Source organism: Pelophylax lessonae (assembly GCF_965119305.1).
Source record: "Pelophylax lessonae genome assembly, chromosome: 2".
Lineage (NCBI taxonomy): Eukaryota > Metazoa > Chordata > Amphibia > Anura > Ranidae > Pelophylax > Pelophylax lessonae.
In genome coordinates, this window is record NC_138769.1 from 500,677,475 (window position 1) to 500,749,563 (window position 72,089).

Sequence of the window (72,089 nt, forward strand, 5' to 3'; positions counted from 1 at the left end):
CTATACAATTATTATAAAACATAAATGACAAAAAGAAACTGATTCAAAAAGAACAGAAAGGATACAGGATCATCTAAAAGAGGCAAGAGTACCCAAGGTATCAGAGGGACAATTGTTAGCCCCTAGAGAGACCTACAGTGGATATAAAAAGTCTTCACACCCCTGTTACAATGTCAGGTTTGTGATGTAAAAAAAATGAGACAAATATAAATAGTTTCAAAACTTTTTCCACCTTTAATGTGACCTATAAACTCAGTTGAACAACAAACTGAAATGTTTTAGGTAGAGGAAAGTAAAAATAGAAAACTAAAATAATATGGTTGCAAAGATGTGCACAGCCTTAACCACTTTACCACTAGAGGATTTTGCTGTCTTACGTCTGAGCCACTTTTTGCGATTCGGCACTGTGCGACTTTAACTGACAATTGCGCTGTCGTGCGACGCCATACCCAAACGAAATTTACGTCCTTTTTTTCCCACAAACAGAGCTTTCTTTTGGTGGTGTTTGATCACCTGTGCGATTTTTACTTTTTGCGCTATAAACAAAAAAAGAGCGTAAATTTTGAAAAAATAATATTTTTCACATTTTTTTATATGAAATTCCCCCCCAAAAAAATGTAAAAATTTAAATTTTTTTAAATTTTTGGCCAATTTGTTTTCTGCTACCTATGTTTGGTAAAAAAAAATCACAATAAGTGTATTTTGATTGGTTTGCTCAAAAGTTTTTGCGTTTACAAACTAAGGGAAAGATTTCTGTCATTTTTGGTGGTTTTTTTTTTTAACGAGTAATGGTGGCGATCTGCGATTTTTTTTGCGGGACTGTGACATTGCGGCGGACAGATCGGACCCCTGACTGACATTTTTGACACTTTTGGGGGTACCAGTGACATTACTACAGTAATCAGTGCTATATATATGCACTGTTACTGTAAAAATGACACTGGCAGGGAAGGGGTTAATTTTATTGGAGAGGGAGGGGTTAATGTATGCCTGGTGCTTACTAACGTGTGTGGGGGGAGGTGACTGTGTGACACAAGGACAGATCCAGGGTTCAGCTATGGTGAACCCTGCAATCTGACCCTGCCTGTCACTTAGGAGATCCGCCCGCCTGTGTTTACACAAGCAGGCGGATCTCCACACTCGATTCCCCGACGATCGGGGAAGAGCAGCGGCGATCGCCGCTGCTCCTCCCCTGGCCCGACTCCCGCTGTAACTGAATACAGTAGTAGTGCTCGAATGAGCAGACGGCAAGTGGTTAAACTAATACTTTGCTGAGGCACCTTTTGATTTTATTACAGCCCTCAGTCTTTTTGGGTATGAGTCTATCAGCATGGATGGCACATCTTGACTTGGCAATATTTGCCCACTCTTCTTTGAAAAAACCCTTCAAATATGTCAGATTGTGAGGGCATCTCCTGTGCACAGCCCTCTTCAGATCACCCCATAGATTTTCAATCAGATTAAGGTCTGAGCTCTGGCTGGCCCATTCCAAAACTTTAATCTTCTTCTGGTAAAGCCATTCCTTTGTTAATTTGGATGTTACATGCTTTTGGGAGACTTCAGATCTGTTTTTGCAAAATCTAGCCGGGCTAGTTATTTTTCTTCGTAAGAAAAGGCTTCTGTCTTGCCACTCTAGACCATAACCCAGACATATGAAGAATACAGGAGATTGTTGTCACATGTACCACACAGCCAGTACTTGCCAGATATTCCTGCAGCTCCTTTAACCATTTACCAACTGCCTACCGCACTTTTACTGTGGCAGAAACACCGATCTCTGCCTTCATCCAGTCAGAGCAACTCCCACACAGTTAGCAAGCACCAGCTAGGCACACAGTTAACCCTTTGATCGCCCCTGATGTTAACCCCTTCCCTGCCAGTGTCATTAGTACAGTAACAGTACATATTTTTTGCCCTCATGACTGTATTAGTGTCACTGGTTCCCAAAAAAGTGTAAAAAGTGTCAGTTAGGTATCTAATTTGTCCATCGCAATGTCGCAGTCCCACTAAAAATCGCTGATCCCCACCATTACAAGTAAAAAAAAAATTAAGAAAATAATAAAAAAGTATTAAAAAAATGTAAATATCTAATATTTTGTAAACGTGATAACTTTTGCGCAAACCAATCGAAATATGCTTATTGGGATTTTTTTTTTTAACAAAAAAAATGTAGCAGAATACATATTGGCCTAAATTGATGAAGAAATTCAATTTTTTACATTGATATATTGCATGTGTTTTAAAGCAGAAAGTAAAAGATATTGTTTTTTTTTTTTTTTCTAAATTGACGTGCTTTTTTTGTTTATAGCACAAAAAATAAAAACCGCAGAGGTGATGAAATACCACCAAAGGAAAGCTTTATTTGTGGGTAAAAAAGGACATCAATTTTATTTGTGTACAGTGTTGCACAAATGCACAATTCTCAGTTAAAATGATTGCAGTGCGGTATCACAAAAAATGGCCTGGTCATTAACCACTTAAGCCCCGGAAGATTTTACCCCCTTCCTGACCAGGGCCTATTTTGCGATTCGGCACTGCGTGATTTTAATGGACAATTGCACGGTCGTGCGACGCTGTACCCAAACTAATTTGACGTCCTTTTTTTCCCACAAACAGAGCTTTCTTTTGGTGGTATTTGATTACCTGTGCAATTTTTTGATCATGCGCTATAAACAAAAAAAGAGCGACAATTTTACAAAAAAAAACAATATTTTTCACATTTTTTTATATGAAATTCCCCAAAAAACATTTAAAAATCTATTTTTTTTAACATTTTAGGCCAATTTGTTTTCTGCTACATATGTTTGGTAAAAAAAAAATCATAAAAAGCGTATTTTGATTGGTTTGTGCAAAAGTTATTGCATTTACTAACTAAGGGAAAGATTTTTGTCATTTTTATTGTTTTTTTTTTAAAGAGTAATGGCGGCGATCTGCGGTTTTTGTGCGGGACTGCGACATTGCGGCGGACAGATCGGACCATTGACTGACATTTTTGACACTTTTGGGGGTACCAGTGACATTACTACAGTAATCAGTGCTATAGATATGCACTGTTACTGTAAAAATGACACTGGGAGGGAAGGGGTTAACTTTATTGGAGAGGGAGGGGTTAAGTGTGTCCCTAGGGGCGTGCTTCTAACTGTGATTGGGTGTGGCTGTGTGTGTAACAGCAGAGATCAACGATCCTACATAGCAGGACCGTATGGTCTGTGCTTTTACACAGGGGAGAATGACAGGTGGCTGTGTTGACATTAGCCACCCGCCTTTCTCCCTCTCCACCCGACGATCGCGAGTGACTGGCAGACATCGGGTCCGCCGGTCACACGTGCGGGCTGCTATTGGCTCCCAGGCTAGTGATGTACCGGTACGTCACTTTGCCGGGGAGGGGCTGACTGCCGCTGTATATAGTCGGGCGGTGGTGGGCAAGTGGTTAAGGAGGTAAAACCTTTCAGGGCTGAAGTGGTTAATGTTGCTATAGGCCTCTTGGCAGCCTCCCTGACCAGTTTTCTTCTCATCTTTTCATCAATTTTGGAGGGATGTCCAGTTCTTGGTAATGTCACGGTTGTGCCATATTTTCTCCACTTGATGATGACGGTCTTCACTGTGGTCCATGCTATATCTAATGCCTTGTAAATTTTATTGTACCCTTCTCCTGACTGATGCCTTTTAACAATAAGATCCCTCTGATGCTTTGGAAGCTCTCTGCGGACCATGGCTTTTGCTGTATGATGTGATTAAGAAAATATCAGGAAAGACCTACTAGAATAGCTGAATTTTATTTTGGGTTAATCAGAGGCACTTTAAATAATGGCAAGTGTGTACTGACTCCAATTTAACATGTGTTTGAATGTGATTGCCTAATTTTAAACACAGCTGCATCTCCAGTTATAGGAGGTTGTGCACACTTATGCAATTTTTTTATTTTCATTTTTTCCCCCCCGAAAAGTTTTTATTTTTGTTTTTTTAATTGAGTTGTACAGTCTAAAGGTCACATTAAAGGTGGAAAAAGTTCTGAAATGCTTTATCTTTGTCTCATTTTTTTGTTTCATTTTTTTTTCACAGAAACCTGACATTTTAACAGTGGTGTGTAGACTTTTATATTCACTATATAATGTAAGAGGAAATTATTTTAGCATTAAAGGACTCGGCAACAGGGAAGAGCCCAGAAACAGACATGTTTACGGTCTGGAATTAAAGGAAGTTTAAAGAACAACTTACATCAAAACTACAGTATGTTTATATATGAATGGGTTAGGAGAAGGCTATGAGATGTGGAGGAAATATTGCAGGCCTTTATTACAGTTATACCTAAAAAGGGAAAAGATGCAACCCAGTGCTACAGCTTTAGACCAATATCACTGTTAAATGTAGATACAAAGTTACATGCTAAGGTTCTTGCCACCAGATTGAAAGATCTGATGCCAAAATGGATACATGAAGACCAGGTTGGGTTCATCGCAGAGAGGGAGGGAAGGGATAATGGGATAAGAACACTAATTCTATTGCATAAACTTAGAGGAGAAAGGTCCCCAGTTCTATTCCGGTTAATAAATTGTGAAAAGGCATTTGACAGGGTAGACTGGGGATTTATGATGGCTACATTAGAGACAATGGGAATTGGCCCAAAGATGGCTCCATGGAATAAAACATTATATGATCACCCTACAGCGACAGTAAAGATTAACTGAAGCCTGTCCCCACTTTTTAAAATGTTTATTGGAACGAGGCGGGGGTGTCCCCTCTCACCCCTCCTAATCGTACTGTCACTGGAAACCTTACTGGATACCATCCAAAACAGGGTAGACATAGGAGGAGTAATGATTGTAGATGAGGAACATAAGGGTCACCATACGAGGGTGATATTTTGTTCTATATCTCAAATCCTAGAGTAACATTACCAAACTTAATCAAAATGCTATGGAGAAAAATAAAAAATCAACCCCTCAAAGTCAGAGATCTTGAATATAAATGTGGGTAAAAAAGAAGAGCAAGCCTTACAAAGGGAAAATAGAACTAAAATATTTAGGAATAAAACTAACACCATCTTTAAAAAATATTTACCAAGCAAATTATATTTTGCTATTAAATTAGATTAAAATGGAAATTAAAAAGATAACATCAAAACTACTTTCCTGGGTAGGACAGATAAATATAGTGAAGATGGCGGTGCTACCGAAAATCCTGTACAAATTTCAAATGTTACTGAATTTTGTGGCCTAGACATATTTTAGAACTCTGAAGGCAATGACCCTTGAGATAAAGAAAAAAGGAGGCCAATGCGCTACCAATGGGGTATACGATAGGAGTGTGGATGAATCTGTATATTTTAACCAAAATTCCTGGTTGCAATGTAATACACGTTCAAATAGGTAATTGTGATGAAACAAAATAATGGAGTGGATACAAATTGAAATATTTGACTTCAGTGAAAAGTTTCTGTGACTTTGGTGAAAAAATTCATAGGTGCATATACAATAAAAGGTAAATAAATGCAATATAATGATGACAAAATATAACAATAAAAATGATAATCAATAAATATATAGTTGAAAAAATATTGAACTAAAATTGTGAGGTGATAAATATAAATAGCAGTCCATGTGCAATAAAAGTGCAAATGAAAAGAAGGGTGAATTTCGTGACTCTTCACAGCAATTAAGTGACTTTCATGGAACTCCTGAAATACGTGTCACTAGAAGTAAGCTGTATCCTTTAATAAATTGAGTGAATAAAGCAATGCGCTTCCAAAGTAAACAAACAATAAGGTGTATAAACCATACAAGTGGTGTAGGTGCAAATTATCAGTGCACAAATAGAAAACTAATAAGGACTTCAAATTTGAATAAAAATAAATTAACTATTGATGATCAAAGTCCATAAGGATATGGGTACAAATTAATAATCTGGTCGGGGATAAAATCCACAATTGAAATAGTGACTGAGTTCAAGGTGAGTTGACACAACGTAGTGAGTGGCTTCTTACCATGTAGCCAACAAAAGAGAGCCTCCAATAAACAATTGATGATAAAATGACACCCAGTGATAAAAAGTGGACTCTTACCGAACATAAGGGAGATGAAGGCTTCAAGCTAATTTGGTAGGTGATCCCGTGTCAGCAGAACTGGAAAGGTAGAGTACTCTCCTTGAGGATCCTCCTGATCACATCCACCCACAGCATCCGGATAAAATACACTTGGTGCAGCTCAAGATGAAATGGCTCAAAGGTGCATTCACATGAGAAAGAAAAGGGGCTAATAGTGCATTATCCTTTTATAATCAAATTTTAATAAAGGCAAGTGCACTTACAGCAATCCAAGTATAACAGATGTGACATAAGCTGAAGAACGTCACGACCGCCTGCAGCACGGTTACGTGACCAAGCGACAGTGCGACCAGCTCCTTCCGACGCATTTCCACACAGGGGTCGTCTACTGGGACTGGAGCATAGGGGCGTGCTGTCAACCTCCATATTTAAATAGTGCAATTCCGGTCCAGCTGCAGCGGCGTTCCGGAAGTGTGATGATGTCACACTTCCGGTTTCATGGACCGGATGTAATGCTTCATCTTCCGGTTTGGTGATCTGGATGTCAACAATAAGAGTGACCCAGGAAGAAAAATAAAGGTGAGGTGCTGGAAAAACACCAAGTCTTCCACAGGATGTATGTATATAAACCTCTAGGGCTAAAATTAAACCGCCATACCTGCCGCATCAAGGCGACCTTCTATTAAAGAAGCAAAAAGGTACATATATTAACATGTATCACCGCAAGTCTAAAAATATAAAAAATTGCCAGACCGGAAGTGGACATGCTACGATCATGCATAAATAAATATAGATCGATAAAAACAATATTATTTTGCATGTAAATGAATTACACATATAACAAGTATATGATAATAACAATAAAATTAAAAATGTATAAAATTACATATAAAAATATAAAAATTTGGAAAGAGGAAGAAAATAGTGAAGGAATGAGAGGAAAGTGATCTATTAAAACTCTCAACAGAAATACCGCTCTAAAAGTCACTGATTATTTATGTGGGCATTCATTTCCCATTCCACATTCATGCCATAAGGCTGGTAGCATTTCAATTCGTGTATCCAAAAGGTCTCTCTCCTCGAAATTCTATATTTCATATTACTACCTCTCCAATGGGGGGAGTAGCTCTCAATGGCAATAACTTCCAATTGGGAATGGTTTCTTTTATGACATCTATCATGATGCAATGACACGCTATGTTTGGGGAAGCCTTTTACGATGTTATTCAGGTGTTCCCCAATCCTGATGCTAGGTGTCTCTATCGTTCTGCCCACATATTGTAAGCCACACCTACAGGTTAGGCGGTAAATCACCCCCTTGGTGTGACATGTAACGCAGCTCTTAATATTGTACTTCCGTTTCATGACCTGAAGGTTTTAGTCCAAATGTTTTTTGTCTCTCGGCACACCCGACATCTTTTACAAGGGAAAAAGCCCTAGATGACGTGTTGATGGTGTGGAAGGGGGATGTGGACTCTTTGCAACGGTTTATGGAAAGGCTGAATTGCAACGATTGGGGGATACGCCTCACATATGAATTCAGCAAAGAGTCCATTAATTTCCTCGATGTGACTATCTCCAGAAGAGGATCTAGTTTCTGTACAGCCACCTATTTCAAACCGACAGACAAAAACGGTTTTATCTCGACAGATAGTTGTCATCATCCTAAGTGGATCTCCTCCGTCCCTAAGAGCCAATTTAGACATATCAGGCGCAACTGCACTGATATCGAGGTTTTTCAAAAACAGAGTGAGGTTCTGAAGGAGAAATTTCTTGAAAAAGGTTTTGATAAGAAATCCTTGGAGAAAGAGATCCAAATACCAAGTTTATTACAACAAAAAGATTTGATTGTTCCCAAACCAAAACAAGATAAAAGTATCCTATCCAAGTTTGAATACGCCTTTGTCACGTCTTTTTCTAACGGATACAGGTGGGTCAATCGAACCTTCCATAAATATTGGGATGTATTGAAAGGAGATAAAATGTTGGGCCCCACTCTTCCGGATAAGCCCCAAATTATTTACAAAAGAACTAGGAACCTTAAGGATTTGATAGCCCCAAATCCTATAGACAAACCTGTAGTCCAAAAATGTTTGGCAACATCAAGGGCTTTTTCCCTTGTAAAAGATTTCGGGTGTGCCGAGAAACAAAAACCATTAGGACTAAAACCTTCAGTTCAACGGTCACGAAACGGAAGTACAATATTAAGAGCTGCATTACATGTCACACCAAGGGGTTGATTTAACTCCTAACCTGTAGGTGTGGCTTACAATATGTGGGCAGAACGATACGGACACCTAGCATCAGGATTGGGGAACACCTGAATAACATTGTAAAAAGGCTTCCCCAAACATAGCGTTTCATTGCATCATGATAGATGTCATAAAAGAAACCATTCCTAATTGGAAGTTATTGCTATTGAGAGCTACTCCCCCCATTGGAGAAGTAGAATATGAAACGTAGCATTTCGAGGAGAGAGACCTTTTGGATCCACAAATTGAAATGCTACCAGCCTTATGGCATGAATGTGGAATGGGACATTAATGCCCACACAAATAATCAGTGACTTTTAGAGCAGTATTTCTGTTGAGAGTTTTAATAGATCACTTTCCTCTCATTCCTTCACTATTTTCTTCCTCTTTCCAAATTTTAATATTTTTATATGTATTTTTATATGTAATTTTATATATTTTTAATTTTTATTGTTATTATCATATACTTGTTATATGTGTAATTCATTTATATGCAAAATAATATTGTTTTTATTGATCTATATTTATTTATGCATGATCGTGGCATGTCCACTTCCGGTCCAGCAATTTTTATATTTTTAGACTTGCGGTGATACATGTTAATATATGTACCTTTTTGCTTCTTTAATAGAAGGTCGCCTTGATGCGGCAGGTATGGCGGTTTAATTTTAGCCCTAGAGGTTTATATACATACATCCTGTGGAAGACTTGGTGTTTTTCCAGCACCTCACCTTTGTTTTTCTTCCTGAGTCACTCTTATTGTTGACATCCGGATCGCCAAACCGGAAGGAGAAGCATTACATCCGGTTCATGAAACCGGAAGTGAGACGTCATCACACTTCCGAAACGCCGCCACAGCTGGCCTGGAATTGCACTATTTAAATATGGAGGTTGACAGCGCGCCCCTATGCTCCAGTCCCAGTAGACGACCCCTGTGTGGAAACCTGTCAGAAGAAGCTGGTCGCGCTGTCACTTGGTCACGTAACCGTGCTGCAGGCGGTCGTGGCGTTCTTCAGCTTATGTCACATCTGTTATACTTGGATTGCTGTAAGTGCACTTGCCTTTATTAAAATTTGATTATAAAAGGATAATGCACTATTAGCCCCTTTTCTTTCTCATGTGAATGCACCTTTGAGCCATTACATCTTGAGCTGCACCAAGTGTATTTTATCCGGATGCTGTGGGTGGATGTGATCAGGAGGATCCTCAAGGAGAGTACTCTACCTTTCCAGTTCTGCTGACACGGGATCACCTACCAAATTAGCTTGAAGCCTTCACCTCCCTTATGTTCAGTAAGAGTCCACTTTTTATCACTGGGTGTCATTTTATCATCAATTGTTTACTGGAGGCTCTCTTTTGTTGGCTACATGGTAAGAGGCCACTCACTACGTTAAGTCTACTCACCTTGAACTCAGTCACTATTTCAATTGTGGATTTTATCACCGACCAGATTATTCATTTGTACCCATATCACTATGGACTTTGATCATCTATAGTTAATTTATTTTTATTCAAATTTGAAGTCCTTATTAGTTTTCTATTTGTGCACTGATAATTTGCACCTACACCACTTGTATGGTTTATACACCTAATTGTTGGTTTACTTTGGAAGCGCATTACTTTATTCACTCAATTCATTTATACTATATTTCTAGTGCTGCTTCTTTTCATTGATTTGCGCACCCTTCTTTTCTTACTACAATATCCTTTAATAGGTGTAATGGCATTTTAGTGATAATAATCACTGGACCAAGATGTCTAATCCTCCTTCACTGGTGGGGACTTCTATTGGTATCTCTGGGATGTATGTTGTCCGCCTTGTTTAATAGTGGATATTAATCCTCCTTTAGTACTCCTCCAGTACACTCAGAAAAATGAATGGGTACTCATAGTGAAGTATGTCAAGTTGTTTATTAAAAGCAAACAAAATAACTTACAGTTGAGTTAAAACAAGTTCAGCAGCCGCCGATACAGTATAGTTCCGATACTTCCGGTCTTGGCCGTAGACTGGAAGTGACATCACCTGGCTTCTCCCGACGCATTGTGTCACAAAAACACGTAACTGATCTTGAGATATATATGGCAGAATAGGAATACAGTTCTCGGTACTGAGTAAAGATAAAATGCAAGGGGGTTTAGCTGTACCAGATTTGAAAAGTTATTATAATGCTGTTTTGCTAACATGAATGGTAGAGTGGACACAAAAGACAAGTGAAAAAAGATGGGTAAAAATTGAAAACATATTAAGAAAAACACCCTTGGGAAAAATTATATGGATTCCACAACAGTATGAAATGTTAGAAAAGAATACACATGTTTTCACAGCAAAATGGGAATATATTTCACCGTAATTTCATTTACGGAGACAAATTATTTTTTACCTGGAAAAGGGGCACTGTTTGGGGAATGTATAAAGGAAAAGAATGTTCAGTTAAAAGATATAATGAAAAAAAGGAAAGATATGCACATGAAAGAATTGAGGCACAAGAGGGATTTCATGATGATAGATGAATGGCGATATTTTCAGTTAAGACATTTTGTGGCAACACTGCCACAGTCAATAAGAGGAATTTTTTTTTCCATTTTAACGTCTGTGTAGCTCACAGACGAAAAAAAACACCCCTATATTTCTATGATCTACAGTGCCTTGCGAAAGTATTCGGCCCCCTTGAACTTTGCGACCTTTTGCCACATTTCAGGCTTCAAACATAAAGATATAAAACTGTAATTTTTTTGTGAACAATCAACAACAAGTGGGACACAATCATGAAGTGGAACAAAATTTATTGGATATTTCAAACTTTGTTAACAAATAAAAAACTGAAAAATTGGGCGTGCAAAATTATTCAGCCCCTTTACTTTCAGTGCAGAAAACACTCTCCAGAAGCTCAGTGAGGATATCTGAATGATCCAATGTTGACCTAAATGACTAATGATGATAAATAGAATCCACCTGTGTGTAATCAAGTCTCCGTATAAATACATCTGCACTGTGATAGTCTCAGAGGTCCATTTAAAGCGCAGAGAGCATCATGAAGAACAAGGAACACACCAGGCAGGTCCGAGATACTGTTGTGGAGAAGTTTAAAGCTGGATTTGGATACAAAAAGATTTCCCAAGCTTTAAACATCCCAAGGAGCACTGTGCAAGCGATAATATTGAAATGGAAGGAGTATCAGACCACTGCAAATCTACGAAGACCTGGCCGTCCCTCTAAACTTTCAGCTCATACAAGGAGAAGACTGATCAGAGATGCAGCCAAGAAGCCCATGATCACTCTGGATGAACTGCAGAGATCTACGGCTGAGGTGGGAGACTGTCCATAGGACAACTATCAGTTGTATACTGCACAAATCTGGCCTTTATGGAAGCGTGTCAAGAAGAAAGCCATTTCTTAAAGATATCCTTAAAAAGTGTTGTTTAAAGTTTGCCACAAGCCACCTGGGAGACACACCAAACATGTGGAAGAAGGTGCTCTGGTCAGATGAAACCAAAATTGAACTTTTTGGCAACAATGCAAAATGTTATGTTTGGCGTAAAAGCAACACAGCTCATCACCCTGAACACACCATCCTCACAGGCAAACATGGTGGTGGCAGCATCATGGTTTGGGCCTGCTTTTCTTCAGCAGGGACAGGGAAGATGGTTAAAATTGATGGGAAGATGGATTGAGCCAAATACAGGACCATTCTGGAAGAAAACCTGATGGAGTCTGCAAATGACCTGAGACCGGGACGGAGATTAGTCTTCCAACAAGACAATGATCCAAAACATAAAGTAAAATCTACAATGGAATGGTTCACAAATAAACATATCCAGGTGTTAGAATGGCCAAGTCAAAGTCCAGACCTGAATCCAATCAAGAATCTGTGGAAAGAACTGAAAACTGCTGTTTACATACGCTCTTCATCCAACCTCACTGAGCTCGAGCTGTTTTGCAAGCTTAGTCTCTCAATGTGCAAAACTGATAGAGACATACCCCAAGCGGCTTACAGCTGTAATCGCAGCAAAAGGTCGTGCTACAAAGTATTAATTTAAGGGGGCTGAATAATTTTGTGCGCACAATTTTTCAGTTTTTTATTTGTTAAATCCAATAAATTTTGTTCCACTTCATGATTGTGTCCCACTTGTTGTTCATTCTTCACAAAAATTACAGTTTTATATCTTTATGTTTGAAGCCTGAAATGTGGCAAAAGGTCGAAAAGTTCAAGAGGGGCAGATACTTTTGCAAGGCACTGTATAGGTTACTTACAATGATGACTAGACCCAAAATACTGCCATAAATAGAAAGATGGGGAAATAAATTAGGAGCATGTGTGAATGAGCAGCAGCTAGAAAAAAATTTGGAAATGGTACATGGCCCTGCAGCATATATACAACCCCTGGAAAAAAAGTATGAAATCACCACTTTTAGAAAATGTTCCTTAAATAGTTTAATTGTGTGAAAAAAAAAAAATGAATCACAGACATGCCTCAAAACTATTGTCATTAAACATTCCAACCTTCTGGTCTTAGGAAATGCTTAAAAAATAAAAAAGAAAGAAAAATGTAGTCAATTGTTTTTGCAGATCAAGCAGAAGAAAAAAATATGTAATTCATTCTGAGGAAACTATTATGGAATCACCATGTGCTTTGCAGTTCTAAAACAGACATCAGCATTAAATGACATCTACTAATTAGTCTGCAGCTAAAAAAGAATGCTTGCACACCTTGGGGAGCTGTTGCACCAACCTGATTTATATGAATCATGGCTTTAACATGAGAGATGTCAGTTAAAAACAAAGGAGAGGATTATAAAACTTTTTCAAGCGGGTAAATCATTACGGAATGTTGAAAAAGATGTTGGTTGTTCCCAGTCAGCTGTGCCTGGGAACTGTCTGAAGAAAATATGCAAATTTACACAATCATTGATAATATGGGGTTGCATGTCAGGTAAAGGTACGGGGGAGATGACAGTCATTAAATCTTCAATAAATGCACAAATTAATATTGAGAATTTGGACACTTTTCTTATTTATCAATTAAAATATGTTTGCTGATGATGACATTATTTTTCAGGATGATAATGCATCTTGCCATAGTACAATAGCTGTGAAAACTTTCCTTCAATAAAGACATATAATGTCAAAGGCACGGCCTGCAAACAGTCCGGACCTCAATCCAATTGAAAATCTATGGTGGAAATGAAAGAAAATGATCCGTGACAAGGCTCCAACCTGCAAAGCATCCATGTCTCCATGCTTTATTTTGCTGAGAAATTATTTTTAAAAACACTCCCTAGCATTTTTGGTCATGGCCATCTTGAATAGGAGCAGATGATTCATGTATCATTTACTTCCTTTAAACCATCTGCTCCTAGCTCAGGCATAGGCTGAGCTGAGATCTTTCCCTCCTCTCCTGAAGACTCCTGGGATGTATGACATCATTTGCCTGGGCATGGAAACCAGGAAATGAGATGTAAGAAAAAAGTTTAAAACAAGTAAATATGATATACTTTCCTATCCATTTACTAATGCGAGCAGCATAAGGATTAAAAATAGTCAATGTTGATTGAGAGAGTAAAGTTCCACTTTAAATCCATGCCTCAGAATTCAAGCTGTTAAAAAAAAACATAGGTGGTACAACAAAGTACTAGTGGTGAACTGTAGTGTTTTTTTTTTTTCATGATTCCATAATATTTTCCTCAGAGTTTAGTGATTCTGGATTTTTTTACTCAGCTTGACCTGCAAAAACAGTTTCAATTGACTATGGTTTTCTTTCTTTTTTATTTTTTTTTAGTTTTTCTTCAAGCCAGAAGGTTGGAATGTTAAATGCAAATAGTTTTGATGCATGTCTATGATAAGTTTTGTTTCTGCACAATTAAATAATTGAATGAACATTTCCTAAAGTGGTGATTCCATACTTTTTGCCAGGGGTTGTAAATACAATAGAAATTAACTATAAATGTCTGGCAAGATGGTATATAAAACAGGCTAAAGCACACAAATACCAACCAGAAAAATCACCACTTTGTTGGAAAGAATGTAAAGTGAAGGGAACCGTGGCTCATTTTTGGTGGGAATGTCCAAAAATACAGGAATATTGGCAGAGGGTGTTGCAACAGATACGGGAGCATATGGGAATAGGCATTCCTGATGACCCATGGTTTTGCTTTTTTCATAGCATGATATAAACAATAAAACAATATAAGAGCTCTGCTGTACCACATCTGAAGAGTCCAACAATTAGAGATTGGGTTAAAAAAGTGGAATATATATATATATATATATATATATATATATATATATATATATATATATATATATATATTGCAATATCTGCTTTGCAGCTGAGAGGATAAAGTAGAAAAATTCTGGAAAAACTTGGTATAATTTTAGAAGACAAGGAAATGGAGAGGAAGGAGAGAGATCAGTAAAATTGGGTGAGGGACAGGGGAGAGAATAGTGGGTTGAGCATTGTAAAAATGTTTGTAATACTTGTTCTTTTTTCTGTTAATTTGATTGGTATATTGGAAAATTAATTAAAAAAATAATGAAAAAAGGCACCGAATTTAAATAATTTTCATTTGTTACATATAAATGTGAAAATGACAGCTTTTTCAGTGCGTTGCTTATTGTTTTATTCAGGTCCTGAACTCCATGAACAGAATACAGAAATGTGTAAAATGCTTGATGATTACAAATACAAATGACACATCAGAATAACATTTATTTTTTTAAATGGGACAATGCTTGGGAACGGTCTTCCCCGATTTTTAGAAACCTTGCTACAAGGTAAAACATATGTTTGTATTAATGTTAAGAATTAGTTTGCAGTGTTACAATATTAGGAACACTATAGTCCTGATCATAACACATGAACATTTTAACCAGGCCATTTTTTGCTTTACAGTGCTGTGTTACTTTGACAATTACAAGGGCATGCAATGCTGTACCCAAGTAAAGTTGATGTCATTTTTTCCCCCCAACAAATAGAGCTTTTTTGGTGGTATTTGATCACCACTGCATTTTTTTTTTTGCACTATAAACAAAAAAATATCAACAATTTTGAAAAAATATATATATTTTTTACTTTCCTGATGTTTTTTTTTTTTTTTTTTTTAATATGGCAAACATGGTCATGCTGGTAAAAAAGGGGCAGCAGAGCAAACCAGAGCAGGCAAACTCGCTGGTTGAAAGAAAGGAAAGAAAGAAAGGACTAATTCATGGGCTGCTTTACTTTGTCCCAAGTCAGTGACTCAAAACATCACCATTGTATTAAAACAAAAAGAATACTTGCACGTCTTAATGTCAGATATTATTTTTTTTGGCAAACATGATCACACTGGGAAAAAAGGGGCAGCAGAGCAAACCAGAGCAGGCAAACTTATATTTTTTACTTTCTGCTATAAAACACATCCAACAAAAAATAGATAAAATAAATAAAATGTATTCTCAAACTTAGGCCAATGCGTACTCTGTTACATATTTTTGGGTTAAAAAAATCCCAGTAAGAGTATATAGATTGGTTTGTGCAAAAGTCATAAATTTTTTATTATTTATTTTTTTATACTAGTAATGACAGCAATCAGGGGCTCTTAGCAGGACTGCAATATTAGGGTGGACAATTGGACATTAACTAACACTTTTGACACTTTATCTGAACCAGTGAAACTAATGCAGTGATCAATGCTAAAAATATGCACTGTAGACATTCAGCACAGTAGAATCCTCTGGCTCAAAGCAGGATTTCCCTCCTCTGTGTGCAGTCATATTGGAACAGAAGGGAGCCATCCCCAAACTGTTCTCACAATGTTGGGAGCAAAAAAGTGTCCAAAATGTCTTGGTATGCTGACACCTTAAGAGTTCTCCTCACAAGCCCAACCCCTGAAAAACAACCCCACACCATAATCCCCCCTCCACCAAATGATTTTGACCAGTGCACAAAGCATAAAGTCCATAAAGACACGGATGAGTGAGTTTGGGGCAGAGAAACTTGACTGGCCAGCACAGAGCCCTAAACTCAACCCTAAAGAACACCTTTGGAATGAATTAGAGCGGAGACTGCGAACCAGGCATTCTCGTCCAACATCAGTGCCTGACCTCACAAATGTGCATCTGGAAGAATGGTCAAACATTCCCATGGACACACTCCTAAATCTTGTGGACAGCCTTCCCAGAAGAGCTCAAGTTGTTATAGCTGCAAAATGGTGGGCCAACTCAATATTAAACACTATGGACTAAGACTGGGAGGCCAATAAAGTTCATGTGTGTGTAAAGGCAGGTGTTCTAATACTTTTTATAATATACATCTACATATGCCTATTTTTGCAGGATTTTTCCCTTTATTTGCACTTATTAATCCTGCACATAACACAGTCCCTGTCCTTGTGTAGCTACACTCACACCTCCACTGTATCTGGGAAGGCACTTCCTACTCTGGACTGACCTATGCACATCTCCATTACATGGGAGCTTAGTAGTTTACATTTTTTCTGTCAGTTTAGCTCATTTTTGCTATCTGTTCAGCTAACAGGAAGTGACAATGACATTTTGTTTTAGTCAGGATCAACATATGTTTTCCCTTACTTGTTTAAAATATTTCTACACTAACAATGAAGTCCAATGCAGTCACCACATCTAAGGACTGTCTGAACTAAGTTGCAATATAATACATTTTTGTTTTTGTTTAGTGATCCTATTTTTTATATGATTTGTCTACCTACAATTTTAGGAATAACACTTGTCATGCTGAAATCACAAGTTCACTGTTGCTCTACCTCTTCACTGTTGCTCTACCTTTAGCTACCTATAATTTCCCTCTTTTCCTGCAAAGAGCAAATGTTTTCCTCTTTTATCGACAACTGTTGCTGACACTCTTTTTTGCTCTCTGCTCTTTTCTTACCAGCGGTATATAGCTGTCTTGTGACTTCTATGAGTGTCTGGCTAAAGCTTGTAGGAGGAGTTTTCATTTTGCTCTGACTGTCCTATGAGGCTGCAAGACTCCTGACCCTCTGTCTGGGTAGTGCTCATTGGCCCTGTGCCGACCACATGCACCTTCCCAAGAAAAAAATAAAAAAAACTCTCTAGCTATACACACCAAAATGAGCATGTGCAGAGTTCCTCCAAGGCTCTGTTCTATCAGCAGATGGATTGGGGACAGTGAAAGAAGAAGAGGATGGTTCAAAAAGCCTTTTAATACGATGCACTTGATTAACCCCTTAGGTTCCACAATGATTATAACAAGCGTGCTTTGCTGCATTTACAGACTGATTTTACTGTTGTGGGTTTAGTAACACTTAACTCTTATGGTCAAATGTTCTTATGTTTTTTTTTTTTTTTCTATTTGGATTGAATATGAAAAGCAACCGATAGAATAGATATTACAAACATTATGGATACGATTCATTATGTTTGGGTGAATGATGAGGAATAACAAAGCATTTTATTTATAAATAGACCCCTTAGTAATCAAATTACACAGGCAATTTGCATTTTGTTCCAAAGCCCAATAATGCTCTATAATGATTTGTAAGTTGATTTACTAAGTAAGCAATGGTAACCACTAAGTTGCAATTAACTATAAGGCTTTTGATATATGTTGTAGCATTTAAATATGTCCTAGTTATGTGGCTCCATTATGCCTTCCATATTAAAGTAATTTTGTAAGATAATTTAAATCAGTTTACTTAATGTTTCTTTCACAAAATTTATAACTTAGCAAAAATATAATGACCTTTTTGATTCTTGAGATTATATACAATTTACTTTTTATATGAGACTGTAATAGCTTAAAATGTTAAACTAGTCAAATCTACAATATGGAAAGGTTGCAGCAGTAAAACACATTCTCAAATTTGTAGACTTAATAAAATATTAATAACCCTGTAAAGGCTGGAAATAAAACGTATGTACGAATATTTTATACAATGTTGCTCATATAGGCAATATATCATGAACATAGTAACTGCATAAAAATAGTAATCTGTGAACTATTATCTAGTTCTTCAAGAAAATGATTTGATAAAATAGAAACATCAGAATCATATAATAAAATAAGCACTGTTTATTGTTTGTGTACAATGAGTTTTTGGAATATGGTTTATCTTGCTTGTCATAATCTGAATCTCAGGCCAAAATAATGAATTGAGCTCTAAATAAACACATTGGAATATTGCATATTCAAGGACTTTTCCCACTTCTATTAGAAGTGAACATCCGCCTTATACTATTCTGTATACAACTTCTCCATTTCTCATTTTGCCATAATTAGAGCCTCCTATCTCTTTTGACCAAAACAAAAGACCATTTGAAGAAATCAGTCAAATCTACTCTCATAAACTTTTATCCGTCAAAAAAACTGCAAACTGTGTTGTTATTATTATTACTTTTACAAATTTAGCACAGCTAATCATTTTTACTTAACCATTCAGGTTACATGGTTTTCCTCAATATCTGAGCTCTTCCCTAGCAAGTCACCTTTTGCAGTTTTCTACATGCACAAGCACAACTCCACCAGTCCATTATTCCATGTGGCACACCTTCAAATATTATTATCAACTTTCTTTTTCCTTAGCTGCATGATAACAATTTGCAAGTCCAAATAATTGTCAATTTTCTCTTCTGTCTTTACAGCAATGTTGGTCTACACAAGATGTTGATCATGATCATTTTTGTGTCCATCCGCCTGTGTTCATCTGGTGACAATAATACAGGTTGAGGTATTCTGGGAAGATATGAGCACTAGATGTAGCTGACAATCAACCGTTAGTGATATTCACACTATGTTTATTCTCTCTCCTGTAATTTACACAAGAGACACTAAGAATTTTTTTTTTTACACTTTTTAAGTTCCGGTTCACACTTGTGCGATGCGGGAAGGCTGCGAATTCGCAGCGTGTTCCCGCATCGCAAACGCACCTCTGGCAGTTCACGCTGCCATATGCGATACGCAGGGGGTGTCAATTAAATGTTAACGACACCCCCAGTTGGATCGCATATCGCAGTGCAATCTGACAGTTCGCACAGGATCGGATCGCACAAGTGTGAACCACTGTGCGATCCGAACCTGATGCGGCTGGAAAAAAGGGTCATGTGCGTGTTTGGTGCGGATACAGTGCGAATTCAGCCATACAAAGTGTATGGCTGAATTTGCATCCGAACATCCGATCGCATGTAATGAAGGAGCAGTGCGCTCCGAATTACATGCGATCGCCGCACTCACACAAATGTGAACCGGCCCTAATAGTTTTGTAAATTTCTTTTTGCTGTTTAGGAAGATTTCTCATCCAGTTTTTCTATTTTGTGCAAACAAATAGGCATTAGCATTAGCAATCATATTTAATCATAGTACTAACTTTTGTAAAGTGGCTATACGGTCAAAAGAATCCAATTTGCACATAGCTCATATAAGCAGAGACCCAGGGTGGCACAAATGCCTGGAGAGAAGCCAGCTGTACTTCACACTACTAACACAACTATGTTTCTTCCTGCCTGCTCTGGTGTATATAACCTAAACCAGGTTATTCATTTGTTTTGTGGGTATTCACTACTGACAGCTTCAACTACAACAAGTGAACTTTTACTCTGTAAAACCCTGTCACAGTAAAACAATCCATTCTAAGTTGTGCTACAATAACAGACTGAACAGACAGAGGTGGGGGGTGCTGCATGTGGCAATGTCTGCCTCAATGGTTATAACTGCTGATGAAAAAAAAGAACAACAGCAAATGTTACTGGCAGGGACAAAAAAAAAATTAAAACATCAAGTCTTGGATATTAAATATTCAGAATTTAATGTCCTGGACTATATTACAAGCTTTGCCTTCTTTCTAGCAATGCACTCTTTACTCTCAGCAACCTCACACATTTCTCGTCTTAGCCTCTGGGGGGGGGGGGGGTGTCTTGAACCAGTTTGACTATTTTCCTTGACTTACTATTAACCATGCCAATTCAGTAGTTATGAATGTCACCATCTCCCCTACTGAGATATATCATATAAAAAAAAAAAAACATCTCATTCATGTGGACCTCAAATTTAAATTACCTAGGGGTTAAGCTCACTTCACAATATTCTACCTTAATCACCACAAATCTTCATCCCCTCCTCCCTCCCTTCTATAGTCCTTAAATGTTCTCCATGTACTAGATAGGCTGCATCAATCCAGTAAATGACTATTCTCAAAAGCTTTGTGTTGTTTTCAGTCCCTTCACGTGCAAGTTCCACTACACTTCCTTAGTATGCTTCATTGGAACATTGTATCCTTTATTTAGGCTCATAAGCACCCAGAATAGGCAAAACCACACACCATATGCACAATCTCCAAGGAGGATTTTCCAATGTAGAAAAATATTATAAGGCTTCCCAAAACTCTCAATTTTTCATGGTCAGACTTATGCGAGCATGAGCATATTACACTTAAACATTAATTCTTACTCTTTCCTTTTCTGCCCCTCAAAAGTGAGCATCTGGTAGCATGATCTTAACTTCTCAATGACTGTAGTGGTTTGGAGCAAAACCCAGTCCAGAATTTCTAAATGTTCATTTAACATTAAAGCGGAGTTCCGGGCACAGAAAAAAATGTTCACTGAACATACCCCCGGGACAGTCAGGGCTAGTACATTCCACAATGGATAGCCTCTGATCTGTCCCGGTTCGCACTTACCTTTTAGAAGAAATACTCACTTATAAAATTTCTTCCACAGCGTTGCCATCTCTCTTGTGGGCAGCTGAAGCCGGCGCGATCCTCTTCGGCGTCCTCTTCCGTGTCTTCTTCTCCCAGAATGCGCCTGCACCGGCCCCTCTCGTCACTTCCGGTGCGGCGCCGCATTCCTTCACAGCTTCTGGGCATGCCCAGAAGCTGTTTAGCAGGGAATGAGGCGTCGCCCCGGAAGTGACGAGTGGGGCCGGTGCCATCACATTGATTCCTGGGAGCGATGACGTTCAGCTCCCAGGAATCTTAGCAAGACAGGAAGTGAGAGCAGAGCCACGGCGCTGAGGGAGGAAGTGAAGAATATGTGAGTATATTCGATCTCCAATTACAAGGTAAGTATAAAAAAAAAAAAAAAAAAAAATACCTAACTATCCAATTCCTTTTCAGGTTAAGGAGACCAAGCGGATGGGCACAAAAAAAAAAGGTAGATTTTGTGCCCGGAACTCCGCTTTAATGCCTTATATGAATATATGGTCATTTTCCACTGGTATTGGTACAATTAGCCAAAGCCCACACGTTTTACAATGACAGATGGTTTAGAGGTTGTGGTCAGAAAGGTGATTTTTTTTCCATGTCTGATTATCTTACTCAAATATGATTTCCCTTTTGGTGTAGAATGTTAGCCTTATTAAGACTGTGTTTCACATTTTCATTTCCAAAGACCCAGAATTTGCCCTCTTACACCACTCAGGACTGGGACTCACTGTTTTGTAGCAAAACGTGGCTACTCTCCTGGTTACATGATGTCAAGGCTTGCCTCTCTAGTTTGGACTCATGATGACAACTGATGCTTATGTTGATAATAAGCATCACATTGGGCAAAAATGCACATTAAGGGTCTATTTATAAAACAAAATTTACATAGCTATTCATCCAACAAAACTGCATTTGCATTTGTTCTGAGTGAATGAACCAGTTGCTATGAGATTTGGGTAAAACTGAATGTTCATAAGGTATTTTTTTGTTCTGTTGAAATGTTCTTTTGTTCTGCTGTTTTATGCCTAGTACACATGATCAGATAATCGGTCAACTTATCGCTCTTTTTTTTTGTTGCATTAAGTCTGCCACACCTTTTGGCTATTTTCATTTGGAGTATAGTGGCATATTTGTGTCTTTTCCTCACATCCATTTATTCATTTCCTCACGTTTTTTTTGCTCGTTCTCATATTCCAAATGCAGAACTGGACTATAGGAATGCAGGTCCCAGGAATTCCAGTTACCATCTTGGGGATATTTGCTATCCAGAATGTCCTTAAAAGGAAGAAACAAAAAAGGAGGACATGGTACATGCAATGGTTTTGCGACCGACAGAAATACTCCCATATGTCTCTTCTGAAAGAGTTAAAAGAGAACAATCCAGACCAGTATTGGAATTATTTAAGGATCAATGATGACGGTTTCAATGATTTGCTGCAAGCTGTCACACCATTAATCCGCTAAAAGGACACACAAATGTGAAAGTGCAGAACAAAGGCTATTTGCCACTAGGGATGATCAAACTTTTCAAAAGTTTGGTTCGGCCAGAACATCCGAACTTCCCGAAAGTTCAGCCTGGATTTCAGAACCCCATTGAAATCAATGGGACCCGAACTTCGGTAATCAAAAAACACAATTTTTAAGCCCTAAAACCCAATAAATGCCCCTAAAAAGTGCCTAGGGTTCTGGGTCATACCCCAGGGACCATTATTCACACAAAAAAAGTTCTTAAAAATTGTCATTTTTGATAGAGAGCCAATTATTGAAAAAAATTTAAAAAAAAAAAGATTCTTTGAATTTAGTATCTGGGGGGTCTAAAAAGTGTACCTGTGAAGTTTCAGCTCTGTAGCATGTCCAGAACCATAAAAAAAAAGATTGTTTGTATTAGGTCACTTATAGAACAGGTTAGTGGCTTCTCACTTTTTACACCTTGCCGGTTTAGTAGCAAGCGTTTTTTTGGGCATTTTTTGGGTTCTTTGGAGGCAGGAAAAACATCTGAACTTGTGTATAGTGGTATATATACCACTATACACAAGTTCAGATGTTTTGCCTGCCTCCAAAGAACCCAAAAAAATGCCCAAAAAAACGCTAGCGTCAAAAAAAAAAAACGCCCAGGTGGGTTGTTGCAGGCATTTTTTGGGGGTTTTTGGAGGCAGGCAAAACATCTGAACTTGTGTATATTGGTATATACACACACATACTTATATGTATTTTACACTTAGACATATATAGGTGTTATAGGAGCGTAACCATATTAGTGTAAATTATTTCATTAGCGCAAGCATATATTTCTGCTACTATCACACCTATATATGTCTAGGTGTGTATATACATATAAGTATGTGTGTATATAAACCCGTATACACAAGTTCAGATGTTTTGCCTGCCTCCAAAAACCCCCAAAAAATGCCTGCAACAACACACCTGGGCGTTTTTTTTTGGCGCTAGCGGTTTTTTGGGCATTTTTTTGGGTTCTTTGGAGGCAGGCAAAACATCTGAACTTGTGTATAAGGATATATATACACACATACTTATATGTATATATACACCTAGACATATATAGGTGTGATAGTAGCAGAAATATATGCTTGCGCTAATGAAATCATTTACACTAATATGGTTACGCTCCTATAACACCTATATATGTCTAAGTGTAAAATACATATAAGTATGTGTGTATATATACCACTATACACAAGTTCAGGTGTTTTGCCTGTCTCCAAAAACCCCCAAAAAATGCCTGCAACAACACACCTGGGTTTTTTTTTTTTTTTGACGCTAGCGTTTTTTTGGGCATTTTTTTGGGTTCTTTGGAGGCAGGCAAAACATCTGAACTTGTGTATAGTGGTATATATACACACATATTTATATGTATTTTACATTTAGACATATATAGGTGTGATAGGAGCGTAACTATATTGGTGTTAATTATTTCATTAGCGCAAGTCGTTTTTTCTGCTCCTTTCACACCTACATATGTGCAGGTGTATATATACATACATGGGTGTGTATATATACCCCCTATACACATGTTCAGATGTCAAGCCTGACTCCAAACATGTGCTCAAAAAATCCCTATAGACGCCTGCAGCCAAAAAGCAAGCTGACGGGGGCGAAGCCATATTACTGCAGCGAAAGTGACTTCAGAGAAACTAGCTTTTCTCTATAGCGGTCACCCTGATATGGAAGGGTTTGGTCACCCTGCCATAGCAGTCACTGTCAGTTCACCCTACACTACACTACGGTCACCCTGGCACTTAACACTTTCCCTACAGAAACTGAATAATTAAAGCTAACTAAAGTGTAAAAGAGCACCCAAACTACATTAGATACCCCTTTCCTCACACTAATAAATGCTAAATGACACTTTGTAGCAGAAGTCCACGAACTGCTTCCACTCTCTTCCATGTCCCTGTATAACAATGCTAGGAATTTGACGGGGGCTATCTTATATACTGGGGGGCGTATTCACTAATGATTGGTCTATGGACCCCCTAGTCACTCCAATCACATTCCTAGCATTCTCCTGCCCCCTCAATTGGCTTTTGCTAATGGTTCTGGTCCAATCATGGGCTTTTAAAGCCCATTTCCTGTCCCATTGCATTTTGGCCGGTTCTGGTTGCCGAATTCCGAACTTTTTGGGCAAAAAGTTCTAAATTCCGCCGAACCTCGAACAGCCAATGTTCGGTTCGAACCGATGGTCGACCCGAACGGTTCGATCATCTCTATTTTCCACGCCACATTACATGGTGACAGGGAAAAGCCTCCAAGACCATACATTTTTAACAGGCATTTCCCCACACGTGAACACTAGGCCAAAAAAAGATCAGGCGCCCAGGTAATCAATGGTCATAGAACACAAATAAGGGAATCTAAACAAAGTGCAGCCAATTAGCTGCAGGTGATCCCACATCAAAAATAAGAAAACATTTTTATCAGCACAAGTTTGTTTTCCCCTCAATATGTGGATAATGTTTTCTTTTCAGAATAGTAATACAAAAACAGCAGCTGCTGTTCACCCAATAAGGAAATAGACTAAAAAGGATAAATACTAATAGCAGTTGCTAAAAAATTGAAAATACATAAATAATTTAAAAGGTGAATAAAGTGCTATAATAAAAAAATAAATATAGGATATATATATATATATATAAATATATAAAAAAGATATATATATATATATATATATATATATATATATATATATATATATATATATATATATATATATATATATGTGTGTGTGTGTGTGTGTGTGTTTGCAAAAAATGCACTAAGTTCTCAGAAAAACAAATATATCAATTCATATAATAATTTATACAATATTACTAAGTCCATAAAATGTGAAAAAATATGTGCCAAAGTGCTTAAAAAGTGCTTGTGTTCCTTATTTTCTTTGTGCTGGAAGGTGCTCATCAGTGCAAAGGTGCCATGCTCCCCTCCTGCACCCCTACTCACCAGAAATGAAGACCCTCTCTGGGTCAAACGTAGCCTTAATGGTGAGTATGGAATCCTGGGTATATAGTCTGGGTACCATCCATCAATACCGCTCACTTCAATAACAAATGGTTTTTCCTAACAGGCTCAGCCCAAATGAAATAAAAGGATCATAGTGAAGTACTGCTTAAAATCCCATTTAATAGCACAAGCAGCAAATATACTCACAAAACGAAGGTTTAAAATGTGCAGTGAGACAATTGCAATAAACTTTCTGGAACGCCAACTCGCATACGCTCCACGAGGAAACAGGAAGTGACGTAGATGGTTAAGGTAATCCGGAAGTTACGTCTATGAATGATGACTGTTTCAGAGGTTTGCTGCAAGCTGTCACACCATTAATCTGCCAATAGGACACACAAATGTCAAAGTCCAGAACAAAGACTAATTGCCTTTGACAATGATAACGACTTTATGTAGAGCAACCATTTTTTTTTTCAGATTCCTCAGCAAGTTATTTGCCATGAGATGCCATGTTGAACTTCCAGTGACCAGTATGAGAGAGTAAGAGTGATAAAACCAAATTTAACACACCTGCTCCCCATTCACACCTGAGACCTTGTAACACTAATGAGTCACATGACATTGAAAATGGATAATTGGGCCCAATATGGACATTTTCACTTAGGGGTGTACTCACTTTTGTTGCCAGTGGTTTAGACATGAATTGATTTATTTTGTGGGGACAGCAAATTGACCCCGTTATACAAGCTGACAAGCTCACTACTTTACATTGTAGCAAAGTGTCATTTCTTCAGTGCTGTAACATGAAAAGATATAATAAAATATTTACAAAAATGTGAGGGGTGTACTCACTTTTGTGAGATACTGTATATATACTATCTATCTATCTATCTATCTATCTATCTATCTATCTATCTATCTATCTATCTATCTATCTATCTATCTATCTATCTATCTATCTATCTATCTATCTATCTATCTATCTATCTATCTATCTATATATATACTGTTTATATATATATATATATATATATATATATTTATATAAATACACATCCCCTCTCTAGCCCAGACCCACTGAAGATATCCTGCGCCTCTCAATCTATGGACTCTCTTTAGCTTTGAATATGTGTGTCAGTTAGCATCCCTGAGCTGTGACAGGAGACAGGTCAGTTGCCCTATAGCGACCCTAAAGTGCACCATATTCTGTGTGCATTAGTTTTAATAAATGTCCCCCCATATGTTCTCTATGTCCGCTTCTTTCTCCAGCATTTGGCGCTACATAATTACATCAAATGATTATAGCAGCAGGAAGTACTTTTTTATTTTTACAGAAGACTGAGGGCTTAATATTTTGCCCAATCCAAACGTGAGCTTTAAATCTATTCTAAAATGAAGCTAGTAAAAATTCCTGAATCTGAAAGAAATAAGCCTTGAAGTGTTCTGTACTTCAGCACTCAGACTGGAATCGGAGGGACAGTACAATGTACTTTCAGTGCCTTCACATGTGATTGTCTTGCTATGCTTGCTTAAGAGATTTTGGAACACGCTATACAAGGGTAAAGAAGAGAGACAAGCTTTTTAGTGTGCTGCAGCTTTTTCTTTCTTTATTCAAAAGCTGGGGCAGGGAGGTGTATTGCTTAACTGCAGAAGAAAAAAGCCAGGTCTACAACCTGTTACGGGGATCTCTAAAAATCAGGGCTGGCTGGATAAATTTGCAATCTCCCATATGTCTATTTAAACTGTGTATTTTGCTACCTGGCAGAAATGTAGCTTTAACCCATTCAACATTTTACATGTGTTATTTGCAGTCAAAACCTAAGCTAAAACAAGCCCAAAGTTGCAGTAGCAGCCAGGAACTTATGATATTTTGACATAGCCACCTCTTGCCTTTACTGTAAAAGTGACCTAGACAGCTGTAGAGCTATTTAATCATTTTTACATGACTCTCAGGGTTCCCCCCCGCCCAAAAAGTAAGCCCAAAGTTGCAGTAACTGCCATGAACCTATTGTATTTTCATATAGCCACATATCGCCTGTACTGTAAAAGTGACCTAGATGGCTGTAGAGCCACTTGATTAGTTTTACATGACTCTCAGTGCACCCCTCCCTGCGCTTCCCCCTTAGTCCCCCCCCCCCCCCGGGTGCCTGGGACCACTGTCAGGATGGTGAGCAGGAGGAGTTCAGAAAACATTAATTCTCCAATCACTGAGCACTTTTGGTTCACAGCTGTCAAGATAAAATCAAATAGACCCCTGATGTCTACATAAAGAGTTCCTGTTACCTACCAAGCTAACAAATATGGGCCTTGTTATCCTCCCAGTGATAGTATTACAGCTGAAGCGCAAAACAATAAAAATAATGTGTTAAAAATTGAAAATAAAATAAAGAAAAAAAATAAATAAAATAAAATCACTCCTGTTGCTCTGCACACACACGTAAAAAAAAAGAAAAAAAGAAAGGTAAGCACAACCTAGTGCAGTAAATTTGAATAAAACAGATTAAAAACAATGAATTTCACTCACATGGTTCCAAACATTTGTGCAGTCGTATTGTAAATGATGGACATCAGTGGTGACAGCCCTTCTCCCACCCAAACAGTTCCCCTGGGTCATCAGCTGGATGTGGTGTGTGTAGACCAAGCGGCTTTCCCCAACCATTTCAGTGAGTGTACTGACATGTAAGGAGTCATGTCACAGGCCGCTCTGACAGTTTTAATACTGACAGGCACTGGGACCTGGGTAGGAGATCAATGGACTTGTCACTACCAAGAGAGGTGTGCGGGTAGCCTGGTCACATGATGAATTTCAGAGGCATGGCTTACTTCCTCAGATGTGCTAATGGGCCTGTCATTCCCCCCTACTTTTGTTGTAACAGCTGAGCTCCAGATGGAACCTTAGCTCCTTCAGCTCTCATATTTATAGAACTAAAATAGGAGCTGCCATCTTGCTAGAAAGGGGAAAAACTGCATGCAGCACACAGCCCAAATGAGACCCAAAAAGTTAATATTATCCAAAAGTGCACCTCCATATGCTAAGAATGCACCTAGAGCAAGGGTAGGCAACCTTAAAGAGTTGGAGATCTACCTGAGTAAAGTTTGTTGTGTTTTGGGCATTTTTTGGGCGTCTTTGGAGGCAGGCATGACATCTGAACTTCTGTATAGGGGTATATATACACACACACTTATATGTATTTATACACATACACACATATAGGTGTGATAGGAGCGAAGTCCTATGCCTGCTAATTATTTATTTAGCGCAGGCATACGGTTCTGCTACTTTCACACCTATATATGTGTATGTGTATATATACATACATGTGTGTGTGTGTGTGTATATACCCCTACACAGAAGTTCAGATGTTATGCCTGCCTCCAAAGACGTCCACAAAAAAGCCCAATAAACGTCTGCAACAAAAAGCCGGGTGTGAAAGGAGCGAAGCCACTATCCTGCTCTATTGCAATTCTAATAGAAACAATCTTTTTTCTATGGTGGTCATCCTGACATGGAAGGGTTTGGTCACCCTGCCATAGCAGTCAGAGTCAGTTAACCCTATACTACACTACAGTTACCCTGACACTTAACACTTTCCCTACAGAAACTAGATTATTAAATCTAACTATAGTGGAAAATAGTACCCTAACTACACTAGATATCCCTTTCCTCACACTAATAATTGCTAAATGACACTTTGAAGCAGGAGTAACAGAACTGCTTCCACTCTCTTCCACATCCCTGTATTACAATGCTAGAAATTTGGCGGGGCTATGTTATATACTGGGGGGCGTATTCACTACTGATTGGCCTCTGGACCCCCTAGTCACTCCAATCACATTCCTAGCATCCTCCTGCCCCCTCAATTGGCTTTTACTGATGGTTCTGGTCCAATCACGGGCTTTTAGAGCCCAGTTCCTGTCCCATTGCATTTTGGTCGGTTCTGGTTGCCGAATTCCAAACTTTTTCAGCAAAGAGTTCGAAATTCGGCCGAATTTCGAACAGTCAATGTTCGGGTCGAACCGATGGTCGACCCAAACCGTTCGATCATCCCTAGTGGCCACACAAAATATTGACACTTTGGGCCCAATGTGAACATTTTCATTTAGGGGTGAACTCACTTTTGTTGCCAGTGTTTAGACATGAATGGCTTTGTGTTGAGTTATTTTGAAGGGACTCACTACTTTTCATTGTAGCAAAGTGTCATTTCTTCAGTGTTGTCACATGAAAAGATATAAAAAATATTTACAAAAATGCGAGGGGTGTACTCACTTTTGTGAGATACTGTAAATCATCACCTATAATTCAGGGTTCTGTCATGTTTTGCCATTTTGCAGGCTCCTGCAGTTTTGAGGATTAACATATTTGGTATCCATTTACTTAGCATCCCATCCTTTATTTTGTAATTTATTTTCTTGCAATATAGATTTGATAATAAATAGTTGAGCAAATAGTGTAAAAAAAAAAACAACTACCACCTTTTTATTCTACAAAGCCTCTGTATTTAGAAAATATACAGTATAATGTTCTGGAGCTTTTTAGTTGTTTTATAGCCAAATATGCAGAATTTTAACGTGTTCCAAAGGAGAAATTGGTTAAATATACTAATCTTTTAGTGCCAACACAGTGGCATTAACATGCACTTGTGTTTTTGATTAACATAATATAGTTCCATAATATAATCTTTTCATGACTAGTAAGAATGTAAAAATCTATATTTTGACCTTTAAACGAACTGCGATAGTGCATACAGTATATTTCCGGACACAAGAAACTCTACAAAAAGTTATAAGTTCCCAGAAGAGTTTATCTTGTTCTGTAGAGTGATTACTGTCAACGTTTTAGATGTAATTCCATTCTACAAGACACTCCACCTAAGTTTTGAAGTAGATTTTCAAGAAAACAGTCATTCTCAAAGACTTAAGTTACGATCAGATGTCTGACATTTTATGAAAAAGGTTTTGTACAATGGATTCAAAATAACGAAAATGCAATTAGGATAGTTGATTGTACTTTATGTGCACAAAGACACATTAAGTTTTAAAGAGGAAAATGCATAATGTATATTTTGTTTGCTTTAGAAAGTATATTGCAAAAACTTCCGGTTCCGGCGCCGGATGCTGTAGCAGCGTCTTCCATCGGCTCCCGCGGCGGGACTTAAAAATCGGCTTGTAAAAGCAGCCCCGCGCCTCCACGGACCCCTGCACTGCTCTCCGCCACCCCCGGCACCCCTATCATGGACAAATTTCTGGAGAAGCCCGGATCGCGAGTGCCGCCGGGCCCTCCGCAAATCGAGGCCGCGGTCTCGGCCTACCCGCCGGAAGTGGCGGAGGTCCCAGGCATGGACACATCAGCTCCCACACCGGCCGCGGTGCCCACCCTGGGGGATCCACAGTCTGACCGGATTGCTCAGACAGTAGTCGCCCTCCTCTCCCCCACAATCACCACTGCTGTACAGGCAGCAGTGGCTGCTGGGATGCAGGAATTAAAAAAACAGCTCTCGGACCATGCCCTTAGGCTGCAAGAGGTGGAACACAGGGTCTCTAACATTGAGGAAGAGATTTACCAGTCCCACCACTTCGAGGAAAATCAAGATAAAACCAACCAACTTATAATGCAGAAGTTGGAGGACTTGGAGAACAGATCCAGAAGGAGTAATCTCCGTTTTATTGGGATCCCTGAGACCATGCCTCCCTCCGCCATCCCCGAGTTATGTGCCAAGAAAATTCCAGAAGCTCTGGGTATTCAGGGTGTGTGTGTAGTGGAGAGGGCACATCGCATGGGAATGCTGTCATCTGATCGCCCCACCCCGCGACCGATCATTGCAAAATACCTTAACTACGCCGATAAATCGGCGATTCTTCAGCGATTCCGACAGTCCAAATCCTTCCAGCTCGACGGGATGAAGATCCTCATCTTTGCTGATTACTCGCTGGAGGTGGCCAAAAAGCGCAAAGCTTTCCAGTCTGTCTGTTCAAAACTTCACCATGCGCAGATCAAATTTACTCTGGCATATCCTGCCACCCTTCGCCTGCGATCCCCATCCGGCGAACAACTGTCCTTCCAGGACCCCTCGGAAGCGGAATCATTTCTGCGCTCCCAGCATTTGAATGATCCTGGTTCTTCTGCATCTAAACCCTCCTCAGTCCCTCGCCCCTTCGATCAACGGAGCCCCCGCAAAGAATCTCCTAAGCGGCAAAGATACTCGGAGGTGGTGTCAGGTCATCGCTCGTTTCCGCCACGCTGATCTCTTCCGACAGTAAGATCTAGACTGTACCTGTTTTACACGTTTTTCAGGGATGATTCTGGGCGCTGACCCACTGCATTTTTGCAGAAAGGGTCACCGTGGGCAGCCTAAGATACATCCACTGAAATTGGTTTGCACGCCGCAATGCAGCCGATTTGTTGTTATTTGTATGTATTCCTGCAATTCCTCACCGTTAAAGTTCTTTCTTTTTCCTTATTTCGTTTAATTTTATTGTTATGATTAGTGTTGAGCGAACACGGACTGTATTATTCGTGTTCGTACCGAATAATTGGATTTTTTTTACCCGAACACGGACACGGACACTTTACTGTATGTTCGGGTAAAAATCCGTGTTCGGTCGTTTTATTTCCGGGTTTTGCATGCTTTGGCGCTCTTTTCATGGCGGGCTTTCAACAGCCAATCAACAATCGTTTAACTGGTGTGCCTTAAGCCATCCCAGCCATGCCTGCAAATGTCTTAGTAGCTGTGATTGGCCGTCTGAAGCATGTGACCAAGTCTTTATAAGTTCGAGGCAGCCGCCGCAGCAGCGTCATTCTGCTGCTTAGCTAAGGGACAGAGCACACATCAATGTGCTGGCTGCTGATTAGGGAAAGATAGGCAGGAAAAAACCATTTGTGTCCGGATAGAATTGAGGGACAGGTCGGAGTGTTTAGGCAGGGCGAGTTGTAGGCATTTTAGGGATAGAGTCTGCTGAATTATAGGGTCAGTGTCTTCTACAAACTACAATCGATATTGCTGTGTGGGGGGTGGGGTGAATCTGCACTCAATCCTGATCTACGATCTCTTCTCAATCCTGTTAGGGACAGAGTCTGCTGAATTTTAGGGAAACTGTGTTCTACAAACTACAATCGATATTGCTGTGTGGTGTGGGATTGGAGATAGGCAGGTGTCAGTGATCCACATCCATTTTTCTGTGTGTGAGCTGCAGTGAACACAATCTTTTTGGGCTGCAGTGAACACAATCTTTTTGGGCTGCAGTGAACACAATCTTTTTGGGCTGCAGTGAACACAATCTTTTTGGGGTGCAGTGAACACAATCTTTGTGGGGTGCAGTGAACAAAATCCTTTGTGGGGTGCAGTGAACACAATCTTTTTGGGGTGCAGTGAACAAAATCCTTTTTGGGGTGCAGTGAACAACATCCTTTTTGGGGTGCAGTGAACACAATCTTTTTGGGGTGCAGTGAACAAAATCCTTTGTGGGGTGCAGTGAACACAATCTTTTTGGGGTGCAGTGAACACAATCTTTTTGGGGTGGAGTGAACAACATCCTTTTTGGGGTGCAGTGAACAAAATCATTTTTGGGGTGCAGTGAACACAATCTTTTTGGGGTGCAGTGAACACAATCTTTGTGGGGTGCAGTGAACACAATCTTTTTGGGGTGGAGTGAACAACATCCTTTTTGGGGTGCAGTGAACAACATCCTTTTTGGGGTGCAGTGAACACAATCTTTTTGGGGTGCAGTGAACACAATCTTTGTGGGGTACAGTGAACAGAATCTTTGTGGGGTGCAGTGAACACAATCTTTGGGGGGTACAGTGAACACAATCTTTTTGGGGTGCAGTGAACACAATCTTTGTGGGGTGCAGTGAACACAATCTTTTTGGGGTGGAGTGAACAAAATCATTTTTGGGGTGCAGTGAACAACATCCTTTTTGGGGTGCAGTGATCAAAATCCTTTTTGGGGTGCAGTGAACACAATCTTTTTGGGGTGCAGTGAACAAAATCCTTTGTGGGGTGCAGTGAACAGAATCTTTGTGGGGTGCAGTGAACACAATCTTTGGGGGGGTACAGTGAACACAATCTTTTTGGGGTGCAGTGAACACAATCTTTGTGGGGTACAGTGAACAGAATCTTTGTGGGGTGCAGTGAACACAATCTTTGGGGGGTACAGTGAACACAATCTTTTTGGGGTGCAGTGAACACAATCTTTGGGGGGTACAGTGAACACAATCTTTTTGGGGTGCAGTGAACACAATCTTTGTGGGGTGCAGTGAACACAATCTTTGGGGGGGTACAGTGAACACAATCTTTTTGGGGTGCAGTGAACAACATCCTTTTAGGGTGCAGTGAACACAATCTTTGTGGGGTGCAGTGAACAACATCCTTTTAGGGTGCAGTGAACACAATCTTTGTGGGGTACAGTGAACAGAATCTTTGTGGGGTGCAGTGAACACAATCTTTGGGGGGTACAGTGAACACAATCTTTGTGAGGTGCAGTGAACACAATCTTTGTGGGGTGCAGTGAACACAATCATTGTGGGGTGCAGTGAACTCAATCTTTGTGGGGTACAGTGAACACAATCTCATACTTCTGAAGATTTGAGGGTGCTGCCTGTTCCATACTCCCCCTACTCCTCATCTAGCCTTTTAGGGGTACAAACAATAGTAATTGGGGCCTAGTGTGGTTGTGTACGTGTGATATACATACACTTTTTTTGGATCATATTTTCTATTCCGCTATTTAATCAAAAACCTTTGGGGATCAGTTAAATTGGGGGATAGTCTGTGTTGGTACGTGTGAGAGAGATCCACCTTTCCAAGTTGTTGGGGTTCATCTCATACTTCTGAAGGTTTGAGGGTGCTGCCTGTTCCATACTCCCCCTACTCCTAGCCTTTTAGGGGTACAAACAATAGTAATTGGGGCCTAGTGTGGTTGTGTACGTGTGATATACATACACTTTTTTTGGATCATATTTTCTATTCCGCTATTTAATCAAAAACCTTTGGGGATCAGTTAAATTGGGGGATAGTCTGTGTTGGTACGTGTGAGAGAGATCCACCTTTCCAAGTTGTTGGGGTTCATCTCATACTTCTGAAGGTTTGAGGGTGCTGCCTGTTCCATACCCCCCCTACTCCTCATCTAGCCTTTTAGGGGTACAAACAATAGTAATTGGGGCCTAGTGTGGTTGTGTACGTGTGATATACATACACTTTTTTTGGATCATATTTTCTATTCCGCTATTTAATCAAAAACCTTTGGGGATCAGTTAAATTGGGGGATAGTCTGTGTTGGTACGTGTGAGAGAGATCCACCTTTCCAAGTTGTTGGGGTTCATCTCATACTTCTGAAGGTTTGAGGGTGCTGCCTGTTCCATACTCCCCCTACTCCTCATCTAGCCTTTTAGGGGTACAAACAATAGTAATTGGGGCCCAGTGTGGTTGTGTACGTGTGATATACATACACTTTTTTTGGATCATATTTTCTATTCCGCTATTTAATCAAAAACCTTTGGGGATCAGTTAAATTGGGGGATAGTCTGTGTTGGTACGTGTGAGAGAGATCCACCTTTCCAAGTTGTTGGGGTTCATCTCATACTTCTGAAGGTTTGAGGGTGCTGCCTGTTCCATACTCCCCCTACTCCTCATCTAGCCTTTTAGGGGTACAAACAATAGTAATTGGGGCCTAGTGTGGTTGTGTACGTGTGATATACATACACTTTTTTGGATCATATTTTCTATTCCGCTATTTAATCAAAAACCTTTGGGGATCAGTTAAATTGGGGGATAGTCTGTGTTGGTACGTGTGAGAGAGATCCACCTTTCCAAGTTGTTGGGGTTCATCTCATACTTCTGAAGGTTTGAGGGTGCTGCCTGTTCCATACCCCCCCTACTCCTCATCTAGCCTTTTAGGGGTACAAACAATAGTAATTGGGGCCTAGTGTGGTTGTGTACGTGTGATATACATACACTTTTTTTGGATCATATTTTCTATTCCGCTATTTAATCAAAAACCTTTGGGGATCAGTTAAATTGGGGGATAGTCTGTGTTGATACGTGTGAGAGAGATCCACCTTTCCAAGTTTTTGGGGTTCATCTCATACTTCTGAAGATTTGAGGGTGCTGCCTGTTCCATACCCCCCCTACTCCTCATCTAGCCTTTTAGGGGTACAAACAATAGTAATTGGGGCCTAGTGTGGTTGTGTACGTGTGATATACATACACTTTTTTTGGATCATATTTTCTATTTCGCTATTTAATCAAAAACCTTTGGGGATCAGTTAAATTGGGGGATAGTCTGTGTTGGTACGTGTGAGAGAGATCCACCTTTCCAAGTTGTTGGGGTTCATCTCATACTTCTGAAGGTTTGAGGGTGCTGCCTGTTCCATACCCCCCCTACTCCTCATCTAGCCTTTTAGGGGTACAAACAATAGTAATTGGGGCCTAGTGTGGTTGTGTACGTGTGATATACATACACTTTTTTTGGATCATATTTTCTATTCCGCTATTTAATCAAAAACCTTTGGGGATCAGTTAAATTGGGGGATAGTCTGTGTTGGTACGTGTGAGAGAGATCCACCTTTCCAAGTTGTTGGGGTTCATCTCATACTTCTGAAGGTTTGAGGGTGCTGCCTGTTCCATACCCCCCCTACTCCTCATCTAGCCTTTTAGGGGTACTGTGGGAGATGGGGAGATATCAAATTCTATGTGTCCTCCATTTTGTATGTCCCTACCCCATTTTGTATGCATTAATGTCTTATAAGCTGTGTGTTTGTGTGTGTATGTGACCTTAGTTACACAAGATATGAAAAGTGTCTACGTACCATGGAAAGTTTCTGCAGTTCGCGATAAGGCTGTGTCAGGTGATTCTAGTCACACGATATATGTCCTATATGGTATTATTCCCCAAGGTGACCTTTTGTCTCCTTAAGCTGTTTAACCAATAAGAACGTAACAAGTGCCCTATACCTATGATTGTATGCCTTTATCTTTACTATATAAGCCGCAACGAGCCTATAATAAACTGAGAGCTTGGTTTCACTATACATCTGTCTCCGTCTGTGTTATTTCCAGAAACCAGCCTCCCAGGCCTGCCAGACACAAAACGAGCAAAGAAGTTATAGATAGCACGGGACTATCATTGGGACCAGGGGTCTCAGCTACCAACAGTTTTGGGGGCTATGTCCGGGATATGAGAGTCACTCTCCGCGGACACCCACACTCATCCGGTAAGTAGAAAACTCCTTTCTATGTAACCGATTGTAGTGCGGCTCCGGGGGGACACTGGCTAGACTCATATCCAATTGAACCACAGGGGTTGGTGTGTTCCGGGAACACACGCAACATACCTATAATTGAAATATTTCAGGGAAATATTTAGTCTCAGGGAGACTTAAGAAGTGTTAGAAAATTGCTCGTTTTGTGTCTGAAAAATCTTTAAGCTTTCCTTCTCTGTCGCATAGAAGTATAAGATAATCTGTTTGTATGATTCAATGAGTCTGGGTGGTAAGTGAACAGACCTGAGTCATTTACTGAATGTTCTTTCTCTGATGAGAATGCCAGAGTAGTCACGCTGCATTCGAAAACGCTCCGTATTGTCAGCACGGCTGAAATACACTGTGACTAGTTCACGTTTTGGGAAGACGCACACAGGGCAACCTGGGTGGCAGTCGAGCACTGTGAACGTTCCATGACTCTGTGATAGATTGTAGCAGATGCCCTGTCCAATCTGCACCCATTGTTTAGATTTTGATATAACTCACCATAACTTAGACTCTGCTAAATTAGTCTGTATTTTGCCACTGAAGAGAAAAAGATTTTTAGGAAGTCAGTTTGTTTCTAGTAACCCTGAATGTAAAAAAATTGTGCATCATAGAGTCAACTTTCACGGACAGATAGATTTTGACCTAGTAGGGGTAACATATAGACAACTTAAAAAATATTTACCAGACGCAGACAACAATCTTTTATAATAAATAAAATTGCCAGTTATAAATAGACAGGGAACTTAGAATTAGATTGATTTAGTCTAATAAGCGCTCGGTCCGTGAACCCCGTTGTCTGCAGCAATGGGTCACGGAGGCAGCAAGCCACCCCCACCTCCCCAAGCAGGAGAAAACTGTAAGGAATATGTGGCGCGAGTCTGCGGCACTGACTACTATTTAATCAACCCATGGATAGATAAAATAAGCAGAGTGGACTGAAACAATGAAAAGTTCCAGTCCTTTCCCACGAGAGGGCGCTAATGACACATTCCATATGGATATGGTCAAAGGACTATGCCTTTTAGATACAACAGTGTGGCCCTATTATGGGCCTGATCCACAATGGGATCAGGCGTATATGGAATAAGGGGAGATGAAAAATGGTTAACCTATGCCCCCTTGTAGAATAATAAAACAGTTGAAAAGACTAGAAGGCTGAAAAGTAATAAGAATAATAAAGAGTTAACTAGGGCTTTTAAGAGTAAAGTCCAATTGCTTGTAAGCAGAAGGTGAAACTGTCCTGGAGATTTAATCAAGGTTTAAAAATGTATGGAGTCAGGCAAACATTAGACAGTACAGCAGCACCTGGTTTTCTCACGGCCACCAGCATTGCCAAACATATGCAATTACCTTTTTATGGAATTTTTGGAGTTTTGCCATTTATACATTTGTGCATAAAGCATAGGAACCTCCGGGAAGAGTAATAATAGTGAACAAATACAGTTTTTATCAGGCAAAACATAGTTCGCCGTAGTCGGCAAGATATTTTGAGGTTATTTTTTATAGAATTATAGATAATGAGAAATTACATTTTACAAATGGGTCCCTTGTGTCCCTAAACGTAAAAGGGAGCTCTGGTGCAAAATTTTGAAAATTGGCTACTTGCCAAGAAAGGGTTCAAACTTAAATATTTTCATTCCTGTTATAAGTTATGGAATTTATTTTGGGACAGAAAGGGTTACCGCAATTAGTGTGACCATTGGACCCTATTGGCACCGAGCCAAAAGTTTCAAATCAGATTAACTTTTTATCTGATTTCAGTTTTTGGGTGATATTTTAGGGGAGTCCTCTATTGAGGGAGGGGAACCTCTGGACAGGTTTTTGTTAGATTGGCAGAAGAAAAAAAAATAAAAAAGTTTTTTTTTAGTAAGATTGGCACAGAGCCAAAAAGTTTTAGTTTTATCTGACTGAAGTATGTAATATGCAAGTGGTATCTGATGTGCCATCTCTACTGATAGCCATACCATCCGATGCTACCCACTTTACAGTGATTGGTTGAAGTAATGCGTTTTTTTTACCGTCCTAGTGGACGAGGAGACACAGCCATCTTTGTTTCTTGTTTTGTTAATCAGTCCAGGTAACTGACCTGGTGTAGAAGTGCCTCAGGGCTAAATAGACAGTTTTAGTTGTCTGCTCTATAGTTCTCCAGACCACGCAAGAGGGGATGGACACCTGCTCATGAGTCAGTCCCGCTACAATATGTGGATAACATATGTAGTCACTCTGTGGAGGCCAGTCAGAGCGAGTGAGTTCATTGAGAAATGTACATGTATGTGGACACAAAGTGTCACAGGAATAATGACAATGGTGTCAGGAAAGTGTTGTTTACCTTGGTTTTGTTCTCACAGAGGGGGAAAAGGAGAGTCAGTCACGTGGGTCTTGCCAGCCCACAGTGGGTCTTGCCCGCCCACAAAACCAGGATCATTGATTGCAATGGATCCGACTGCTCCTATTTTATGACAACATTTTGAGACAAGCCACAGGTCCAGAAATGTCACAAGTAATGTTGAATGCGTTTATGTATCTGAAAAATGCTATGGTTGTAGCGCCTGCACTGGGCCTCCCAAATTATGGAAAAATGTTTGTGTTTATGCAAGGGACAATTGTAAGACCATGACAGGTGTACTTGCCCAGGAGTATGGTGGTGGACTTTGCCCTATAGTTTTTGTCCAAAGATGGTCGCAGTCCAGGTCTAAGGCATGCCTGAGGTGACTCCAAACATAGCATCTTGTGAGATGGTAATAGGGATGGCCACATTTTTTGCCCTAGGTAGGCCCCAGTTTTAAATGGGTTACTGGGATTAAAGGGTGTGTTACACAACAACATGATTGTATAGACATAATATATCTAGACAGCCATAGAGGGAGCAGAGGATGTTTTTGTAGATGGTTCCTGGTTGTAGAGCTGAAAGTCAGGCCAAAAGATCACACATTATTAGAGCTACAAACGCATGCTACAGAACAGGTTTAAGGATTTAGGTGATGGTTTAGAAAAAGTTGAGAGTGGCCTTTTTCTAAAAGAGGGGAGATCTTGTATCCCCGCAGCTAGCGCCCCACTGTCTATTGCCTAGTATGATGGAATAGGACACAAGGGGTGGGAAAGAACATATGAAGTATTACTGAAGTTTTTTTTGCATTTACAGGCCTAAATTAGTGAAAGCATATGTTGCTAGGTGCATCACCTGTATTAGGAACAACACAAACAAACACATAAGGCCAAACATGAACATCTAGAAATAGATTTCACACATAAGCCCAACACAGGGTAGAAACAAGAGTTAATAGTGGACATGTTTAGCAGATGAGTGGAAGCTTTTAGGGCCACAAAATGGAGATGCCCACACGGTGGCACGCATTCTCAGTCAGGAGATTATTCCTGGATGGGGATGCCTGCTTTGAATTAGTTCTAATAATGGTGCAGCTTTAATATTAAAAAGAATGCCAGGAACTAGTTAAAATCCTGAAAATAGATTGTCATCCACAGAGTTCAGGTACAGTGGAAAGGATAAATAGGACAATCAAAGACGAGTTAAGAAAAAGTAAATTGGAATTTTGAATCAAGTGGAACGGAAAAGTTGCTCGCACCTTTCTTTTCTTTTCACAGGTATCAACCCATCACTTGAGGGAAGGAGATGAAGTAGCATCACAAGACCAAGGCTGGATTTCGTTTTGGACCAAAAGACAAAGGTAGTCGCAGTGACCAGAATCGCTGTCCTTGTGGAGAACCAACAAGCCTGGATCCACGCTACTCGAGTAAAATTGGTGAAGGAGGCTCCACCCCCAGAAGCAAGTCCAGATCCAGACCCAAGAGAGGTACTAACGGGGGCGGACGGCCCTGACCTTGAACAGGAAGGTCCAGAAGCAAGAGAGGTACTAACGGGAGTGGACGACTCTGACCTCGAACAGGATAGTCAAGAAAAGGGGGTTTTTCAGAGGCAGGCGGCCCTGACCCTGTAGAAAAATGACATTCCTAATAGCACCAGATTCTGGAAAACTTCGGCTACTTATAGGACTCGTATCATTTTCAGTCTTCTCTGTAGTATGGGTTACCACTAACTGTATTTATCATTCAGAAGACCTGGTAGGGCTACAGGCCATTTGCGGAGCTTCCAACACCCCAATACAGAGTAATGCATATAACAGACAAAAGAGAGATGAAAGCTCAAAAAAAAAGTCTTACAGATAAAATGTCATTGTTGCAATTTAAATATGCATATGCCCAGAAGTCCGGATATGAAAAATGTTGGATATGTAGTAAACTCCATCCTAGCACCGCTAGAATCCCCCTAATAGCGATACCTTTAAACTTCACCCCTTTCCTAAATGGTACACCTCCTGTTGTCCTCACCAATGTCACGAGAACACTCTCAAATGATACCCTCACTTTCCAAATTATTGGTAGGAGTCATTCCCCAGACTGGTGTTTTAGGTTGGGAAACTCCACCAAGGGAGCTGAAGTGTGCCGGCAAACTAAGATTAATTTCTCAATGACCTCGATGGACAGCTCCTTCTGGCACACCTCAGAACCAGCCCTAAACGCCACTCTAATGAACTTTCTTAACTCCAGTTCCACTTCCTCTTCCCCAGTAGGACAGTTGTTGTCAAATTTAGCTTGGTCCAGTTATGATGATCAATTAATGGCACTACTTCACAAACGTCCCCTGGCTTTGGGAAACAGTACTTATATTTGTTGTGGAAAGATTTGTCACCCTTGGATCCCCATTGAACCCCAAGGGTGGTGTTACCTCGCATCCCTAGTTCCCATCATGGGTGTAGTGGGAGACAACAAAGGAGGACATCTCCTAGAAGCTAGTATGTATCCTAGGTACCCCCTCAAACACCGCAATAAAAGGGAATTATTCCTTGAGAAGGATATGGTATGGGCCTGGTTCCCCTCATGGACCGGATGGGGAATAGACATGATGAAAAGGTTGAATAATTACTCCAAAATTCTCGATGACATCCTAGATAAGAACTCAGGGGACATTACCAAATTAAATATAGAAGTGAGGGCAATTAAGAAACAACTTGAGCTCCATGACCTAGCCATAGAAAGCATGAGTGCTGCTCTTACTGGGTTATGTGAAGTTACGGAGGATTATGAATGTTGCACATGGATACACAATACATCTGTTGAGATACCCGATTATTATGATATTATTGCACAGCACCGGAAAGAAGTAGACAAGTTGCAACAGGAAGCTAGGAATATTGCTAAGACATGGAGTCCTTTTGGTAGTGGGAATTTTGAATTTGGAGGAATATCCTCATGGTTGAAAAATATCGCTATGACTGTTGTAATGGTTTTGCTTTTTTTATTATTCCTATATGCATGCTTCAAACTCGTAATGTGTATTATTGTTAGAGTTTCCCGACCAAAGGTGAAAAATGTCTCTATGCTATCCCACCAAGTCCCAGGCTACCAGACCTCCTCGACTAATAACCCTAAAGAATATACTGAGTACATTAAGAGGTATAAACAGAAAGAAAAAAAGAACCTTATTGTTTAAAGGATGATATATGATCTGGTCTTTCAAGCAGCAGGGATATAGAAAATTAATCTGCCAATCGTGGTACTATATTCCTAGGAGGTTTAGGACTCCTGATAATATCCCTAAGAATTATATATTCCAATGATATACAGGGTGACAAGGGAAAATCAATTAAGGGTTAATGATTTTAAGAGGGGATTGTGGGAGATGGGGAGATATCAAATTCTATGTGTCCTCCATTTTGTATGTCCCTACCCCATTTTGTATGCATTAATGTCTTATAAGCTGTGTGTTTGTGTGTGTATGTGACCTTAGTTACACAAGATATGAAAAGTGTCTACGTACCATGGAAAGTTTCTGCAGTTCGCGATAAGGCTGTGTCAGGTGATTCTAGTCACACGATATATGTCCTATATGGTATTATTCCCCAAGGTGACCTTTTGTCTCCTTAAGCTGTTTAACCAATAAGAACGTAACAAGTGCCCTATACCTATGATTGTATGCCTTTATCTTTACTATATAAGCCGCAACGAGCCTATAATAAACTGAGAGCTTGGTTTCACTATACATCTGTCTCCGTCTGTGTTATTTCCAGAAACCAGCCTCCCAGGCCTGCCAGACACAAAACGAGCAAAGAAGTTATAGATAGCACGGGACTATCATTGGGACCAGGGGTCTCAGCTACCAACAGGTACAAACAATAGTAATTGGGGCCTAGTGTGGTTGTGTACGTGTGATATACATACACTTTTTTTGGATCATATTTTCTATTCCGCTATTTAATCAAAAACCTTTGGGGATCAGTTAAATTGGGGGATAGTCTGTGTTGGTACGTGTGAGAGAGATCCACCTTTCCAAGTTGTTGGGGTTCATCTCATACTTCTGAAGGTTTGAGGGTGCTGCCTGTTCCATACTCCCCCTACTCCTCATCTAGCCTTTTAGGGGTACAAACAATAGTAATTGGGGCCCAGTGTGGTTGTGTACGTGTGATATACATACACTTTTTTTGGATCATATTTTCTATTCCGCTATTTAATCAAAAACCTTTGGGGATCAGTTAAATTGGGGGATAGTCTGTGTTGGTACGTGTGAGAGAGATCCACCTTTCCAAGTTGTTGGGGTTCATCTCATACTTCTGAAGGTTTGAGGGTGCTGCCTGTTCCATACCCCCCCTACTCCTCATCTAGCCTTTTAGGGGTACAATCAATAGTAATTGGGGCCTAGTGTGGTTGTGTACGTGTGATATACATACACTTTTTTTGGATCATATTTTCTATTCCGCTATTTAATCAAAAACCTTTGGGGATCAGTTAAATTGGGGGATAGTCTGTGTTGGTACGTGTGAGAGAGATCCACCTTTCCAAGTTGTTGGGGTTCATCTCATACTTCTGAAGGTTTGAGGGTGCTGCCTGTTCCATACTCCCCCTACTCCTAGCCTTTTAGGGGTACAAACAATAGTAATTGGGGCCTAGTGTGGTTGTGTACGTGTGATATACATACACTTTTTTTGGATCATATTTTCTATTCCGCTATTTAATCAAAAACCTTTGGGGATCAGTTAAATTGGGGGATAGTCTGTGTTGGTACGTGTGAGAGAGATCCACCTTTCCAAGTTGTTGGGGTTCATCTCATACTTCTGAAGGTTTGAGGGTGCTGCCTGTTCCATACCCCCCCTACTCCTCATCTAGCCTTTTAGGGGTACAAACAATAGTAATTGGGGCCTAGTGTGGTTGTGTACGTGTGATATACATACACTTTTTTTGGATCATATTTTCTATTCCGCTATTTAATCAAAAACCTTTGGGGATCAGTTAAATTGGGGGATAGTCTGTGTTGGTACGTGTGAGAGAGATCCACCTTTCCAAGTTGTTGGGGTTCATCTCATACTTCTGAAGGTTTGAGGGTGCTGCCTGTTCCATACTCCCCCTACTCCTCATCTAGCCTTTTAGGGGTACAAACAATAGTAATTGGGGAATCCAAAAAAGTAGACCGCACTCAGGAAAGTAAGATGAAAACAATCAAAACTCCTTTATTCTTCTTCGGTGTAGCAGACAGACAGTACAATGCACATAACAGACGTGCCCGGTTAACGCGTTTCACGAATTAAATCGCTTACTCATAACCATACACTGTGGAGCTGTGGAAGCCGACGTACATTTGTAGGTAAACCAAGGAAAAGGGAGGTGACCGAAGAATGTAATTGCTTGCACCTAGAATTAATTAATTGATGAGAAACAGATGTAAGTTCAGCAAGTCCACAGTCCCACGGTGAAAGGCAGATAGATACAAAACTCCTTCACCCAATGGGGGAATGGAGGTATACATACAAACGATATAAAACCATATTTATGAAAAATACAAAAAAGTACAAAAAAATATATATATAAAGATATAAAACAATGGCTGAAAAATCAGGAACCAAAAAATGAATAGAAAACTATTTTTCTTTATCATCAAATGTTTTTGAATGCTTCAAACCCCGGTGGCGTAGACATGATAGAAAAAACACACAGTATATGTGAAAAATGGTCGTTCAGTGTGTGGAGAGAATCTTTAAAATGTGGATCGTAACTATGTGAAAAAATGTGCGTGAAAAAGATATAAATTGGAATAACATACCAAATATATTTACTGATATTGATCCCAAAAAAGGGTAAAATAAAAAATATATATAAAAATGTGTAAAAAAAGTAAAAGTGAAAAATGCTGGTGAAAAAGAGGGAAAAGAAACCACAATATTGATAATGGTTGAAAGCACGTGAATGCACATGAATGAAATGAAGTAGTGATGGTGAAAAGTGTGAAGAAAAAATATGAAGAAAAAAATGAAGAAAAAATGAACTCATGAATAGATGAATATAGAAAATAATTGTAATGGTAAACAATCATGAGTGATAGATGCAATTAAAAATGTGAATTAGCATATTAATGAGGACGACTCATATGAAAAATATATATAAGGTGTAAAACATAAGTTGTCACGCTTATCAGGGGATGAGTACCGAAAAAAAGTTTATAGGTTCCCAATTTTTACAGATGTATCTAGACTGACACCAAAATCGCCATGTATAAACTCACTAATTGAGAAGTAATTAATTGAAAATACATAATTCAGAGAATACACTCAAAAATAGAGAAACATATAAGCAAAATATAGAAAAACCCTTTCATGAAAGTCGTTCTATGAAAGTATAATCCGCTTGTTTGAGTGTATCAGTGAATGATGGAACATAAAAATATGGTGAAGATCCAGTAAACATCAATATGGCATGGAGGATCACCATATATAGAAAATATAATAATGTATAAACTGGAATGGCGGCATGGTGTCAAAGAAAAGGAAGACCCCCTCTTCCAAAGGTGACTTTGTTATTCAAAAATTCATGAATGAATGTAGACATTATAACTAGTAACCATGATTGGCAATTTAGACAGCTTATTGGCCTTAAATGAATGCAAATTGATTGCAACAAAAAATTGACAATAGAGATAAAGTGACTGGTGCATACAATATGTCAAAAAAAGAGGAGGAGCTCGGAGAAACTCGGAACGAACTCGAACGGAGCCTCGAAACAGGGGAATAATCATGGCTTGGCATGGGACTTAAAGAATCTGAAAAAGGAGACCATTTTATTGAGAGGAAAAAGGAAGTAAAATAAAAAAGAAAAAAGAGAAAAAGGGGGGGGAAACTCTCGAAGCCATATGGAGCTATGTGACCAAATCCTACAAACCATATTGGATGGCAATCAAAAAACAGAAGCAAATGACTCCTGACATATAGCCATGAATAGCTGCGGAATCCATGGCTAAAAGCCAAAAGGAATTTTTTGTTGGAAAATAAATAAAAATAAATATAAAAATAAAAATAAAAATAAAAATAAATAATAAAAAACCGAAAAAAATTTTTTTCTTTTAATTGAAAATTTCAAAAAATGAAAAAATCAGAAAAACCAGAAATAAATATATATGTATGAAAAAAGAAGGAAAGGGGAGAGGGAGATTTACTCATAAAAATGAGTGACGTCCCACTCAAAGTTTAATCCCTGTGGAATGCGAGTTTGAAGCCTAAAAATCCAAGAGACCTCCTTTTTACATAATATACGGAAAATGTCCCCGCCTCTAATAGGTTTAATGATGCGCTCTATGACCTGGACCTGTACTAGGGACAAGTCGCCTCCATGGTTATGATTAAAGTGGCGTGCCACATTGGTTGATTTAGATAGTCTAATGTCACTTAGATGTTCCCTGAACCTATCTTTAAGTCTGCGAGTGGTTCTACCCACATATTGTATCAAACAAGCCTTGCAGGTTATAAGATATATGACATATTCCGAATTACAGTTAAAAAACTTTTCTAGATGAAAAGTCCTTTCGCTCACCGAAGACTTAAAGATGTTTCCATGGAGAATATAAGGGCAAGTGACACAGTCGGTCATACCACATTTGTAGTTACCTCTACAGTATAGCCAGGTAGGGGATTGTTTAGGTTTTTTGGAAAGATAAAGGCTGGGTGATAAGACATTGCCCAAAGTGACAGCTCTTTTGGCAACTATATTAACTCCCTCGTTTAGAATATTGGCACATATGTCGTCAGTATTTAGAAGCGGTAAATGTTTCTGAATGATTGTTTTGACTTTGTAAAATTCTAAACTATATGGGAGAGACAACGTAATGGAGGGCATAGGTTTAGAATTTTCTGTGTGGGTAAATGAGGAGCGGTGTTGTCTATGTTTATTGCTGGCTTTGGATTTCTGATTAGCAAGTTTATTCGGAGTATTATTTGTGTTGGAACATGGTTGTTTATTTAGGAGATCAGTTCGATCTCTATTAAGAGCCATAACATATGCTCTGTTAATCATCCATTGCGGATATCCTCTAGCAAGGAATCTAGATCGTAAAGAAAGTGATTCTTTTTCAAAATCCGCAATGTTCTTGCATATTCGGCGCAATCTCAAGAACTGCCCAACCGGTATGCCTTTCAGTGTATGCATTGGGTGGCTAGATTTTGCATGTAACAGGCTATTGCCTGACAATGGTTTCCTATACAGATTAGAAACAACTCTGTCACCCGAATGGCTCAAGGAAACATCTAAAAATTCGATTTTATCTGGGCTCCTATGTCCCGTGAATTTTAGATTAACCGAATTGTCATTGAGGTACTTCAGAAAAGCATTTAATTCAACATCATGATGGCAGACAAAGATCAGATCGTCAATGTATCTGAAAAACAGAGCGATCTGATCTCTGAAGGGATTTCCACCTCCAAAGATGTGGGGTCTCTCCCACCAACCCATGTATAGGTTGGCGAGAGAGGGGGAGAACTTGGCTCCCATCGCTGCCCCACATCTTTGGAGGTAGAAATCCCCGTCAAAAGTAAAATAATTGTGTGTTAACAAAAATTGAAGGACTTCAAGGATATACAGTTGTTGATCAGCAGGTAGATTGGTATTATGTGACAACGTGGTTTTTATAGCTAGTAGAGCCAGATCATGGGGTATTGAGGAATAGAGGCTGGTGACGTCACAGGTGATCCATACATAGTGCTCCTTCCAGACAAAATTTTCCATGATATTTAATAGATGTGTGGTATCTTTCAGGAAACCTGGAAGGCTATGTACTAGACCTTGTAATTGCCCATCCAACCACTCCCCAAGTTTCTCACAAAGGGACCCAATACCTGAAACGATAGGTCTTCCCAAAATTGGGTCTAAACCTTTGTGGACCTTGGGGAGATGGTGGAATATGGGTGTGACAGGGGAAATAGGGACTAATTTTTCAGTGTCTTTGGTAGAAAAAACCCCTAGAGATGCCCCCTTATTGATCAAGATCATGAGTTGTTTTTTGAAAATGTTGGTGGGGTCATTTTTGAGGGATTGATAGGTATATGTATCCCCTAACTGTCTGAGGGCCTCTTTTTTATAAATATCGCTATCTAGCACCACAATTGCCCCCCCTTTATCGGCATTTCTGATGACAATAGATGTATCATCTTTTAAGGATTTCAATGACACTCTCTCTTGTCTAGTGAGGTTATCTTGAAATGTGGTCACTACAGGGGGGACTGTGGATGCTAATGAAAATAAATCTTTTTCTACCAATTTCTGAAAAAGGTCCATACTAGAGGATCTAGATTGTATGGGATAGAAGTTGGAAGAGGAAGTGATGGTAATATTCCTCATTCCATCTTGGCCATAATCTTGTATAAAATCATAATTTTCCCTTGTCAAGTCCTCCAACTCAGTGATGGCACAAACTTCACGAAATGTGGATACAGTACCATATGAGTCATTCAAGTGGTTGATGTCAACCAATTCATCGTTGCTGGAGGAAGGCTCATCTTGATTGAAGAAATGTCTCTTTAAAGTTAAATTGCGGATGAACTTATTTATGTTGAGAACAGTTTCAAATGGATCAAAATGAGCGTGCGGGCAAAAGTTTAAGCCTTTGGATAAAAGGCTGATGTCATCTGCGGTGAGTGGCCTTTTTGATAGATTGATAACATTCGATGTATGTAGATAAGGATCTGAAGACGTATTTTTTGTTGTTACTTCCGATGAGATCTGAGTCGGTGTTGGCCATCTGAATGACCCGCGGTGTCTCCTTCCTCCCCGTCTGGTAGCCTTTTTCCTTTTCTCCTGGTGAATCTCCTGTTTTTCTTGGGGGCCTCGTTTTTTGATGCCGATTGTACATGAGTATTATTCCCTGATCGTGGTGTTTGTGGATACTCTAAAGATGTATCCGATGTAAGGGGTAGAGATGTATCTGTCGCACCCGTCTCTGGGTCAGAGAAGCTAACTCGTTTTTTGGGATGTTGTCGATACCAATTGTTGGCTTTTTTCCATGTGTAGACGTTTTTAGTCTCATAGTCAATCTGATCCCGGAGCAGCTTGTCCTGTTTGCCTTTAATGGTATCTGTTTCTATTTTGTCAATTTTCTCATTTAAGTGTTGGTCAAATTCAATGAAGGAGGGCGTTTCTTTGAATGGAAGTAAATCCGTTTGTAGTTTAGAAATGTCCTCATGTAGTTTGTCTAATTCAAGGGATTTGGAACTGACAATAAGTTTCATTAAATCAAAAGAACATCTTGAAAGCGTGTCAGTCCATTGTTGCTTAAGGTCTTCATTATATAAGTCAAAGGTTGGAAATTTTTTGATTCGGAGACCCCTGGGAATTCGTGCAACATCGATGTATTCGTTTAAGGTGGTCTTTTCCCAGTATGCCCTCACTTCCTTTACCATCAATTTTTCTAATTTATGGAAAATAGTTTTGACCGAACATGAAGTATCCTCCTTGGTATTTTTTAAAGTGGCTTGTGCATCATGTCTGAGAGGATTATTGTTCAGCTGTCTAAGCGTCCGGCTGAGAGGGGGTAATTCCATGTCTGTTATAAAGTGCAATCTGTCTGTACTGTATACAAGTCCATATAATGTGAAGAATATACAGGAGAAGTTCAAAATAAAAGAACTCACCGGGCTGGCTGTATTTCACGGAGACAATTGACAACAAAGAGAGAGCCGCTCAGGTGTTAGTTCAACGGGTGGTGCTGGTCAGATCTGCCGTCCAAGCTATGAAGAATCCAAAAAAGTAGACCGCACTCAGGAAAGTAAGATGAAAACAATCAAAACTCCTTTATTCTTCTTCGGTGTAGCAGACAGACAGTACAATGCACATAACAGACGTGCCCGGTTAACGCGTTTCACGAATTAAATCGCTTACTCATAACCATACACTGTGGAGCTGTGGAAGCCGACGTACATTTGTAGGTAAACCAAGGAAAAGGGAGGTGACCGAAGAATGTAATTGCTTGCACCTAGAATTAATTAATTGATGAGAAACAGATGTAAGTTCAGCAAGTCCACAGTCCCACGGTGAAAGGCAGATAGATACAAAACTCCTTCACCCAATGGGGGAATGGAGGTATACATACAAACGATATAAAACCATATTTATGAAAAATACAAAAAAGTACAAAAAAATATATATATAAAGATATAAAACAATGGCTGAAAAATCAGGAACCAAAAAATGAATAGAAAACTATTTTTCTTTATCATCAAATGTTTTTGAATGCTTCAAACCCCGGTGGCGTAGACATGATAGAAAAAACACACAGTATATGTGAAAAATGGTCGTTCAGTGTGTGGAGAGAATCTTTAAAATGTGGATCGTAACTATGTGAAAAAATGTGCGTGAAAAAGATATAAATTGGAATAACATACCAAATATATTTACTGATATTGATCCCAAAAAAGGGTAAATAAAAAATATATATAAAAATGTGTAAAAAAAGTAAAAGTGAAAAATGCTGGTGAAAAAGAGGGAAAAGAAACCACAATATTGATAATGGTTGAAAGCACGTGAATGCACATGAATGAAATGAAGTAGTGATGGTGAAAAGTGTGAAGAAAAAATATGAAGAAAAAATGAAGAAAAAATGAACTCATGAATAGATGAATATAGAAAATAATTGTAATGGTAAACAATCATGAGTGATAGATGCAATAAAAATGTGAATTAGCATATTAATGAGGACGACTCATATGAAAAATATATATAAGGTGTAAAACATAAGTTGTCACGCTTATCAGGGGATGAGTACCGAAAAAAAGTTTATAGGTTCCCAATTTTTACAGATGTATCTAGACTGACACCAAAATCGCCATGTATAAACTCACTAATTGAGAAGTAATTAATTGAAAATACATAATTCAGAGAATACACTCAAAAATAGAGAAACATATAAGCAAAATATAGAAAAACCCTTTCATGAAAGTCGTTCTATGAAAGTATAATCCGCTTGTTTGAGTGTATCAGTGAATGATGGAACATATAAATATGGTGAAGATCCAGTAAACATCAATATGGCATGGAGGATCACCATATATAGAAAATATAATAATGTATAAACTGGAATGGCGGCATGGTGTCAAAGAAAAGGAAGACCCCCTCTTCCAAAGGTGACTTTGTTATTCAAAAATTCATGAATGAATGTAGACATTATAACTAGTAACCATGATTGGCAATTTAGACAGCTTATTGGCCTTAAATGAATGCAAATTGATTGCAACAAAAAATTGACAATAGAGATAAAGTGACTGGTGCATACAATATGTCAAAAAAAGAGGAGGAGCTCGGAGAAACTCGGAACGAACTCGAACGGAGCCTCGAAACAGGGGAATAATCATGGCTTGGCATGGGACTTAAAGAATCTGAAAAAGGAGACCATTTTATTGAGAGGAAAAAGGAAGTAAAATAAAAAAGAAAAAAGAGAAAAAGGGGGGGGAAACTCTCGAAGCCATATGGAGCTATGTGACCAAATCCTACAAACCATATTGGATGGCAATCAAAAAACAGAAGCAAATGACTCCTGACATATAGCCATGAATAGCTGCGGAATCCATGGCTAAAAGCCAAAAGGAATTTTTTGTTGGAAAATAAATAAAAATAAATATAAAAATAAAAATAAAAATAAAAATAAATAATAAAAAACCGAAAAAAATTTTTTTCTTTTAATTGAAAATTTCAAAAAATGAAAAAATCAGAAAAACCAGAAATAAATATATATGTATGAAAAAAGAAGGAAAGGGGAGAGGGAGACTTACTCATAAAAATGAGTGACGTCCCACTCAAAGTTTAATCCCTGTGGAATGCGAGTTTGAAGCCTAAAAATCCAAGAGACCTCCTTTTTACATAATATACGGAAAATGTCCCCGCCTCTAATAGGTTTAATGATGCGCTCTATGACCTGGACCTGTACTAGGGACAAGTCGCCTCCATGGTTATGATTAAAGTGGCGTGCCACATTGGTTGATTTAGATAGTCTAATGTCACTTAGATGTTCCCTGAACCTATCTTTAAGTCTGCGAGTGGTTCTACCCACATATTGTATCAAACAAGCCTTGCAGGTTATAAGATATATGACATATTCCGAATTACAGTTAAAAAACTTTTCTAGATGAAAAGTCCTTTCGCTCACCGAAGACTTAAAGATGTTTCCATGGAGAATATAAGGGCAAGTGACACAGTCGGTCATACCACATTTGTAGTTACCTCTACAGTATAGCCAGGTAGGGGATTGTTTAGGTTTTTTGGAAAGATAAAGGCTGGGTGATAAGACATTGCCCAAAGTGACAGCTCTTTTGGCAACTATATTAACTCCCTCGTTTAGAATATTGGCACATATGTCGTCAGTATTTAGAAGCGGTAAATGTTTCTGAATGATTGTTTTGACTTTGTAAAATTCTAAACTATATGGGAGAGACAACGTAATGGAGGGCATAGGTTTAGAATTTTCTGTGTGGGTAAATGAGGAGCGGTGCTGTCTATGTTTATTGCTGGCTTTGGATTTCTGATTAGCAAGTTTATTCGGAGTATTATTTGTGTTGGAACATGGTTGTTTATTTAGGAGATCAGTTCGATCTCTATTAAGAGCCATAACATATGCTCTGTTAATCATCCATTGCGGATATCCTCTAGCAAGGAATCTAGATCGTAAAGAAAGTGATTCTTTTTCAAAATCCGCAATGTTCTTGCATATTCGGCGCAATCTCAAGAACTGCCCAACCGGTATGCCTTTCAGTGTATGCATTGGGTGGCTAGATTTTGCATGTAACAGGCTATTGCCTGACAATGGTTTCCTATACAGATTAGAAACAACTCTGTCACCCGAATGGCTCAAGGAAACATCTAAAAATTCGATTTTATCTGGGCTCCTATGTCCCGTGAATTTTAGATTAACCGAATTGTCATTGAGGTACTTCAGAAAAGCATTTAATTCAACATCATGATGGCAGACAAAGATCAGATCGTCAATGTATCTGAAAAACAGAGCGATCTGATCTCTGAAGGGATTTCCACCTCCAAAGATGTGGGGTCTCTCCCACCAACCCATGTATAGGTTGGCGAGAGAGGGGGAGAACTTGGCTCCCATCGCTGCCCCACATCTTTGGAGGTAGAAATCCCCGTCAAAAGTAAAATGATTGTGTGTTAACAAAAATTGAAGGACTTCAAGGATATACAGTTGTTGATCAGCAGGTAGATTGGTATTATGTGACAACGTGGTTTTTATAGCTAGTAGAGCCAGATCATGGGGTATTGAGGTAATGTTCCATCATTCACTGATACACTCAAACAAGCGGATTATACTTTCATAGAACGACTTTCATGAAAGGGTTTTTCTATATTTTGCTTATATGTTTCTCTATTTTTGAGTGTATTCTCTGAATTATGTATTTTCAATTAATTACTTCTCAATTAGTGAGTTTATACATGGCGATTTTGGTGTCAGTCTAGATACATCTGTAAAAATTGGGAACCTATAAACTTTTTTTCGGTACTCATCCCCTGATAAGCGTGACAACTTATGTTTTACACCTTATATATATTTTTCATATGAGTCGTCCTCATTAATATGCTAATTCACATTTTTAATTGCATCTATCACTCATGATTGTTTACCATTACAATTATTTTCTATATTCATCTATTCATGAGTTCATTTTTTCTTCATTTTTTCTTCATATTTTTTCTTCACACTTTTCACCATCACTACTTCATTTCATTCATGTGCATTCACGTGCTTTCAACCATTATCAATATTGTGGTTTCTTTTCCCTCTTTTTCACCAGCATTTTTCACTTTTACTTTTTTTACACATTTTTATATATATTTTTTATTTTACCCTTTTTTGGGATCAATATCAGTAAATATATTTGGTATGTTATTCCAATTTATATCTTTTTCACGCACATTTTTTCACATAGTTACGATCCACATTTTAAAGATTCTCTCCACACACTGAACGACCATTTTTCACATATACTGTGTGTTTTTTCTATCATGTCTACGCCACCGGGGTTTGAAGCATTCAAAAACATTTGATGATAAAGAAAAATAGTTTTCTATTCATTTTTTGGTTCCTGATTTTTCAGCCATTGTTTTATATCTTTATATATATATTTTTTTGTACTTTTTTGTATTTTTCATAAATATGGTTTTATATCGTTTGTATGTATACCTCCATTCCCCCATTGGGTGAAGGAGTTTTGTATCTATCTGCCTTTCACCGTGGGACTGTGGACTTGCTGAACTTACATCTGTTTCTCATCAATTAATTAATTCTAGGTGCAAGCAATTACATTCTTCGGTCACCTCCCTTTTCCTTGGTTTACCTACAAATGTACGTCGGCTTCCACAGCTCCACAGTGTATGGTTATGAGTAAGCGATTTAATTCGTGAAACGCGTTAACCGGGCACGTCTGTTATGTGCATTGTACTGTCTGTCTGCTACACCGAAGAAGAATAAAGGAGTTTTGATTGTTTTCATCTTACTTTCCTGAGTGCGGTCTACTTTTTTGGATTCTTCATAGCTTGGACGGCGGATCTGACCAGCACCACCCGTTGAACTAACACCTGAGCGGCTCTCTCTTTGTTGTCAATAGTAATTGGGGCCCAGTGTGGTTGTGTACGTGTGATATACATACACTTTTTTTGGATCATATTTTCTATTCCGCTATTTAATCAAAAACCTTTGGGGATCAGTTAAATTGGGGGATAGTCTGTGTTGGTACGTGTGAGAGAGATCCACCTTTCCAAGTTGTTGGGGTTCATCTCATACTTCTGAAGGTTTGAGGGTGCTGCCTGTTCCATACCCCCCCTACTCCTCATCTAGCCTTTTAGGGGTACAAACAATAGTAATTGGGGCCTAGTGTGGTTGTGTACGTGTGATATACATACACTTTTTTTGGATCATATTTTCTATTCCGCTATTTAATCAAAAACCTTTGGGGATCAGTTAAATTGGGGGATAGTCTGTGTTGGTACGTGTGAGAGAGATCCACCTTTCCAAGTTGTTGGGGTTCATCTCATACTTCTGAAGGTTTGAGGGTGCTGCCTGTTCCATACCCCCCCTACTCCTCATCTAGCCTTTTAGGGGTACAAACAATAGTAATTGGGGCCTAGTGTGGTTGTGTACGTGTGATATACATACACTTTTTTTGGATCATATTTTCTATTCCGCTATTTAATCAAAAACCTTTGGGGATCAGTTAAATTGGGGGATAGTCTGTGTTGGTACGTGTGAGAGAGATCCACCTTTCCAAGTTTTTGGGGTTCATCTCATACTTCTGAAGATTTGAGGGTGCTGCATGTTCCATACTCCTCTTCGTCATCCTCCCTTTAGGGTAGGAAAAAATTTAATCGGGCCTAGTCTGTGTTTGTACGTGTGAGATACACAGTTTTTTATCCTATTCCGCTATTCAATACACACCCTTTTGGTGTAAAAAACATTAAATTGCGGCATAGTTTGCATATTTGACATTTGCATATATTGTGCCTTGTTGCGCTGTTTTGGGTACTCCACCAACATGGCCAGTGGCAATGACGCCATTCTCAGCTTAACTATCCCACTTCTATGCCTCCTTGAAAAAACAATTTGGGCGATGATGGAAGAGGATGTGGCACAGGATGAGGAGGAGGAGGAGGAGGATGAAGAGGTAACATTTCAAAGGCTTTCAGGGCAGTCATTCGCAAGGGGCTCCGAGGGTGGGTTCCTGCACACACAAACGCCAGGGACACAATTGTCCAGCAGGGGCACAGTTCTGGAGGATGAGGAGGATGAGGAGGAGGAGGAGCTGGAGGAGGAGATGGAACCATGTTCACAGCAGGGTGGCACCCAGGCCAGCTCATGGCCATCACTGGTGCGTGGCTGGGGGGATACAGAGGACACGGACGATACACCTCCCACAGAGGACAGCCTTTCGTCGCCTCTGGGCAGCCTGGCACACATGAGCGATTACATGCTGCAGTGTCTCCACAACGACCGCCGAGTTGCCCACATTCTAACTTGTGCTGATTACTGGGTGGCCACGCTGCTGGATCCCCGTTACAAGGACAACGTACCGTCCTTAATTCACTCACTGGAGCGCGATCGCAAGATGCGCGAGTACAAGCGCACGCTGGTAGACGCCATGCTGCTGGCATTCCCATCTGACAGCGGGGCCACAGTGGAAGCACAAGGCAGAGGAGGAGGAGGAGGAGGTCGCCAACGCAACCAGGGCACCGCCAGCACCTCAGAAGGCAGGGTTAGCATGGCCGAAATGTGGAAAAGCTTTGTCAGCACGCCACAACAAACAGCAGCACCAGCAGCTCAGATGGAACGTCTTAGCAGGAGGCAGCATTTTACCAACATGGTGGAGCAGTATGTGTGCACACGCCTACATGTAGTGAATGACGGGTCTGCCCCCTTCAACTTCTGGGTCTCCAAATTGGGCACATGGCCTGAGCTTGCCCTTTACGCCTTGGAGGTGCTGGCGTGCCCTGCAGCCAGTGTATTATCTGAACGGGTATTTAGCACGGCTGGGGGCGTTATAACAGACAAGCGCAGCCGCCTGTCCAGAGACAATGTGGACAAGCTCACGTTCATTAAAATGAACCAGGCATGGATCCCACGGGACTTTTCCGTACCTTATGCAGAATAGCAATGGATACCGACCTTACCCACCCATTGTTCCATTTTTGCTCTTTCTCACTCTTTTGGGGTGTACCCTCATTTAAAATTTTTGAAAAGAAGCAGTGTTGGCTACCTCGTCCTCCTCCTCAGGGCCAGATTAATGTAGGGGCTATTGGAGCTGCAGCTCCAGGCCCCTACCTTTTATATAGGCCCCAGGTTGGCCATATTCACTGTTACCGCTCTTCTGTCACTTGTAAACACAGAAGTCTGGCTTCTATGCTCGCTTCCCCAGGCAGCACCCTCAGAACCTCCCCACACAGCGTGAAGGCCGGACAAGGAGGGACAGTTGGCGATGCATGGATGTGTTTATGGGCTTCAGAGACAGCATCCCATGTTGAATTAGGCATGCATGGCTGCACCCTTCCTCCTCTGGGTGCATGGCAAGGCACGGCCCTTAAGGCCCTTCAAAATCCTCAGCACCAAGCCCATGATGCTGTTAATCCGGCCCTGGTCCTCCTCCACCGCCGCTTCCACCTACACCGCCCATAGGTGTGCGCAGCCTATTGCATTAAGGTGTGCACCCCAAAGTTGAAATACACATGCATGTGTTTGCCAGCAGGGAGAGTAATGTATCGGGGCCATGTACCTGTAGGCAAGGAGAAATAGAGCAGAGCAGGTCCCAGGGAGATCTTTCCCATCTCCTCACTGGCAATGCTATGTGCCCTAGGTGATTAGGGTGTGCCCAGGCACACCCAGCACACCCTGTGCGCACGCCTATGTCACCGCCACATCCACCACCACCTCAACCTCCCTCCTACTCCATATGGGCCTCGTCCTTCAGAGATGAAGAAGAACATTGTTTTATTTTTCTGTTTTTTTTTGTTGTTTTAAGTTATTTCCCTATCCACATTTGTTTGCAGAGCACTTGCCATGCTCTTAATTACGTTTTGCTGCCATTTGCAGCACTCTAGCCCTTTCCTTTGGTGTTTTAGAGCCATTTTAGTGCCTTAAAGTTCGGGTCCCCATTGACTTCAATGGGGTTCGGTGTCCGGGAAAAGTTCGGTAAAAGTCCGGGACACGGACCCGGACTTTTTTTTAAAGTTCGGCCGAACCCGTCGAACACGGACATCTAGGTGTCCGCTCAACCCTAGTTATGATATATCTGGCCTTCTACTGTTTACGAATGCTGTTTATGTGGCCCCCCCCGGGTGGACCCCGTCTGGGCTAATCCACTCCCGACGCCATCTATCTGATCATGGCGCTGGGGGAGAGCAGTCGCATGGACCTGCCTTAGTCTGGCCAAGGGTTAGTCGCCCCCCCCCCCACATTACAGCGTCCGGAAAAAAGTGAAGTCGCAAAATGAGCTCTATATGTTTTTCCTGTTGTCTGCTATGCTTCTGCATACAATTCTGTTGTTTCTCCTATTCTTCCCATACTGCCCCGGATCCACGGTTGAATCCTTCTACCCCCCCTCCATGTCACCTGTCAGTATTATCCAATCCGCCCGCGGTCACATTTGGACTGCAGACCCCTGCCTCGGCCCCTGTACCTTTTGTCACCTTCATAATACCGATTACACACCCCACTTTATTTAAACCTCCATGAAAGTAGTTTCCTGGAATGTTAGGGGTCTGAGATCCCCCATTAAGAGGATGAAGATCCTGAGACACCTTAAGCAGCTTGGGGCCGACATAACCCTCATCCAAGAATCGCATCTACCGGCGGAAGATTTTTTTCGCATGCGAAAGCTGTGGGTGGGTGAGGTTCTTGGATCGGCGGCGAGGGGGCGTAGAGCCGGAGTGCTTATACTGATCCACAAGCGTCTCTCCTGCGACGTTTTGTCCCACGACACTGACGACCAGGGTAGATTTATTTCCGCTCATATCAAACTCGGTAATAGAGAGCTTTTGCTGTCAAACATATATGCTCCCAACAGCCCTGACCAGCCTTTTTACCGGGACCTGTCCTCTTTTCTTCTCCGATCACCGACGGTCCCTCACTTGATCGGCGGCGACTTCAATACCACCATGGACCCTTTACTAGACAAATCGAACGGCAGGCACGGTGCCCCGCGTCGATCTACGCCGTCGGTCTCTCCCTTAGCTGCATTGGTAGAATCCCTGGGCCTTTCGGATATTTGGCGTCTTTCTCACCCCTGTGATAGGGACTATACTTTTTACTCCCATCCACATAATGTTTTTACGCGCATCGATTACTTGTTTTGCTCTGACGCTATCACCCCGCGGTTGGAAGACCCTACAATCCACGACATTGTCATCTCCGACCATGCCCCTATATCGCTGACGCTTGACCCCCCGGATAGACAGAGTGAGTCCCCTCTCTGGAGATTCCCTGGCTATCTCAACAAAAAAGCAGACTTTCGTTCCTACTTGACCCAAGCCTGGTCCGAATACTCTACAGACAATGCCCTCCACGTCTCTGACCCTAACCTTTTCTGGGAGGCCGGTAAGGCCTTCCTGAGAGGGAAAATAATTTCCTATGCCTCGGCATACAAAAAAATCGACTAACAAGCAATATCATTTAGCTAGCGAACGCCTACGCTGTGCCCAACGGGATCTCCTCTCACTTGACTCACCAGCCCATAAGGAGGAATGGAAAAATGCCAAAAACGCCTTTGACCTGTGGGCAGACAAACTCGAGCATCTCAAACACGCACACTTTTCGGCCACCTTACACAAATTTGGCAACAAGGCAGGGAAGCTGCTCTCGAGACTCTGCGGTGCCCCCTATAAACCCACCCATATCACCTCTCTTAGAGACCACACGGGTACGGTTACCTCGACCCCTCCAGGGGTGAAAGGTATAATACATAAGTTCTACACCTCTCTATATTCCTCTGACACCTTTGATGCTGCCCAAGCCAAATTTTTCCTGGATAAGGTGACGCTCCCCGCAGTCTCCTCAGGCCACCTGGAAATGTTGAATGCTCCCATCTCTCTCGGAAATCCAGACCACCATTAAAAATTTAGCCCCCAATAAGGCTCCTGGTCCGGATGACCTTACAGGTGATTTTTATAAAACCGCTTTGGATAGCGTGGCGCCCACTTTATTGGAGGTTTACTCTTCCATCTGGCCGGGTGGTTCCTATCCCCCTACCGGTAACCAGGCGGTGATTAAACTCCTGGCCAAGAAAGGCAAAGACCCCCTAGAACCTGGATCCTATAGACCAATATCCCTTCTGAACCTAGATGTTAAGATCTTGTCTAAGATTGTTGCATCAAGATTGGCCCAAATCATGCCCTCTTTGATACACCCAGCACAATCGGGCTTCACCAAGGGCAGATCAGCTGCCTCAAACCTCCGCAAAGTGCTGTTAGCCCTGGACCAGGCTAGAGTTCAGTCGGTGGAGGACCTGGCGATCATAACCCTGGACGCGGAGAAAGCCTTTGACAACGTCAACTTTGAATGGCTGTCGATGGCTCTTACAGCCTTTGGCTTCTCTGGTCCTTTCACACATGTTGTCAAGGCCATGTATTCTTCTCCAGCTGCCAGGCTCTGGGTGGCCGGGTCCCTCACCGAAGAATTCCGTCTATATAAGGGCACGAGACAAGGCTGCCCCCTTTCCCCGTTGCTCTTTAACTTAGCCCTGGAACCCCTCTCCAGATACCTCCTTGATGTGGCCCCACTCCATGGGATTAGAATCGGCTCCCAAGAACTCCGCATATCTCTTTTTGCGGACGATAAACTTATTTTTACCCGTAACCCCGCCTCAGATATGCGCACCATCATCTCTATTTTTGATCGATTTAAAACCTGCTCGGGCCTTAGAATTAATTATACCAAAAGTGAAATTCTCCCTTTAGGCCCCCACCCTACTCCAGCTTGGGCATCTTCCTCCCCTTTTACTTTGGCGTCCTCGCATATCACCTATTTGGGTATAAAAATCGGCAAACTTCCTTCTTCCATCTATACCCTGAACTATCCCCCACTTTTTAAGAAACTCTGCCAAGAACTTGATAGTTGGATGGATCTGCCTCTTTCGCTCTTGGGTCGGTGTCACCTGGTTAAGATGGTCAGTTTTGCCCGTCTTTTATATCCGATGCAAACAATTCCTCTGCTGATTAAACATAAGGACATTAAACAAATCAATAAAGCCATTTCCAAATTTCTTTGGAAGGGTAAACGACCACGTATCTCTTTTCACAAACTACACCTTCCCAGGAGCGAAGGGGGCATAAACCTGCCAGATGTTAGGCTTTATAATCTCTCTTGTTTGCTCAGAATAGCCTTGGACTGGGTCTCTAAAACGTCACAATACTCTAATTATGCATTAGAATCACAGATGTCAACACCCTACTTACTATCAGCACTATTGCACACCAAGTGGAAATCTATGCCACCCCATCTTCAGCATAACATCTTGTTGAGAGACACAGTGGTAGCGTGGAGAGAAACCAGGAAGCTACTCCACCTCCCCCTACATGTCTCCAAACATTTGCCAATATTGGGAAACCCGGACTTTTTACCAGGTCTGCACTCCAAAATTTTTACAGACTGGTCCCGAAGGGGTCTGGTGAACTTCTCCGACATGTGCGACCCCAATTTAGGAACACCATTGGCGACTAAAGTCATACTGGATCGCTTTCATCTGCCAGCGTCCCAGACTTTTTCTGTCCTCCAATGCTTCAGCTTTCTTCACCCCTCTCACAAGGAATCCCCCCGGAGGTTCCAGGACCCTCTTACTGACCCACTCCTGGCCACGGGAAAATACAGTATATCGGATATCTACAAACCGTTTCAACGACTGTCTTCTTACCGACACGCCTCCTCTTCAGCAACCAACTGGACTAAGGACTTTCCGATAAAGGACATGGTACATAAGATCTTTGAGGGCTACAGAAAGACTCTACGTCTGACACCCAATGAAGCCTGGAGGGAAACTCAGCTAAAAATCCTTCATAGAGCACACATCCCTTTCCTCTCCACCAAAGACAACCCACAAGGCAGTGTATGCCCGTACTGCAAAGCTACTAGGCCCAGCCTCCATCATCATTTTTGGGCATGTTCGTATATATCCGTCTTTTGGGACCAAGTGCTCTCTTTCATTAAAAGTATTACCCTCATCCAGCTCCCGAAAGACCCTCTCCTCCTCATATTTGGATACTGGGACAAACAACTTCAGATATGGACAGACCGTTCACCACCACACCCTCGTTTGTGGATTCTTACGTGTTTACTTGTGGCTCGTAGAGCTATCCTAGCTAATTGGATTTCTCCGGTGAGCCCCTCTCTATCGCAGATCTCTCGGGAATTACAGAATCTTCTCCTCAAGGACCGTCTCAATACGGATTTTAATCTTGAATCATCCTCTGATCGCTTTAATCTTAAATGGCAGGACTACCAGAAATCGCTGCCCAGGGATGTGACCTCTGACCCCGTCAATACAACTTTTCGGTACACGCTCCCTGGTCAGGATTAGTAGCAATAAGAAGGTTGGGTTTATTGTCTAAACTCCACCCTCCCCCCCCCCCCCATTGTCCTACTCCTTGTTCCAGGTTTTGCCCCTCCTCCTCCTTCCACTAGTGGGTTACACTTTTTAGGGGTTTACTATGGTCCATCCAACTAGGATTCTAGTATGTTTGTATTGTTGTACCGACCCTATAATGCTGTTATGATTAATTTCTGCATACAACCTCCTGAGTTATGGAAGAAAAAAAAAAAAAAAAAAAAAAAAGAAAATTGTTGTTCACCATTTTCCTGCATTTCCTATGTATCGTGGATTTGTTTTCAATAAAATTTGTGAAAAAAAAAAAAGAAAGTATATTGCAGATCGACATTAAAAGAATTCTGTCTATTTCCCTATATCATCCAGTCAGCTAAGGTCACTGAAGAATTTATACTAACCTCTAGCAACATACTCCTGTGTCATTTTCTTGCATTTGAAGTGAATGCAATTTGTCATCAGAGGTGATAGGTTTGCTTCTCAAGAACTGACTTCTGAAGGCCTTTAAAATCTTAAAGGTTTTAAATAAGTCTTTATAAAAGGTTATTTGTATTATTTTAAAATGCAAATTTGTCATGTTTTTGCAATTTTACATTTCATAAACTGCACTTAGCACTTTCCACTTGTAGTGTTGGTTGGTTTACTGAAAATTGAATTTTGATGTTATGACCACATAAAAAAAAGGCATATATACATACCTTACAAACTTTCATAGGATATGAATTAGTAGAGATGAGCGTAAAACAAAAAAAAAATCCCCTCCTTGCTGTAAAAAAAAAAAAAATGGAAAATTAGATATTAGGCATTTTATTTGCATTTATTTTTTGTTTGGCAGTATGCTTTTTGGGACTAAAGGCAACATTTCCTTGATGGATACTGAAAAATATAATTGAGAAGAATCTTATATCTGACATGCTTAAAAAATTACTAAACCGCAATGGCCCTCCTTCTCTTCTATATGAAAATACCCTTCACCCTGATGATCTGTTCACCCTATCTTGAAGTGGTGAACTACCACTTCATCATCCGATTTTTAAATACTTTCATAACCCAAAATGATATTGGCAGGTTTTTTTATCCTGTTATTCTTTGAACATTAGTATCAAAGCCAGGATCGGACTTATCTTCATTAGGTAAACCAATAATTTAAGACACTGGGGTTTATTTACTAAAGGCAACTCCACTCCGCACTACAAGTACACTGCAAGTGCACTTGGAAGTGCAGTCGCTGTAGATCTGAAGGGAAGATCTGCTGATTTCTATCATACAATCATGTGCAAGCAAAAATTCATTTTTTTTTATTTCCCTTGCATATCCCCCTCAGATCTACAGCGAATGCACTTCTAAGTGCACTTGTAGTGCACAGTGGATTTGCCTTTAGTAAATCAACCCCATAGTGTAACTGCCTGCCCGTATCTAAGGTATGGCCAGAGAGATACACAGCAGTCTGCAGGACTGTGGCATTACACTCACAATGTGGGTGCAATGCTTTACAGATCCATTGCAGAAAAAAAAAAAAATAATAATAAATGCATATTTTTTTACATACAAAAAAAATGTGCATTTGATATTTTTTTTTGTAAAAGGTGAATGTATTATTTAAATATAAAAAAACTATCACTGTGCAGCAATACAATACTCTAACTATGAGTATGCTAGCACCACTTATGTGATTTACTCACATACAAAATTAATATGTAGAATGAAACGTGCAGTGCTCTTTAAATAATTCAAACATTACTTTGTGGTAAAATAATGCTGAGACAGGATATGCATGCACCTTAAAATGGGTGACAGAAGCCAAGTTTGCTAATTCAACCGCACTCCATGCCAGCTACTAACTCCTGATTACAGCTGATAGATGCACTATCTCTGCAGCGGGTCTTGTTACATTCCATCACAGGCTCGTGGTAAAGGGCCAACAAAAATCTACACACAAATTGTGAGATATCACCAGTAAAGGGGCGCTGATCCTCTATACAGTCCCAGTGTTGCTTGCGGTGTGTATGTAAAAGTTCGTGGTTGGTTGTGGCTCCTCCTAAGATCCACTGGGTGGCGGACTTGATTTGAATTGAGGCTGCAAAGGTAGGAGAAAAACAGCGCACGCCGACCTCGGGTAATATCGTTTTAATAGAAGACACATAATACACAATAAGACAATTGCACTCACATTTTCTCTCTTAATGATAGACACATCTGCTTTTCTCCTACCTTTGCAACTTCAATTCATGGTAAAGGGCAAATAAAAACATGCCTCCAACAAGCCCCCTGAAAAAGGAATTGCAGGTCTCACCTGACCACAATATGGTGCTGACACACCTGCCATCATCTCTGTACCCACAAAGCAGTGAGGTACCATGCAGGGAGAAAATCCAGGAACATGTTTTTTTTTTTTTGTATTTATTTGGTTTCCTTTTTTTTTTTATTATTTACTTAGTTTGCACACATGCGTTTATATCTTCCTTTCCTGCAAGAAGGGAAATATACAATGTATCTTTATCTTCATTCAGAAGATGAAGTGAACACAGGAGCATGCTTACAGTGACTGATAACTGTGATAGCCAATCGGAGTCTATCACAGCCATCAGGTGACCCAGAAATAGGAGTCCCGGATCCCGACCCTTAGTACGAGACCCAGGGTTCTTGGTCTCTGTGCTGTGAGTGCACTGTGCAGCGCACTGCCAGCACAAAGAGAGATACACATACACTGAACAAAATTATAAAAGCCACACTTGTGTTTTTGGCCCTTATTTTGTATGATCTGATCTCAAAGATCTAAGACTTTTTCAATGTACACAAAAGGCCTATTTCTCTCAAATATTGTTCACAAATCTGTCTAAATCTTCTCATTTGTCAAAATAATCCATCCACCCCACAGGTGTGGCATATCAGGATGCTAATTAGACAGCATGATTATTGCAAAGGTGTGCCTTAGGCTGGCCACAATAAAAGGCCACTCACAATTCCACAGTTGTTGCAAGTTTTAAGGGAGTGTACAATTGGCATGCTGCTGACTGCAGGAATGTCCATCAGAGCTGTTGCCCATGAATTGAATGTTCATTTCTCTACCATTATCCACCTCCAAAGGCGCTTCAGAGAATTTGGTAGTACAGTAAACCCCCCTCCATTGCGGGGGTTACGTTCCGGACCCAGCCGCGAAAAGTGAAATTCCGCAAAATAGAAAAACCCTATTAAAATGCATTGTAGGCATGTTTATTTTACTGTCACTGTACGTGTAGAAGCATTTTAAGGTCTTTAAACACACTTTTAAAACAATAGAAACTCATTTAAACACATAAAAGATACTAAGAGACATAGCAAGAGCTATAGAAAACACAAAAATATTTCATTTTTAATGATTTATATAGTAAAATAACATTAAAAAAAACCCCGCGAATTACCGGGACCGCAAAAACTGAACCGCGATGGAGCGGGGGATTACTGTAGATCAAACCGGCCTCACAACCGAAGACCACGTGTAACCACACCAGCCCAGGACCTCCACATTCTGCATCTTCACCTCCAAAATCGTCTGAGACCAGCCACCACATAGCTGCTGCAACAATCCGTTTTCATAACCAAAGAATTTCTGCACAAACTGTCAGAAACCATCTCAGGGAAACTCATCTGCATGCTCGTCATCCTCATCGATGTCTCGACCTGACTGCAGTTTGTCAAAATAGAGTGGGCAAATGCTCACATTCAATGGCATCTGGCACTTTGTAGACGTGTTCTCTTCAAGGATGAATCCCGGTTTTCTTAGATATTTGAGTTCAGCTCATGAAAAATGGGGGCAAAAACAAGTGTTGCATTTATAATTTTGTTCAGAATACATATGCTTCCCCATAGATAAGGACCCACATCCGTAGGGCCACATATGTGCATGCCATCGGCAGGAAGGGGTTAATGGGTTCCTCATACTTACCGTCTACTTAAATTAGAGATGTTGGAATTCTCCAGTTTTGTAATAAATTAATTGCTGTCTGCACTGGATGTTCCTGATTTTCTAATGCCAGAAGTCTTTTGAAATGTAAGAAAGTACACTGTCTATGTATGCCCTGACATCTTTGACCTTGTGACCTTCTCAAACTTGAGTTGCCTTGTCTTCTGTATATCCATTTTGCTTTTGATTGACCAATAAACATTAGGTTCTCCACATGTTTATTTTTTAACTTTGTAACTGAAATGATTTTTGCTGTTTCCAATTACCTACTTTTTTAGGAGACTCACATTTTACCATATATGCAACTAAACCTTCCTATGAGTTCAGTATCCCTTTGCAGAAGATCCCACCATGCTATGTGCCACATCTAACCAAGGGCTGCATAGTATGCTATTATATTTCATCAAGCAGAGCTTTATATTACCTACAGCTACCTGTAGACATGTCCATTTACTACCCTTTACTTTTTGATGTCTGATGTTTGGAAACAGGTGTCCTCCTAAGCCCTGAATGGAGTAATTGGACTCTCTTTGAGTATCCTTACCGGTGGCTGACTGTTTGACCATAGACCTGCTTATGCATGTCCTTGGATTCACAGCTCTACCGTTGAACCTACAATGTGCATGTTAAACTATTTATGTTTTTGATAAGGTATTTAGTTTTTTGACTCTGGCTATCTGTTGCCTTAGTTAGTTTGGACAGCATCCTCTTTTATTTTCCAGTGCCTCTTGAGGTATTCCTCAATTCTCTCACTTATTCCACCTCAAGATGACTATCACACCCAATTTCTCAACAATGCTTACATATGCCTACAGTGTACAGACCCATGGCATTTTAAGTAACCTCCATTTTTCTACTTAAGGTGACAACACTAAATACGGCATGGCCATGCTTTTAAGCCATAACAACTAGACTCACCCACTATATGGTGTGTGGCTTTACAGCAAAGTTCGCCGTGAACCGACCGCCGGGCGAACCGCAAGGCCATCTCTACTCTGGACAACACATTAGTTACAAGCTGGAAGTTCTGGGCAATTCCCTTTACTTCCTTTACTCCTAGAACCCCAAACTGTTTCAAAAACCTTTTCCTCAATTTTACCTGCACTCGATAAGAAAGAGAGGAGTAAAAGTTTATTTTTTTCCAAAATGTAGCCCTTCTCTACTGACATTCTAGCACAAGGCACTCTGGACAAAACATTGATTACAAGCTGGCAGCTCTGGGCAATTACAGTTTTTTGTAAACTATTTTTTGACCATACTTCTTCTATGGATTACAGGAGTTAAGTTTATTAGACACTCCTATGATCTGTTTTGAAGACCACTGTCAGCTGATGTCACGGAGCCAGTGCTAATGTCACAGAGCTTCAATATTCTCCAAGAAACCGGGACTGGCACCTGGCTCAAGCTCTCAGTGATCCAATGAGAGCCTGAGGCAGCCTCTGCTGCCCCCTCCACAGCCCAGGGCTCCAGTCTTCCCAGAGCGGAGGGGGAAAACTGAGCAATCAGCTGTGTTTGATCACTCAGTTCTCGATTCAGAGCCTGCAGGGGACAAAGGCAGCATTGGATAAATTCTGCATCCACCTAGGTGAGTATTCTTTTTTTGAAATCCTGAACTTCTCTTTTAATTTTTTATTTTTCCATATAAAAGGTATGGCCTTGATTTGTGGGGAGTCCAACATGGCTTTAAACTTATTTCTTGATAAATCCAATAAGAACAAAGCCTTTTTTTCACCCTTCAAAATTAGGCACTAAAGCTGTCATATATGTTGGGTTACCATGATGTTTGAAAGGAAATCAAACTGGCCAAGAAAGACTACATTCACAAATTGACTGCCTTCTCACATCTTATTTTAATATGCTCTACTTTAACCACTTCCATACCGGGCCAATTCTGGCACTCCACTCCTCCTGTAAAAAATCATAATTTTTTTGTTAGAAAAGTTTTTAGAACCCCCAAAAATGATATATATATTTTTTTGCAGAGACCCTAGGAAATAAAATGGCGGTCATTGCAACTTTTTATGTCATGTGGTATTTGTGCAGAAAGTTAGCCCAATTTTTTTGTATAATGTGAAAGACGATGTTACACCGAGTAAATAGATACCTAACATGTCACGCTTTAAAATTGCACACACTCGTGGAATGACGCCAAACGTCAGTACTTAAAAATCTCCATAGGCAACGCTTTAAACATTTTTACAGGCTACCAGTTTAGAGTTACAGAGGAGGTCTTGGGCTAGAATTGTTGCTCTCATTCTAACATTACCTCACATGTATGGATTGAATACCGTTTACACATGTGGCAGCGACGCACGCATGTGTTCGCTTCTGCGTGCACGCACCCTGGGGCGGGGACATGGGCACTTTAAACATTTTTATTTTTACACTTTCCCTTTAATTTTTTATTTTTTTTGATAACTTTTATTCCTATTACAAGGAATGACAGGTCCTCTTTATGGGGAGATCTGGGGTCAATAAGACCTCAGATCTTTCCTACAGGCTATAAATTCTGAAATAAAAAGTGATCCAGCCGAGATCATGGCAGTATTGACAACTGACGTCATCACGTCTCGCCCGGGCCTCCGAGAGTCATAGAGACTGCCTTGGACCACCTGGTCCTTCACAAACTCTATGGTGTACTTTCGCTGCCGGCGGATTGCTTCTCCGGCTTGCTGATCGCACAGGATAGCCGGTAGAAGCAACAGAGGGCAGGGGAAGGGGGGATGTCCCCTCCCACCGCCTGTAAGAACAATCAAGTGGCTTAACAGCCGCTATTATTGTTCTCATGGTGCAGGGAATTGCTGGCGTAAAAAAAATATATGTGAATGATGCCTGCAGCGGCAGGCATCATTCAGATATCCCCACTTAAAGCCCTGGAAGTTATATTATGTCCAGCGGTAAGGAAGTGGTTAAATGCCAAAATCAATTAAGTACTCTGATTGGATCCTTCCTGGGTAGTGGCACCATTAGCCAATTTCCTGAGATAGGATACCCCCTTCTTTTAGAGACTCAATGATTTATTTTTAGTAACCCCTCTATATGTTTTGATACTGAAAAGCAGTTGACACTAATACTGATGATACTAATCAGGCATTCCATCTCTGCTATTTTGCTGATCTTTGTGAGTCATTCTTTAATGGTGGGGGTATGTGAAGTACCCCAGTGATTTGGTATACATTGCTTTGCGCATTGACCATATGCATGGGTAGCGACTTGAAGTGGGTTCCCTGAGGATGGGAAGTGTGATGGAGGAGGATTTGTGCTGAGGTGTGAGCTAAACTGTATGTTGTGACTTGAGCTATGATCTGGTTCACTTCAGTCCAAAAAGATTGGATGGGTGAACAGGATCACCAGTTGTGTAAAAGAGTTCCTCTTTCTGATTCTCATCTCCAGCAGGTCTCAGGAATGTCTGGGTAGTATTTGTGTATTGGGGATGAGGTTCGGTACCATCGAGTTTGGATTTTGTATCCATTTTACTGAGTGGTGATTTTAATTGAGCCCTTTAGGTGTATTTGTTCCCAGTTATCTGGAGAGAGGGATATAGAAAGGTCTTTCTAAACATCCCTTGTGATGGTAATAGGCAATGACAGGTATTCTTTATGGAGAAATCTGGGGTCTAAAAGATCCCAGACCCCTCCACTGCAATTCAAAGTATTCAAAATGCCGAAATCTGCATTTTTGAATACTGACAAAAAGTGACATTATGACGTTGTTTCCAGGTTAAATGATCGGAGACCCGATCTAAGCCAAATATGGCTTTGTTTGGGACACTAACCAGCAGGGGGATGTGCTGGCTGGTTGCTCGGGTCTCCTGGTGGTATGGGTAGAGCAGCAAAAGTCAGCGGGAGGGGGGGAGGATGTCCCCTCCTGCTCGCTGGGATAACGGCTGAGTGGCAATTGAGCCTGCTTCGGTTGTTATCTCCAGAAAGCCGACTACTGGCCCCAACAAAATGGTACTGGGATGATGCCTCTAGCTGCAGGCATCACCCCTGTACAACCACTTCTTCAAGCTGACGTACAGGTAGTGGTTAAAGATAGGTACCACATTCTGGGATAAGTTGTTGGACTCTATATATTCAGGTAGACCCCTTACCCTTAGGTTATGACATTGTCCCCTGTTGTCAAGGTCTTCTAAGTGACGCTAGAGTTCCCTGAGATAAATTGCATGGGATTCAGAAACCTGCTGTACATGGCATAGTGAGGCATAATGGCGTGCTGTTGTCTTTTCCACCTCCCCCACTTAGATATGGCTTGAATGTCCACTCGAACATCTGAAATAGCTGCTGACAGGGTGTTTTTAATGTCAGCAGCTACATCTCGGAGATCATTTTGACTCGGAGCAGGTGCTTTTGGTGTTAAACAACAACAAGAGAAAGGTGCACCAACCTTGTGCATTACCACTAAAAAGTTTATCAAAATCGAAAAGGGTAGCTTACATATACTCACAAACATAGGATGTGTATATGCATGTAGGAAATGGGAACCACTCGCCTCCAGAACACTTCTCTACTGCTGGATGGCGTGATGGAGTCCACAAAGACCTGGTTTGGCTTTTGCATTTCGAGGGAGAACCCTTTCCTCAGAACCAAAATAGCCACTGACCCACTATACATTCCCAGCATGTTATATAGCTAGTCTGCACCACCCATAATAATATTATTATTGTGGGAGAAAGAAATATATGTACAAAAATGGCAAAAATAGTAAATAGAGTTAAAATTACAATTACCAATTTTGCCATTTTTGTACATATATTTCTTTCTCCTACAATAATAATATTATCATTATTGGGTCACTTCCACTATTACTATTTGCAGTTGTTTATGACCAAAACTCATGTGAAGTGACGAGCGCCGTCCATTGCATGAATTTGCATACTGGGGCACACACACCCCAATTTGTTTACACTCATCCCTGACCTTTGCTACTAGTGGGGCGGGGCGGGGCGGGATGGTGTGGGTGGTGCAGACTGGCTATATAACATCCTGGGAATGTATAGTGGGTCAGTGGCGATTTTGGCTCTGAGGAAGAGGGTTCTCCCTCTAAACACGTAAGCCAAACCAGGTCTTTGTGGACGCCATCACACCATCCAGCAGTAGAGAAGTGTTCTGGAGGTGAGTGGTTCCTATTTTCTGCATGCATGTACACATCCTATGTTTGTGAGTATATGTACGCTACCCATTTCGATTTTAATAAACTTTTTTGTGGTAATGCACAAGGTCATTACGCCCTTCTCTTGTTGTTGTCTTACATTGTTTTTGGATACCCTTGGTCCTGGGGGGCAGCAAGACCCCCTTATCTGTGCTAAAAAGACCATTCAGACCATTCACCTTTCTGCATACCACTTGAGCGCAGGAGAGATACTGTTTTAGGTGCTGTTGGTGCACCTGAGGTGGCTGAGCTGCAGTCCCTTGAACATTTCGGGCTTCTGCTTGGTGAGCGTGATCTCCTGGAGGAGGCCTGTGAGGCAGCCTGCAAGGCAGGCATGGTTTTGCACTGCAGCTATGACCGGAATAACTGTAGCTGTGTCCCTCGGTGTCGGGGTGAGTGGGATCGTGCAGCAGAGGCACTGCAGTGCGTTCTCCCCATGTTTAGGAGGTAGGTCATCTCTGACAGGATAAAATCAGAACCACAAGGTGTTGGAGCTAGAAAATTAAGTGCCCATCTCATACCAGGCCCAGACCATGCCCCTCCCCCCCATAGTAAGTTTTTGGGTGACGTCACTTTTCTGGCATTTACCAGCAGTTATCGGCTGTCTCTTCTGCAGAACTTTCTCTGGTGGAGACCGAACCAGAGCAGATTCAGAAAAGGTATGTATAGCAATTTCTTCTTTATAGGGCTAGATAGGTTAGTCTTTGTTTGTTGATGTCAGTAGATTTAGAGATTTTAGCATGAAGGTGAACTTCCAGATTAATAGACAAGAGGCAGACAAGGTTTGAAGGGAAAAGCACCTTTTAAAAATTATGAATTCCCACTAGGTTTTCAATTTCAACAATGCAAATGGTGGCTACACAAAGGACTGTACAGTAAAGGACACTTTATTGAACACAGAGGTGTTTAAAACACAGAAAACTT

General features: G+C 40.4%; 1 protein-coding gene across 1 annotated transcript; it reads left to right on the forward strand.

The window, feature by feature from the left end:
- Positions 1–30,654: 30,654 nt before the first annotated feature.
- On the forward strand, positions 30,655–48,501 carry LOC309548163 (uncharacterized protein; the record flags this gene model as incomplete). Its single annotated transcript, XM_082248126.1, is given in 4 exon segments — positions 30,655–31,639; positions 40,708–40,832; positions 40,834–42,048; positions 48,388–48,501. Coding segments are annotated over 4 exon segments (2,439 nt in total).
- Between the last annotated feature and the right edge of the window lie 23,588 nt (positions 48,502–72,089).